The sequence below is a fragment of the Anabrus simplex genome, chromosome 2 (assembly GCF_040414725.1).
Source record: "Anabrus simplex isolate iqAnaSimp1 chromosome 2, ASM4041472v1, whole genome shotgun sequence".
Taxonomy (NCBI): Eukaryota; Metazoa; Arthropoda; class Insecta; order Orthoptera; family Tettigoniidae; genus Anabrus; species Anabrus simplex.
The window spans coordinates 265,057,515-265,129,603 of NC_090266.1; positions in this window are offsets into that span (position 1 = coordinate 265,057,515).

Below are 72,089 nucleotides of genomic sequence, written 5' to 3' on the forward strand. Positions count from 1 at the left end.
AGTCTTCCGATACGAGGCCGGGGTATTTGAGTACCTTCAAATTCCGCCGAACTTAATCGGGATGGAATCCACAAAGTAAGGCTTTATCGCCTCAGCCGCTCAATCCGGTCGCTTAATGTAGTCAGGGGGACGTAAAACTTATAACATTATTAATATATCAATGTTGGCAACACCTACCTTCTTCATGTCCGACACGATGGCCATGCACATACCGGCCTATACAGTATATCGTATTTAAGGTGATGTCCTAAAGGGGACGGATTAATTTCTTCTCAGCATTCTTTTTGTTTAGTTTTACAAGATACTTTACATCGCACCGACACTGATAGGTCTTATGCCGACGATGTGATGGGAAACGAATAAGCAGTCGTGGCGTTAATTAAGGTACAGCCCCAGCATTTGCCTGGTGTGAAAGTGGGAAACCACTGAAAAATCTTCTTCAGGGCTGTCGACAGTGGTGTTAGAACCCACTATCTCCCTAATACTGGATACTGGCCGCACTTAAGCGACTGCAGCTATCGAGCTCGGTTTCCTCAGCATTCAGACATGACACATCCCTCTTTACTACACTAGCACTCTGTTCACGTACTGGAGCAGATATACTTAATGAGCTTAAACTCGATTTATAATTGCGGGGATGAATGCAATCATCCGTAGCGTGTGAAACGTGACTAATCCTTTGGAGTTTCCTCCTTTCTTCCCAAGTCCACTTTGTACTAGGCGAGTCACTCAGCAAGGGTTGTTGTTGTTGGTCATCAGTCCGTAGACTGGTGTGATGTGGCCTTCGATGCCACCCTATCCTTTTCTTAAGTTTTCATATCTACGTAAATACTTGATCCTACATCTTCTCATATTCACATGCCTTGTTCTCGCCCTGCCATTTTTACCACCTACACTTCCCTCAAAACTAAATAAACAAGTCCTAGGTGTGGTCTATCATTCTATTTCTTCTTTTGGCTAAAATTAGCCAAATCATTATCCTCTCATCAATTCGATTCCGTGTCTATTCATTGGTGATTCGACCTATCCATCTTACCTTCAACATTTTTTGTAATACAGTATATCAAAAGCTTCTATTCTTTCTTTCTTTCTTTCTTAATCTGTTTACCCCCCAGGGTTGGTTTTTCCTCGGACTCAGCGAGGGATCCTACCTCTACCGCCTCAAGGGCAGTGTCCTGGAGCGTTAGACATTGGGTCTGGGATACAACTGGGGAGGATCACCAGTTCATCGCCCAGGCGGCCTCATCTGCTATGCCGAACAGGAGCCTTGCGCGGGATGGGAAGATTGGAAGGGATAGACAAGGAAGAGGGAAGGAAGCGGCCGTGGCCTTAAGTTAGGTACCATCCCGGCATTTGCCTGGAGGAGAAGTGGGAAACCACAGAAACCACTTCCAGAATGGCTGAAGTGGGAATCAAACACACATCTACTAAGTTGACCTCCCGAGGCTGAGTGGTCCCTGTTCCAGCACTCGTACCACTTTTCAAATTTCGTGGCAGAGCCGGGAATCGAACCCGGGCTTCCGGGGGTGGCAGCTAATCACACTAACCAGTACACCACAGATTCGGACTTGGTTTCTTTTCTTTGGATTGTAATTCCCGACAACTACTACTACTACTACTACTACTACTACTACTAAACGTTTTCATTCCTCCCCTGAAGGGGGGGGGGCGGGCCTCTTAGACGGTGACGCCGTCTCTCAGGCCGGGAGATTTGTTGCGGTGAAGGAGATGTGCGGAGAAGGTTAGGAGGAAGGCGGCCGTGGCCTATACTACGAACTGTCCCGGCATTCGCCTTAGTGCAGGAGAATGGAAAACCACGGAAAACCATTCTCAGGACAGCCGATGGGTGGGACCAGGCGTGAAGTCCGGCACTGTGCCCCAGGCCCGTCTTCCGAATGCAGAGGCGTACAGCCACGGTAGAGCCGTGGCCAACTTTCCTCTGCTTTCCTGACAATGGTAACAGTCTAAAGACGTAGACAGTACTGCTGCTGGTATGGAGGTGGGTATATATACCGAGTGGTACAGCTGCCCCTATTCACTCAGTTTTATGCAATCCGCAGAACATAGCCTAACCTAAAATCATTGACCTAGGCTACTCACAGCGATGTCTTGGTTTTACTTCGCTTTCTATAATTCGTTTATTCGTGTGAACGAAATCAGCATTTACGACAAACCCCAACTTATAGTAAAGAAGCGTGAAAATTCTGTATCACAGAAAGTTCATTTACCGAGCTCGATAGCTGCAGTCGCTTAAGTGCGGTCAGTATCCAGTATTCCGGAGATAGTAGGTGCGAGCCCCACTGTCGGCAGCCCTGAAGCTGGTTTTCCGTGGTTTTCCATTTTCACACCAGGCAAATGCTGGGGCTGTACCTTAATTAAGGCCACGGCGGCTTCCTTCCCAGTCCCATCGTCGCCATAGGACATATCTGTGTCGGTGCGACGTAAAGCCAATAGCCAAAAAAGAAGAAAGTTCATGTACAGAGAATATGATGGCTGAATGACTAGATGTAGTGTTGTTATACGCTGGCAAACAACAGCTCATGATAGCCGAGCGTGCTCGATGTTACAGGAGGAAAGCGGTTTCCGTTAGTCGGAGGCTCGAGTCGGATTTAGAACGAGTTTTCTTTTCTCGTTGTTGGATGTTCGTGTAAGTCGCGAGAGAATCTAAATTATGATCAGTTTTCCTGTTGCAGGTACACTGTTATGTTCATTTCTACGTAGCTCTTAAAATAACATGCAGTATAATGAGACATTACCGACAGGGGTGCAATGGGCTTGTGTCTGGCCATTCGCTGAGTGAAGGAAATATTCAAAATGACCACCTTTTTCGTTAATACATATCTGAGTACGGTAGAGGCGAGTCATTCTTGCTTGCTGCAGCGTATGTGGTGGAACCTGCCTGCACTTTGCTGTAAAGGTTACCATGTGCTGTTTCATGTCATCTACGTATGAAGTCTAGTCGTTCTTCGAGTCGAACGTGAGCAGTTGTTTGGTTTAATGGGTTTGTCATAATGCTGACAATAAGTGCAGCGCGCTTCATTCGTTGTGGCCGTTTGCCATATAAAAATTCAATATTTATTCCTTTCTGATGTATTCTTTCTTTCTAAAGGTGAAAAGTGACTTTGGAGACTTAAGGAGGTTGAACTAATGGAATAATCTGCGCTATCGCTTCGAAACTGATCTTGTATGTTACAAGTTCTGAAATCGAATTGGCACACAGGTGTACCTTGCTGCAAACACCACAGCATGCTAAATGTTCCGGGGTATCTGTGGAACGCAGAGAGGTGAAAGAAGTTTTGGGCTTGAATGGGTCTACTTACAATATCAAGAATTGAATTAAAAGTTTAAATAAAGGTGATATTTCTTTTAGAATTTCAAACTTAACAAATTTCTTCACTTAGTGAACGATAGCAAATTTGTGGATTGAAATAGAGAACCCCAGAATAGGGCATTTAACAACTGTGGGCTTCAAGCCCTCAGATTTATAAGTATTGAGCTTCAGCGGCCGTGGCCTTAATTAAGGTACAGCCCAAGCATTTGGCTGATGTGAAAATGGGAAACCACGGAAAACCATTTTCAGGGCTGCCGACAGTGGGGTTCGAACCTACTATCTCCCGAATACTGGATACTGGCCGCACTTAAGCGACTGCAGCTATCGAGCTCGGTGCAACACAATTTGACTGAATACAATTACACCGTGTGTTCTAACCTATCTGTCTTGCTATTCTACATAGACATTATGACTACCCTCTTCTATGTTCTCAAATGAAAAGTAAATCAACGTGATGTTGTTATCATGAATGAATCTATATGTATAATTTGAAAGTGTAACACAATGTTTTGAGAAAACTACAGTACTAACGCCTATGTGTTATACATCAAAAGAAAGGTCTCTATCTCAGGAGTACTAGAAAAATATTATTTATTTCATTAATTCGTTTATTTGCATAAAATAGTTATTTTTCGAATAATATGATTCTTATGTCATTGCAGTTAAGAGTTTAGGCCGGTAGATGGCTCTATGAAAGTTGTCTCCGCTGATCTTTCTATGTTAGTTCATTAGATGGCTCGGTGAAATCAAGTTTTATCACCAGAATGTGATAAGTTGCTCCATGTTGGTTCCAATAAGCGATGTATGACATTATTATAAAATTAGAAGTCGTTACAGATTCTTCAAAGAATGAAGTAATTTATCTACCTAGGAATGGTTTGCTGTCTGCTGACAGTCACCTGCCTTTCAAAGGGAGGCAGTTCCCGCTACTTCTTGCTAACGCAATGATCATTACCAAAGGCCAGGGTAAAAGCTTTGAGAAAATAGGTATTTACTTATATCGGTGCGTTTTGCGCTATGGTCAGTTATATGTGGCATGTAATAGAGTTAACGCTGCGAAAGATGGCAAAATTAAAATTATAACTACACCATATCACGGTCAGATTCCAGAAAATTAAGGGTACATCACAAAAAACATAGTTTACAATGAAATACTAAAATCAGTCAATGAATAGGACAATCAAATGCAATAATTTACAGTGAACTGTAGCCTACTTTATTGAAGTGACTCATGACTCTTACAAGCATGCACAATAAGATTATAATAGGACAATTGCCAAGCATAAACATGCCATATTTATAATCACAATTGAAGTGTAAATCTAAAGGCAAGCCTGTTTTAATTGGAACTATTCCCAGTAATAAATAAATAAATAAATAAATAAATAAATAAATAAATAAATAAATAAATAAATAAATAAATAAATAAATAAATAAATAAATAAATAAATAAAAGTATCCGGTCTTAAAGAACTGTTCAAAACACAATATACCAGGCAGCCTCTCAGAAATAACTGAAATAACCTGAATAAACAATTAGACTTTCAACTTATTAGCTCGTGTCGAGTAGGCTACATACATTACATGACGAAGACCAGAAAGGGTCACCCGAACACCAGTGAAAACCGAATTAAGAAGCTTAGCTCGACGCGACCAAATAAAACCTGAAGCCTATCTGAGACACAGTAACTCAACGGTTCAGTATCGGATACGAAATTCGAAAGTTGTGGGTTCGGTTCCCTCCGGTAACCGTTTGTTCAGTGTTTTTCTGTACTCAATGTGTTTTGGCTTGTACTGTATGTACTTAACATGAAAGTCTATCTGAAGTAGGCTACAGCGCGGTCCTGAAAGCTATATACCCAGTTCGAAGATTTACACCTAAAAAAAAAAAAAAAAAAAAATATGATCTCTATTCAAAAGCGCACTGTTTGTTGGTGTGTACAAGCGTGCGAACTCGGCGCTGAACACTAACAACAGCGTTCCAATATCCCAAAGTGATCTATGAATGCTTCCTTGATTTCACTTTTTAACACCTTATATTCTGCACTATAATGTAAGGTCACAGTGCCTCTCGAAGAACCCACAAGTGCAGACTTTTGTGACTTGGTGAAACCAGTTCTGTTCCCTCCTTATAGATTACTTGATTCAAGAACAGGAAAAAAAATCAAAGAAAACCAGCTCGATTTGTTGTGGGTGATTTCCGACAAAAGAGTAGCGTTACAAAAATGTTGCAAAGTTTGGGCTGGGAAAACTTGGGAGAAAGGAGACGAGCTGCTCGAGATGAGCTCTATAGAGAAACCGAAGTAATAGATTGTATTAGTGATCCCCACGCTGCTTTTGTCGGAGTTAAAATATATGTGATATAAGGAAGGTCTTAAATATAGGACTATTATGCAGTACCATATAGCTGATAAGCAGGCACGAGGGAGTTTTTAAAAAGTAATTATGATCAGTGGAAAACGGTAAATAAAAACATAAACAGACTCTGGGATGTATTTAAAGCAATTGAAGCCCCCCTCCCCCGGAAGAAGGGTCTAAACCACATTTTCCAGCGAGTTGCGTTTTTGCGGAATAAGGGTCTATATAATCTCACGTTATTGCATACGAACTATGATAGTCATATCTTCAACAGAAATAGGTCATTTGGTTGTTAAAAAACTTCTTTGCCTGGAAGAAGGGTCTATGCCACTCATTCAAGATGGCTCCCAGTGTGTTGAATGTTTCGTCCAATGAATTAAAAAACTTGAATACAACAAGAAAAAGGAAGATGAATTTGAATAACTGTAAGGATGATGAACGTAAAAGGAAACGAAATAGGGGTGAGGCTTATACAGCAACGAAAGGCGTTATAAAAGAAGCAAAAACGAGGCCACAACAGGCGAGTGGAATAAGAGTCTATAATAAATGGGTTATATTGTGCTAAGGAAATCCTTAGAATAAATTTGTTTTTTGATACATATTACATTACACAAACCATTAATTTAATTATCATTGCGCTAAAATGGTATAGGGTATAATATTATAATAATTTTCTGCTTCTTCGTTGTTCCAGAGATCTGTAACAGGAATGGGTGTATTCAGTTCACTGACTGTGAAAAGGAGGAATGGTGTACGGAATAGTATGCCATGGACCTTAATGAGTAGTCTTCGTTTCTTGTGAATAAGTGCCTCAACATCTCTGAACCGAAAAGGAGGTGTAATCAGAGAACAGTTGCCACATTACGTCGGAAATATTATTTTGAATAACACATTCCAACATTAGGTAGTGACAGTAGTTCACTGCAGCTATGTGAAAGAACTTTTTCAGACATGTTTAGTCTGTCTGCCCAGAGTTCTGACCTCCAAGACGCGGAATGTTGGTTAAAGACCCTAAATTCAACGTTACTCAAGCAATGTGACTGAAGTTTTCTGAAAATGATCCCACATCTGTGTTTATGAGAAGATCCCACAATTTGATTGCTCCTCGGTAGAGATATACCTTAGTTAAAGGTGTCAAGAACAGACGGAATCAGCCACTCCTCTTGCCTCAAGAATTGCCTGAACTCTACGGCTCAACACTGCTCATTAAGAAAGGAAAAAATAATGACCTACTGAAGATGTGTGACTATATGTCTCAAGAATTCAGAACATTCTATAGTGATTTGAAGTGATTCATCTGGCAATAATTAACACTGTATTATACTGTAAAAATGTGGTTTAGACCCTTGTGCCATGATTTCTAAATGAGAAAATGCTTCTTTACTACATTAATAAGGTTAATTTGTGATAATTCTGTTTTCAAGTGGCCTTTAAGCATTCTGATTTATTTCAAAATGGTATATTTTTCATTTTCTCATTCTTTTTGCTAGTTGCTTTACGTCGCACTGACAGAGATAGGTATTATGCCGACGATGGGACAGGAAAGGGCTAGGAGTGGGAAGGAAGCGGCCGTGGCCTTAATTAAGGTACAGCCCCAGCATTTGCCTGGTGTGAAAATGGGAAACCACGGAAAACCATCTTCAGGGCTGCCGATAGTGGGGTTCGAACCTACTATCTCCCGAATACTGGATACTGGCCGCACTTAAAAAGACTGCAGCTATCGAGCTCGGTTTTCTCATTATTTAGAAGTTTTCTGTTTCTTGAACAATTTAGATATATGGCATAGACCCTTATTACGTGTGGGGGGGGGGTGCGCTTCGATTGTTGAGGAATGTGAAAACAGGTTTGTATCATTAAAGTTGGTAAGGAATGGTAAAGAACCACCTTATTATAATAGAGAAATAAAGAGACTAAGAAGGAGGTAAGATTGGAAAGAAATATAGTAAGAAATGGATGTGGAAGTAAGGAGAAAATGAAGGAACTTACTAGGAAACTGAATCCAGCAAAGCAGTCAGGTAAGGATAACATGATGGCAGGCATTGTTGGCAGTCATACTGAACCTTTTAACTTACCATCCCATCGTTGGTCGGCCACAGCTGCTGCAGTAGAGAAATATCGAACTCTTAAATCTTGGGGTCGTAGCGGGAATATTTCGGTCACGATCTTGACCAAACGATGGGGTTCAGAAGAGAGCCTAACTACTTGAACTGAGGAGCAAATATGTGCTTACTAACTTTTCTTGAATTAATTGAATGCAAAAATTTATGTTCTATAAAATCATTCATAAAAAATATTCAATTATTGAATGTTTCAAACAGTCGCATTACATTGCGTGAGTTGTATTAGTTATATTTATCGAAGAACTTACTTCGGAAAAAAGTATAATTATCACAGATTAGCGGACAACGAAACTGGAAAAATGAAAGAAAACCTGAAAATCGGGCACCTATTGATCCAAACGATAACTGAGTATTAATCCACACGATCCGTGGAAAACCTGACCTTCAACAAGTAGAATTCCAGATTTACTTTTAATTAAGGTTGTGGCTACTCCAACCACTACTCTTATACCTTCATATCTTCCACATAATATAAATAACATTTGTTTGAGCGCCAGTTGCTTTTTTAAGAAAAACAACAAAATTCGGTAGAGCATACCTCTTATATCAATTATCTCAAGGCGTGAGGTGATAAACTCACATATTTGGCAATATACAGGGATATGGATCAGGAAAATATTAAGTTACTGTTGCATTTCCACAATTGAGGATTGTACATGGAACTGGAATCACTTATTATAATTAAAATAAAACTGAGTTTATGACTATAATTTACGTCACAATGAACAATCATTGACGTCTTTTAATTTAACTAAAGAAATATATCGTGAGATTTGCGGTACTAAGAAAAGGAAAATTTAATCTAAACAAAAAAAAACTATTGGCATGAACTTGAAGTGAGATGTGATATCGCCGCTGATTACACTCTTCTTCATGTTATGAATGCATAACATGTCTGATGCTTTAATTACCTGTTGTCTGCATACACCGCTGTTGAACTTGAAAATTCTTGGGAAAACCTGTGAGCTGAAGTCGGGAGCCGTCTGTTGTTATCTTCTTATATAACAAGGAGTTGGCCTACATACCATGTACGCGTGTAGGGAGCTCCAATGTAATTACGTCCACTCAAAATATTTTAAATAATTGGAAAATATTATTGAAACATCTTGTGAAGTCCATCCTCACAAGAAGATGATGTTTCTTTATCAGCATAGTACCCGTCTCTGCTCGGATACAACCACCACTTGTAGACCTCCTCGATTATTACTTCTTCAAACACAACTCTTAGCTTTGACCATCACACTAAGACCACTTCTTCCATTTGATACATCTGACTGTTACATATGATCTGCACGATATCAACTGCTTATGAACTGAGTAAGAACAGAATACCTCTCCCCACCGTCGCCTTGACTTTATATAACCTCGCGATGACGACTCATCTCCCCACTCCTGTTCATCCCTTCTACTTCCACATACAGTAGCTGGCGAATACTGACACTTGGTCGCAATCACGTGTCCACGCACTGATGTCATCAGTCATGTGTCGTCTAAGCGTACCCAAGCGGTCCGAGAATGACTATGCCGAATGCGTCACCGGGAAATCTCCTTGCACAGTTAAACATAGCCTCGATTGCAAAATACTATGCCAGCTCATCTAGCCAAAGTTACAAGCCACAGCATGACAATATGAAACCATCAAATCTCACTTACTACAATACAGAATAATTATAAACATATTCACTTAACCTATGATTAAATACAATAATATACGCGATACCTAATTATTACAGTCTAAATGATGAGAAACAGAATATATAAAATCTAATGAATCAGGTTAATAATAATAATAATAATAATGATAATAATAATAATAATAATAATACTGAATGGAATCTGTAACCTGGTTGTACGGTTACAGAACGCCTCCCTCATGAAATAATCGATTAAATGAATCGATTGATTCATGAAATATCTACACAATCACCTGAAATCGAGTACACCATAGATACATGTAAAAAAAAATGCCCTTTACAAATTTGGTACATAGTATCATCCATCTGGATGTTCGTTGTTACACATATAAAACATTGATCAATTATCAATTTCACTTTGATTATACAGCATTATTTACATACAGATTACATTTCTTTCTCACTTCTGTCGTTTCAAACGTTCATTGAGTGTTCAAAAGTAATACTCGAAGACATATCATTATATACACTGTCTCCAAGCACTGGAGTTTATTGCACTGCCATGCTTCACTTAATATCACAACACACGCTAATTTCACTGAAGTCCTGTTCGCAATGCCAGCTTCATAAAATATGGTGAATTAACATAATAATGAGAATTAATCAACAAACTCACATGATATATTTCTTAAGATTTCTTATATTGTATGTGCCTACGATATTTCCTTCCTTGTCTTCTAATGAATAAGCACATTTCCCAATCCGTTTCACTACGGTGAAGTATCCCTGATATAACAAGAAAAACTTAAAAAATTGACCAGCTTCTGCTGATGACGGGAGTGGCACTCTGAGTAAAACCTTGTCACCAAGCTCAAATTCATCCAATATAGTCTTACAAAAATTATCATGCACAATCTTACCGTGTTGTCCTTCTTAGGTATAATAACAAGTGGATTCAAATTAAGACTACATGATGGTTCAATTATATTATAATCTAGCATAATGTCAATCTGCTCTTCAACAGCGCTAGCGTATTTTAACGGAATGGGATATTTCGGTCCTACAAAAGTTGAGTTATCAAGAACATTAAATTTGTGTTCGTAAAGATGTGTTCTACCAGGCCGATCGCTAAAAACATCACTATGTGATATCAATAATTCACACAATTCGTACTTCTGACTTTCCGCTAAATTACATTTCTCCACTGTCTCATACAATTCATCTCTAGAATCTCTCTGTATGGACACATGGCAGACATCAATATTTTTCCTAATATTAGGAATTTCACAAGATCCTTCCGTACTAGAACACACTTTATTCGCACTAATTTCTGACAAAACATCATATGGTAAACTGACTTCCCTGCTACTCTTTCCCCAAATAAGATTGACATTACACAGATCAAAATTTAATTTAGCCTTGTGACACGTTAACCAGTCGGTACCTAAAATAACGGCGTAAACTAAATTAGGCACAACTAAGCATGGTTGGAAAATACATTCTCCACTTATGTTAATGGGGACAGCTATTTGTTTATTCACTCTTTGAGACTTGTTTCCAACAGCTGTTACGATGAACGTATTCCTCACTGGAATTTCCGCTACCTCATACTTCTCTCTCAAAACTTCCTCATACAGCTTGGAATTTACACATGACTTCTCACTACCAGAGTCCAACAAAATCTTAACTTTTCTGCCCCATATCAGCAGTTCAATCGTCGGGGTAACAGTAACACTACTTAAATTATCCTCATTACATAATATAAGATCACTTAACAAATCTTGCCTTATATCTAAATTTAAATTACACTTATAAAATTTATTGTCTACGATTAAGTCGTCACTTAAAACATTTGAATTATTGCTACTTAGGTCACAATCATGTTCACTTACAACTATAGGCTGATCGACATTAACATACTTATCTACCTTATACGTGAACTCACCATTTACGGACTGTCTCAGTGACCTGTTTATACAGTCCGTTGCGCGTTTAAAGTACTTGGTTCGGTTACGACTTGTTGGTTACACACCTCAGTCGGCCTCCCCTGTTGCCTATTTCCTCTAGCGTCATTATTATTATTATTATGGCCTGTATTCTCCCGCCTCCCAGCTTCTGGTTGATTACCATAATCACGCCTCCCAGTCCTGAAATTTTCCGAACTATTTTGATAATTTCTCTCCCTGTGGAAATTATTATTAGGTCTCTCCTGATATTCTCTTCTGTAGTTACGATTATTCATAGTCCTGTCCTGATTATTAGATTGGTTACCCCTTCCTTCTACATTCCTATTAGGTGTCCTACTATTATTCAAGCTACTACCTAAAGCATCAAAACTTTCCAACAAAATCTCCATTTCCTTAATAGTCTCCACTCTTTGCATACAAACAGCTTCTCTTATTCTATCGGGATAGTGCTTAGCCATAAATCTAACTAGATCAGCCTCAGGTCCAATACATTCTAAATTTCTCCACACCAAAACATGAGCCAAAAAGTATTCAGTCATTCTAACACCCTCGTTAGAATTATACCTGCCAAACATTACTCTCTCTCTCTCTCTACTCTGAACACCTTCACTCCAAAATTTCGCCATGAATTTCTCCTTAAATTCAGTTAGACTAGACATCGAGCTTTTATATACTTGAAACCAAGACTTAGTCTCTCCTACGAAAGCATTAGATAAGATCTCCAATACAGTTTCCCAGCTAATAATATTGTCTCTTAATTGAACAGCAAATTTCTTCTCTACTACTCTCATAAATTCCATCGGGTTGAATTCTTTCCCAGAAAACTTAGGTAAGTCATGATCTCTAGTGATTAAACCATTATTTACAATTATTTCGCGTACATTTCTACTATCACGCACTTCTTTCTGGAGTACTCTCTGGCAACTCAGAATTTTTCTTCCAATGTTTCCTCAGCCTTTTCTTCAATTTTTCTTAACTTCTCCTGTAATTTTTCTTCCGATTCTCTCACCTTCTGTGATAATGATTTTTGTTCACTCTCTAGATCACCTACTTCTCCAAGTTTTCTTTCCACATGTTCTACCCTACTAATACATTTCCTAGTTTCTTGCCCCACTGTATTGGTTATCTTTTCAAACCTTTCTTCTACTAACTCATTGATTTCTCCTTTATTCGACTCGATCTTGGCGCCTAATTCATCAATCTGTTTGATGCATGTCTCACTAACTTGCTCGATTTCAGTATGGAGATTGCTCCGACCCAATTCCATCTCAGCTCTGATGTCACTACACTCCCTATTTACCTTACTTTCTAAATTATTAATTTGCTTACTTATTTCTAACACCTTATGATCTATCTTATTACTAACATCATCGATCTTCTTATTAATACTAATACCCTGAGCTTCAATTTTCTCACTAATGACCGCTTCAATTTTCTCACTCATAATATTATTCTGAGATTCAATTTTCTCACTAATAACCGTTTCAATTTTCTCACTAATAATATTATTCTGAGATTCAATTTTCTCACTCATAATATTATTCAGAGATTCAATTTTCTCACTAATGATGTTATTCTGCTCAGTCATTTTGGACATCAGCAAATTAAATAAACCCATGTCAATCACCCCTTTACTTTGATCTTGCGTGACAGCGTTTTCCTCAGTTTCTACTATTTTCTGACTTTCAGTAGGTCCCACCTTAGTCACCAACTTCCTATTTATGTTACCACCTTGGATTTCCTTGGACACAATAACCTCAGCCTCATCACCTGACTGCATATTGCTATCCTTGTCCATCTTCGGTTTCCTACTAATTTTTCGCGATCTCAAAGCTATTTCCCCTTGCAATTCCTCTGACATTACCCCTTAAATACAAACTTCAACAAAATGACTTTCCTAACATTACTCGGTGAATTTAACATGTGCGTACTCATTAAAAAAACTGATCCATGTATATTGCCATTCAGAAACACTTTTTCTGAACCTTTCGAGTCCCACGTTGCTGGCGACACGTTGTGGCTACTCCAACCACTACTCTTATACCTTCATATCTTCCACATAATATAAATAACATTTGTTTGAGCGCCAGTTGCTTTTTTAAGAAAAACAACAACATTCGGTAGAGCATACCTCTTATATCAATTATCTCAAGGCGTGAGGTGATAAACTCACATATTTGGCAATATACAGGGATATGGATCAGGAAAATATTAAGTTACTGTTGCATTTCCACAATTGAGGATTGTACATGGAACTGGAATCACTTATTATAATTAAAATAAAACTGAGTTTATGACTATAATTTACGTCACAATGAACAATCATTGACGTCTTTTAATTTAACTAAAGAAATATATCGTGAGATTTGCGGTACTAAGAAAAGGAAAATTTAATCTAAACAAAAAAAAAAACTATTGGCATGAACTTGAAGTGAGATGTGATATCGCCGCTGATTACACTCTTCTTCATGTTATGAATGCATAACATGTCTGATGCTTTAATTACCTGTTGTCTGCATACACCGCTGTTGAACTTGAAAATTCTTGGGAAAACCTGTGAGCTGAAGTCGGGAGCCGTCTGTTGTTATCTTCTTATATAACAAGGAGTTGGCCTACATACCATGTACGCGTGTAGGGAGCTCCAATGTAATTACGTCCACTCAAAATATTTTAAATAATTGGAAAATATTATTGAAACATCTTGTGAAGTCCATCCTCACAAGAAGATGATGTTTCTTTATCAGCATAGTACCCGTCTCTGCTCGGATACAACCACCACTTGTAGACCTCCTCGATTATTACTTCTTCAAACACAACTCTTAGCTTTGACCATCACACTAAGACCACTTCTTCCATTTGATACATCTGACTGTTACATATGATCTGCACGATATCAACTGCTTATGAACTGAGTAAGAACAGAATACCTCTCCCCACCGTCGCCTTGACTTTATATAACCTCGCGATGACGACTCATCTCCCCACTCCTGTTCATCCCTTCTACTTCCACATACAGTAGCTGGCGAATACTGACACTTGGTCGCAATCACGTGTCCACGCACTGATGTCATCAGTCATGTGTCGTCTAAGCGTACCCAAGCGGTCCGAGAATGACTATGCCGAATGCGTCACCGGGAAATCTCCTTGCACAGTTAAACATAGCCTCGATTGCAAAATACTATGCCAGCTCATCTAGCCAAAGTTACAAGCCACAGCATGACAATATGAAACCATCAAATCTCACTTACTACAATACAGAATAATTATAAACATATTCACTTAACCTATGATTAAATACAATAATATACGCGATACCTAATTATTACAGTCTAAATGATGAGAAACAGAATATATAAAATCTAATGAATCAGGTTAATAATAATAATAATAATAATGATAATAATAATAATAATAATAATACTGAATGGAATCTGTAACCTAGTTGTACGGTTACAAGGTTATCCACCAGTCAAATACCCTGTCGGATATGGGAGCACCCGCCGAATGGACCCTCAATCGAATCAAATTGACTATCAATTGCTTTGGATAGGTTGCGAGATACTACTGGAAAGCATGGTGTTCACTACAAGTAAACAACAGCAGTCATAATTAAAAATAAAATTCCACCATGTATTGTCATCTCGTGACACCCTTAAGTTATAGAATAATCCCGATGCTGAAACTTGCATCACCCAAACAGCTTTTCAGAAGGAACCAACAACAACTCGATCCGAGAGGATCTTACGTTACGTCGTTCCGAAGGAACAAAACTGCGAAATGCAGGAAACACTTATTCATCATGCATTCAGAAGAAATGCTAAAACACTGGAGTTAAAGAAAAAGTGGTAAATCACTTGAAAAATATTCTTATAAAAACAACTTTCAGGTTATAAACGGTTACGTTAAACTTAATAACATTACAAGTCCACATGGTAAAATAAAATCAAAAATTTAGGGAATTCTTTCCTTTACAACTCCGACTACCATTACAGTTACATCTACTTATTGTTTGTCCCAACAAACTAACTACAATCTATTGATCGACCACAGTCAACAATCATCAAAATGAAAGAAGGAAAAATTGAAAATAAAATATATTCCCAGCTGACGAATCGAACACGCATTCGTAACTCAAGTCTCACATAAATAAGCCAAGTGTCAACAGGCACACTAACAAAGCAATCGGACGTCTGAACGACAAAACAATTAAGTCCGTAACTAAAATAAAAATACTAAAGCTCATTGAACTCAAACGCGCGTGGCAAACAGTAGCAAATAGTCAATCACCGTTAGCTCAGTATCCAATATTGGACAACCCTCACGTTCGTGCCACTGTTGGTTCCATAATCTTATGTAAACACCTTCCAGCTGGTAAGGGCTGTGCCAAAACATGGCCTCAATATTACTTCGCTAACACTCTTCGCATTGTATAGACTACTGCAGACCGAGCTCGATAGCTGCAGTCGCTTAAGTGCGCCATTATCCATTATTCGGGAGATAGTAGGTTCGAACCCCACTGTCGGCAGTCCTGAAAATGGTTTTCCGTGACTTCCCATTTTCACACCAGGCAAATGCTGGGGCTGTACATTAATTAAGGCCACGGCCGCATCCTTCCCACTCCTAGCCCTTTCCTGTCCCATCGTCGCTGTAAGACCTATCTGTGTCGCTGCGACGTAAAACAACTAGCCAAAAAAGACTACTGCAGACACTACAATCGTTCAAGTCACTTCGCAAAAACACCTAACCTAAGACTTGAATATATACAGACGACACCCTAAACCTATCGTCGGGCGTGCATAATGTCTTCACACCCTAACAATAACATCTATGTACACACACACCGTCCTAAATCTATCGTCGAGCTGGGACGTCTCATCATCAGTATATTCCTATGATAACATCTGACGTCCTAAATCTATCGTCGAGCGGAAAACGGGATGTGTATGCATCCTCTAGAATGTCAGGCGACAATCGTAACTTCAAACACATTCTTTGATATTCAGCTGGAAACCTTGTCGAAACTATTGCACACAATGAAACGAATCTTGCCACTGAATGAACGCAAGTTTGAAAATGAAACTAAGTCCCTATCTTGTCAATAACACGTGACATTGAAATGAATAACGCGTGGCAAACAATCCACAACTCAAACACAATCTTGACACACGCAATGAAGTTTGGAAAATTAATAACGAATTTCAGCACGCGTGAATATCGCCGAAACAGTAATCATCACCATCGCAAAAATCCACACTATAATAAAATTCTAGGGTGAGGCCCAATATCGTCTACCATCTCACTATTCCAAACATTCATACCCATAAACTATCCAGTGAAGCAAAATTCAATGAACCTACACAGCTAAACTATCGCTTTAATAACATCCAATATCTCATTCCACAATGTTTCCGATTTAATGATAAATTATCGTCTCGTAATTTATGAAATTTATTGAATGGAAAATTGTTATTGTTACCGTATTTTGGTGGTAGGTAGAGGTGAAAGAAGGTGCGGGGTAGTGAACAGGTCTCAAGCTACGAACGTAAAATTAATTTAAAATTTAACAAGGTTATATTTTCTTTTCGAAATTAAGAAATAACAATTACGGCAGGTACAGAGTAGCAAGGCAACAAAAGGTGCAATTACAGTATTTACAGTATTTGGGCTTCGAGCCCCGAATTCACACTTCTAGGGCAATTAGCCCAACATTACTCCAAAATAAGTTTTACCAGAGGGGCCGAAAACCCCATTCATGTTCCAGAGCACTTGCTCCAAATTACACAGAAAAGCCTCCTCGAGGCATACAACACTTAATTTTCAAGAAAGAGCCACACGCTCTCAAACTTTAAGCCTCTCAAAGGCCACACCAAACTCCACCTTCAAGTTGTCCTCTCAGGACATTGACACAGGGGTAACATACCCAACCTACTGAGGTCTATTAAATGAAAAGGGTAATTACATGACCTCTAAAATAACAATTTGAGAGGAGGCGATCTGCACTCCTAATGTATTTGTTTCAAAACCTAATTTGGCTCTAGGCCACTGATGCAAGGGCTAATCCCATACTACGGAGGTGACTTTAGAAAAGAAACAAATTTACATAATGTTAAGGAAGAATAGGTTGAGAAAATAAGTTCACCTCAAAACAATATGAGTGGGAGCTCGAGAGGGTTAAGCACTCTCTATCCCAATATGTAGTTTAAAAGATAGAATAGATACAAGTTCCTTTACATTTTAAGGAAGGTTACATAATGGAGAAACTTCGGACCCGCCCCGAGAGTTAAACTGCTGAGCAAGCAAGAAAAGAAGTAATTAATAGGCCATTACCTGGTTGTTGACTGCCGCCGAAGAAAGAGGCGCTTCCCGCCCCCTGCTATGTACTTTACACACAGAAAGATGGAACAGAAGTGGCCCCGAGACCCTAAAATCAGCAGTTTATATACTCTCGCGGAAAGTTCGAGGCGTTAGGGGAATGAGAACACCCTCCCACAAAGACTTTATTGGCTAACCAAGGAAACCCCTACACAATATGAAGAAGAAACACATAATTGGTGGAAAATTAATTCAAGAAATTCGGGATTGGCTAAATACAAAACAAGGGGAAAGAAAGGGTTAATATTGCCAACTTAAACAACGACTGAAAGAAATTTAGCAAAGAACAAACTTTTGAAATTAAATTTTCTCCAAAAAAACAGTTCTTTCACTCCGCACTAGGGTGCACTATTGTTGATCTTCAGTAGTGTCCTCTAGAAGAGAAAGTTCACACTTCTTACTACAAGCAAAACAACAATACGTCGAAAATGACACAGTTCAAAAACTCCAAATTTTCCACGTAGTGACATCTTCTGAGAAATTTGAAAATTAATACCGTCAATAAAGTTCAGACTTCCTCCAGCAGAGGAGTTTCAATTGGCGCACATTTTAAATTAGCGGCGTGGAGGTGTACCACCCGGTACAGTTATAACAGACAAATAACGCCAGCCGTGTACTCAGAATGTTCTTCTACCCTTGGGGTCGCATAGTACAATATTCATTATGCTGACTTTACATAAATCGTCACTTGGACTTAACTGCCAAGAGCTACAATCTTCTACAGAAATTGTTTTTCACTAGGAGATCTTAACTTGAAATCATATTGTGCATCACAGAGCACTCATTTCGAACCAACCTTCACCTGGTCAGCTGTTCCGGATTGTTAGCGGAATCGCACTACAGCCTGCCTCAGAAATATGGCATTTTTATATACAGCCTCTCATTCATATTCTTCGCCATCAACAAATATAGCCTGTCTCAAAAATTCACCATCATTGCTTATCACGGTGGCATCACACATGAAATACAGGTTTCCTATGCCTTCCACATCTACACAACTATTATCTCAACATATCATTCTGGCACAATCCATTCCTTCCTGTTTCAAACTTTTCAAACCTCAATACTACCGTGACGAACAAATTTATAATGATCTGTTCATACATTTTTACTACAACTTTCGGACCTCAAGAATACAATAACACACCGTGATTTCCTATATCACGGACATACACGATGTCACAAAAATTACCTTCCCACGAATAAACATAACTTTATCAGACTTCACTGGATTTCGAGATGAACGCAAATCTTACAGAACATACCTGTTAAATACACGTTTAACATTGAAAAATGTTATCCCGCTGTAATAATGATAATAATAATTATTATTATTATCATTATGATTATTATTATTATTATTATTATTATTATTATTATTATCTATATATATATAAAATAACTTGTCCTAACTGACTGATTCATCATCGCCGAGCCAAAACTACTGGACATAAAGAGATGAAATTTTGGGGATATATTCATATTAAGACGTAGGTGCTCGCTAAGAGAGGATTTTGGGATATTCCTTCGCTAAGGGGGTGAAAACGGGGGTGAAATTTTAAAATGAGTTGCTCTATATCTCAAAACTTTAAAAGTTTACAGATGTAAAAATTGGTATTTAGAATCGTCTTTAAAAATAAGGAAACACGTATTTTTTTGTTTTCAGAAAATCCCAATAGGAGGGGTGAAAAAGGGTGAAAATGGGGAAAATGGGTTGAATGCCTTTAATCAGGATACCGGTACCTATATCTCAGAAACTGAAGATATTACAGACCTGAAAATTGGTACGTTTGATCTCTTTTAAAAATAAAGAAACACGTATTTTTTTGTTTTTGGAAAATCCAATTAATGGGAGGGTGAAAAGGGGGTGAATTTTTAAAATGAGTGAATCTATATCTCCAAACTTTTAAAGTTTGCAGCTGTAAAAATTGGTATTTAGAACCTTCCTTAAAAATAAAGGAACACGTATTTTTTTGTTTTCAGAAAATCGCAATAGGAGGGATGAAAAAGGGTGAAAATGTGGGGAAATGGGTTGAATGCCTTTAATCAGGATACCGGTACTTATATCTCAGAAACTGAAGATGTTACAGACCTGAAACTTGGTACTTTTGATCTCTATTAAAAATAAAGAAACACGTATTTTTTTGTTTTTGGAAAATCCAATTAATGGGAGGGTGAAAAGGGGGCGAATTTTTAAAATGAGTGAATTTATATCTCCAAACTTTTAAAGTTTGCAGATGTAAAAATTGATATTTAGAATCTTCATTAAGAATAAAGAAACACGTATTTTTTGGTTTTTTGAAAATCGCAATAGGAATCGTAAAAATGGGTGAAAAAGGGGTTGAATGCCTTTAATGAGGCTACTTATATCTCAGAACCTGAAGATATTACAGACCTGAAAATTGATGTTTGGGATCTCTTTAAAAAATAAAGAATCACGTATTTTTTTGTTTTTCGAAAATCCAATTAATGGGGGGGTGAAAAGGGGGTGATTTTTTAAAATGAGTGTATCTATATCTCAAAACTTTTAAAGTGTATGGATGTAAAAATTGGTATTTAGAGTCTCCTTTAAAAATAAAGAAACGCGTAATCTTTTGTTCTCGGAAAATCCCAATAGGAAGGGTGTAAAAGGGTGAATAATGGGTTGAATGCCTTTAATGAGGCTTCTTATATTTCAGAACCTGAAGATATTACAGACCTGAAAATTGGTATGTGGTATCTACTTTAAAAGTAAAGAAACACGTATTTTTTCGTTTTTTGAAGATATAAATATTGGGGGTTGAAAGTGGGGGGTGAATTTTTAGAAATGAGTGTGTTTACATCTTAAAACTTAAAAATTTACAGATGTAAAAATTGGTAGTTAGAATCTCCTCTAAAAATAAAGGAACACGTATTTTTTTGTTTCCTGTAAATCCCAATAGGAGGGGTGTAAAAGGGTGAAAAATGGGTTGAATGCCTTTAATGAGGATACTTATATTTCAGAACCTGAAGATATTACAGAACCGAAAATTTGTATATGGGACCTCCTTTAAAAATAAAGAAACACGTATTTTTTAGTTTTTGGAAATCCAATTAATGGCGGTTAAACAGGAGTGACAAATTGGGTGAATTTTTTGAAAGACTATATCTACAGAATATCTTGGAAACGTAAAATGTTACAGACGTAAAAAGTGGGTGTTTGGAATCTCCTGTAAATGTAAAGAAACATAGGTGATTTGTTTTTGGAAATCCACCTAAGGGGAACTCAAAAGTGGTGAAATTTTAAAATGAGAATTTTTACAGTATATCTAAAAAAACTTAACATGTTACAGAAGTGAAAAATGGTATTTTTTATCTCTATTAAACATAACGAATCGTGTATTTTTATTTTTCGGAAATACCACTTGGGTGGTGGGGGGTGGGTAAGAGTGACTGAAAATGGTGTTGAATTCTTTTAATTAGGCTACTGATATCTCAAAAATGAAGATGTTACAGACGTGAAATTCGATATTTGCAATCTGCTTTAAAAGTAAAGAAACACGTATTCTCGGAAAATCCAATGAGGGGGGGGGGGGGTGAAAGTATTGAAAATTTAATTGACTTAATTGTATGAGAATGCAAACATCTAATAAAAACTAAAGTTGTTACAGACGTGAAAATTCGTATTTAGATCTCCTTTAAAAACAAAGAAAAACGCGTTTCGGTGGGGAAACCATCTTGGAGGGTGGGAGTGTAAAGGAGTTGAATTCCTTTCATGACGACACATAAATCAAAAGCTGAAGAAGTTAGAGTCGTGATAATTGGTATTTAGAAGATCTTTTACTATTAAAGAAGCAAGTATTTTTGCGGGAAAATTCACTTACGGGTGGGGGGGAGTAGTGTGAGATGAAGTGAAAAAAATAAATTATTTTTATGGGGATACTTATATCTCAAAACTGACGGCAATAGACGTGAACATTGGTGTTTGGAATCTCCTTTAAACATAAAGAAACAAGCCTTCTTTTAATTTTTTTTGGGGGGGGGGGGGTTTGCCGGTAAATAAACTTAACGGCGGTGGGGTGTAGAAGGAGGTGAACCCATTGATTTTACTGTTCTTAATGTACTTATAAGTATCCTCCTTTGCTAAGGCGGCAGCGCGCGGGCCTCTCTCACAGCTGGGTTCCGTGGTTCAAATCCCGGTCACTCCATGTGACATTCGTGCTGGAAAAAACGGAGGTGGGACAGGTTTTTCTCCGGATACTCCCGTTTTCCCTGTCATCAGCCTTTCCAGCAACACATAATAGTAATAGTAATAATAATAATAATAATAATAATAATAATAATAATAATAATAATAATAATAATAATAATAATGTTCCGGACCGTCGTCAAATGTGCGGATCGCGCTGGAAACGGCTCCTGGACGGGTAATGACTAAGAATGCAGTCCGGCCGCGGGTTCAGTGCCGCCAAAGCACCCAATATGACACCACGCCGGATCTCCTGAAGGATTTTATACATATTAAAATGATTATAGGAAAAGATGGCAAAGATTTACGGAGCCAACTGACCGGGAGGAATACCTGAGCCTAGCCCGGGAAGTACGAAATCGATTGCTGGAAAGGAAGATTGAAAAATGGGAGGAAACGTGCCGTAATCTAATAGAAAACGAGTCAGATCGGGAATTTTGGTGGATTCTCACAGAAAACGAGTCAGATCGCGAATTTCGGCGGATTATATATCTAAAACAATAAGCATTCAATTATAAATTTCAGTACAATACCGTAGCGAAGCACGGGTATCTTGCTAGTTATTATATATAATTCGCTGGGGCCATCAAGGACCACGTTAAGTCTTGTTGCATTAGACACTGAACTTGGCCTTCTTTAGAGCCCAAATTTCCCTCATTCTTTGAGAGTAGGCCTGCTTACGCTCCTCTGTCCAAGGAGCACCGTGTCTTCTCTTCGGTTGCTCGTCTCGGTTTAGCCCGTTCGTCAATATTTTCTTGCGGAAGAGATCTCTGTTAAGGGCGTCTTCAGCTGAGATATGTAGCATTTGCAGGTCTTCTTTGGTATTTCTAAACCAGGGAATTGTGGTTTTGGGGTTTGAATCAAAAAAGTGAAAGATTTCTTTAGTTAACTTTCTTCCGTCCATTCTTTTCAGATGACCGTAAAATCTTGCCCGTCTTTTTCTGATTGTGTCGGTAATTTTCTCTATTTTGCTGTAGACTTCCTTGTTGGATCTCTTTTGATGGATTCCATTTCTGTACTTTGATCCCAAGATTCCTCTCACAATTTTGCGTTCTCTTTTCTCCAGTTCTTCAAGGAGTCCTTTGTTGGCATTTAGAGACAGCGTTTCGGCTGCATATGGAACTACTGGCTTCAGAACTGTTTCATAGTGACGTATCTTGGTGTTTTGGGAAAGGCATTTTTTGTTGTAGATTGTGCGGGATGTTTGGTAGGCTATTTCCAGTTTGCGTACTCGCTCCCGAAGTGCTTCTTTGTCCAGTCCATTTTTCATGATTATCTCACCCAGGTATTTGAATTTGTCTACTCGGGTGATGTCTCCGTATTTTGTATGGAGTTTTGGTGGAGCCTCTTTTGATGTTAGTTATTACTTCTGTTTTCTCAAACGATATCTGCAAACCAGTTTTTTCGGCAATTTCCTTTAAAATTTCAACTTGAGCTCTAGCGGTTTCGATGTCGGTTGAGAGAACAGCAATATCATCGGCAAATGCTAAGCAGTCTGTTGCGATCACCTTGGATTTGGTTCATATTCTCAATGGACTGTAGTTGGTTTCCTGTAATCTCACCCGCCAGGTTCTGATGACCTTTTCAAGAACACAGTTGAAGAGTATCGGGGATAACCCATCAACTTGTCGGACTCCTGTTTTGATGTCAAAGGAATGCGAGAGACATCCGTGGAACTTCACCTTGGATTTTGTATCGGTCAGAGTGGCTCTAATTAATGCCAGCAGTTTCAAATCAACTCCAAATTCATTTAAGATGTTTAGCAGGACTTCCCGGTCAATGGAGTCGTACGCTTTCTTAAAATCCACAAAGACAGACACATACTGCTTGGACCTTAGTGTACAATATCTATGATCGTTTTGAGATTTTGGATCTGTTCAGCTGTTGAGCGACCTTTTCTGAACCCTCCTTGGTATTCACCTATTTAATGTTCGACTTGTGGTTCCAAACGCTCCATGATGGCAAGTGATAGAATTTGGTAAGTCACGGGTAGCAAAGATATTCCTCTGTAGTTGTTGATGTTCTTCATGCTGCCTTTTTTGTGTAATGGATGGATCAAAGCTATTTTCCAATCTTCGGGTAGGGTCTCCTTGTTCCAAATTTCTTCTATTTGCTTTTGCAAGATATCAAGTGATTCTTCTGGGGCATATTTCCATAGTTCTGCTACTACTGAGTCTTCCCCCGGCGCTTTGTTATTTTTGAGATGGGCACTGTGGCGCTTGATTTCATCTCTGTCGGGTGGTCTGGAATCTGGGTACCTGAGTAAGGGTTCCTTGGTCTCAATGGCGCTTTGCGGTTTAGAGCAATTAAGTAAATTATTGAAGTAATCTTCATTTGATGTCGCCAGTGTGTCGTCCTTTCGCTCACAGCATAGAGATTGTGGTTTATAGCCAGTGAGTTTGCGTTTGAAGGCTCTGTAGTACTCTCTGCTTTCATTCTTCCTAAAGTTTTGTTCTATATTTTCAATGAGAGATTTTTCGTATTTACGTTTCTCAGTTCTGAACACCCTAGCTGCTTGGGCACGTTGGGTTTTGTAGGTTTCCCAATCATTTTCTGATTTCGTAGAGTAGTACTGTTTCCACGCATTGAGTCTTTCTTGGAGGACTGATTCGCAGATACCATTCCACTAGGCATGCTTTTTGCTTCTCTTGATTTCTGCAACGTCTCAACAAGGAGACTTTTGGCGTTATTAAAGTCACAGCCATTTGGTCTAGCCTTCTCCTGGAACTCCTCGACCCTTTGCCGAAGTTTATCATTGTCGAAGCCTGTGATCTGTTTGGTTGTCTTCCTTGTGTTTGCGGGAATTGGTTTGAATTTGATAAGAGACATATAATGATCTGAGGCCACATTGATGCCTTTCTTTACCTTGACATTCATAATCTCAGGGCTGTTTCTCCTGGAGATTGCAACATGATCAATTTGGAACTCTCCGAGAGCTTGGACGGGAGAACGCCAAGTCATTTGCTTTCCGGGTCGACATGACCTGCATGTTGTGATTTTCACAAATGGACACCAGTCTTTTGCCGTTGGGATTGGTTCTTTTGTGAGCAGGGTAATTTCCTATAACTTTCTTGTACTTCTGTTCACGGCCTAGTTGGGCATTGAAGTCACCCAAAAGAAGATTGACATGCTGTTTGGGGATTTTGTTTAATTTTTCATCCAGTAGGTCACAGAAATTATCAACTTCGTCTGGATCAGACTTGTTCTTATCGTTTGTAGGAGCATGTGCGTTAACTAGGGCATAGGTTTTGTTCGCGCATTTAATTGTGAGTATAGACAATCTGTCATTCACAGGTTCGAAATTTGCAACCGATTTAAGGATCTTGGTTCTAACAGCAAACGCGGTTCCAAGCATCACAGCTCCATTGAGGATTCCTCTTTGCGCTTTGCTCTTGAAAAATCGATAGCCTTCGGATTCAAAAATCTCTTCATCTGGGTACCTTGTTTCCTGTAGGGCCATTATGGATATCTGATTTTCGTGAAGAGCCTTGGTGAGGGTTTTCAGCTTGCCAGTTTGTGTAAGTGAATTTATGTTGAAAGTTGCTAGAAAAGTTTTAGATTTTGGCCTGAGTTTTTGACTCTTCGGGGTACACCGAGACGCTCCGACTCGTCTCTTGCATGATGTCGAGTCTCCCCCAGAATCCGAACGAGACTCGTGCGCCGTGGCGTTCGCGACAAGGGATTTATCCGAAGATTTACCCCCTGGGGTATGTTTCTTGAAATGTTGTGCCATCATGCTTTCTGACTTGACTTTGCTTTGGACGGGTACCCATCCTTTTACAGTTAGGGTTGTTAGCCCTAGAGGTTGCCTCAATATGTTTTCTGGCTTCTGGTCATTTACCAGTCTTCTCCGTAACCCAGTCAAGGGACCAGTTTTTTTTCACGGTGGTATTTTATTTCCCTACTACCCTCTGACTCTGCTGGCGGCAGAGCCAGCGAGCTTCCCCAATTCCAATGGGACGCGCCCGATGGAGGTAACCGGTAAATCCCCACACGGGTATTATTATTATTGTTATTATTATTATTATTATTATTATTATTATTATTATTATTATTATTATAATTTTTTTCGGCAAAAAATTTCTGAACTCCTCCGATATTCGAAATTAAGGCATTCACCACGACTACATTTTCGTTGTCACCTTTCTAACTTTACTCAGTTTGAACACTATCTCAAAGAATGTTGACACATTATTTAAACTTCGCATTTTATAGTTTCTAGACGTGAATTTTACTGCTCTGAAGAGTTTCACACGACGACCAGAAATGTAGCATACTACAGCATTAATGCAAAATATAGACACAGACCTGTAATCGTAGTCATCCTGGAGATTCCAGCCGCTTTTAGCCAGCTGCCCTCTTATTTAGCTGATCATGGCTACAATAGACATCATCTTCTTATATATATAACTTAAACTACACAGATTTTTCACTTGGTATCGATTAACACCGTTAATGACGCACTTTCTTCGCGTTTTAAAATGCGACGAGCACCCTTCTCAAATGGCGATTGCCACTGTTTTCCTAGGACCCTGCTTTCGTTGAACCTACTGCTGGCCAGGTGTTTCAAATGGATAACAAAAATCAGACCTCACTGGCTAGCCTCCAGACTCCCTTTGACAATATCAAACACACACAATTGTAATACAGAGAGAAACTCAGATACGCATTTTAAACAGATATCTAAGCCTTCACAGTTTTCATCGGCGGAAGCTCAGGAAAATTTCTATCACCTTCCATTTAATATTCTACTTGAACCATTGACACGAATTTATAACAAGTGATTTTGAGAACAAAACCCCGCACTTTTTTTCAGACGTGCGACGTGGGTTTCACCGTCCAGACCTTCAGATAGAGTGGAAAAAAGTAGGTGGAGGGGATTTCTTATATACCCTCTGAGATGACGCCATCGTCACCATGAAGCTTGATGGTGCAATCTGCTAATTCCACATCCACTGGACAAATTTTCTTGAAATTTATTCAATAAACTCGGACAGACTTATAATTCATCATTGTGTTAATTTCATATTTTCCCATACTTGCAACGGGCGTAATGAATTTATTTCTCACATGTAGTTTCGCGGTCTTTCTTCAGCAATCGGCCTTGACACGTGTCGCAAATCCGCGAGTATGACGCCAGCTTTCCTCAAGGTTTAACTGAATTTATATTTACCCAGGGGATTCTATCTTCACGTAAGGTTTATTAATAATTTATGTTCTTTATTCCTGGATTTACCATGTCGGCAAAACCTCTCGTTATGAAGGATTTTCCAAAATTGATAAATTATTCGGTACTCGAGGTCAACCGAAGTATCCCGACATTTCACGAGCTCGCCGCTCGCTTGGCACGGTGAGTTCGTTCCCACGAGGGAGCGAGGCTCTTGAAATAAAAACATGGCTACTCTCAGAAAGTTATTTGTAGCTGAAAGAAATATCTGGAATTATTTTTCATCGTAGAATTATGGGTTCAATACAAATTTTTGTGAGAAATTGGAAGGGTATGTATAGGTACCTTAAGGCGGAAACAGGTTCCAAGAAGGACATTCCAGAAATCATTCGTGAACAAAGGGAGTGTGTATCTATGTGAGGATCTTTGAAGGGCAGAAATATTCAGTTTGCATTATGTAAAGATTGTTGGTTACGAGGATAATGACCAGATAGAGGAGGTGACTAATACTAAAAAGGTTTTAAAATTTACCTATAATGACAACAACGACATTTACAATAAGATACAAAAGTTGAAAACTATAAAAGCGGCTGGAATTGATAAGATTTCTGGGGACATACTAAAGACAATGGGTTGGGATATAATACCATATTTGAAGTACATATTTGATTATTGTTTGCATGAAAGAACTATACCAAATGAATGGAGAGTTGCTATAATAGCCCCTCTGTGTAAAGGAAAGGGTCATAGACATAAAGCTGAAATTACGTGCCAGTCAAATTGACATGCATTGCATGTAAGCTTTGGGAAAGCATTCTTTCTTATTATATTAGGCTTAGGCATGTTTGTGAAATTAATAACTGGTTCGATAGAAGTCATTTCGTGTTTAGGAAAGGTCATTCTACTGAAGCTCAACTTGTAGAATTCCAGCAAGATATATCCGTTATCCTGGATTCAGGAGGTCAAATGTACTGTATCGCGATTGACCTAAGTGTGGAATTTGATAGGGTAGATTATGGGAGACTACTGGCAAAAGTGAGTGCAATTGGACTAGAAGAAAGCGTGACCGAATGGGTGGCTATATTTCTACAAAATATAACTAAGAAAATTAGAGCAGGCGAAGCTTTATCTGGCCCTGTAATAATGAAGATTGGAGTCCCTCAAGGCAGTATTACTGGACCTTTATATCTTCTTATATATATCAATGATATGAGTAAAGAAGTGGAATCAGAGATAAGGCTTTTTGCGGATGATTTTGTTCTGTATGGAGTGATAAATAAGTTACAAGATTGTGAGCAACTGCAAAATGACCTGATAATGTTGTGACATGGACAGCAGGCAATGGTATGATGATAAACGGGGTTAAAATTGAGGTTGAGAGTTTCGGAAATAGGAAACGTCCTCTCAGTATTAATTACTGCGTTGATGAGGTGAAAGTTCCTTATAAGGATCACTGTAAGTACCTAGGTGTTAATATAATGAAAGATCTTCATTGGGGAAGCCTCCGTGGCTCATGTGGCAGAGCGCCGGCCTCTCACCGCTGGATACCACAGTTCGAATCCCGGTCACTCCATGTGAGATTTGTGCTGGACAAAGCGGAGACAGGACAGGTTTTTCTCCGTGTACTCCGATTTTCCCTGTCATGTTTCATTCCAGCAACACTGTCCAATACCATTTCATTCCCTTAATCATTCATTAGTCATTGCCCCAGAGGAGTGCGACAGGCTTCGGCAGCCGGCACATTTCCCATCATCGCCGCTGCATGGGGGCTTCATTCATTCCATTCCTGACCCGGTCGAAAGTCTGGAAACAGGCTGTGGATTTCCATCTTCATTGGGGTAATCACATAAATGAGATTGTAAATAAAGGGTACAGATCTCTGCACATGGTTATGAGGGTGTTTAAGGGTTGTAGTAAGGATGTAAAGGATAGGGCATATAACAGATGGACAGCAGGTAATTGTATGATGATAAACGAGGTTAAAAGTCACGTTTTGAGTTTCACAAATAGGAAAAGTCATCTCAGTTTTGATTACTGCGTTGATGGGGTGAAATTTCCTTTCCGGGATCATTGTAAGTATCTAGGTGTTAATATAAGGAAAGACCTTCATTTGGGTAATATCATAAATATGATTGTAAATAAAGGGTACAGATCTCTGCACGTGGTTATGAGGGTATTTAGGGGTTGTAGTAAGGATATAAAGGAGAGAGCATATAAATTTCTGGTAAGACACCAACTAGAGTACGGTTCCAGCGTATGGGACTCTCAACCAGAATTACTTGATTCAAGAACTGGAAATAAATCCAAAGGAAGAAAAGCAGCTTGATTTGTTCTGATTGATTTGCAACAAAAGAGTAGCGTTGAAAATGTTGCAAAATTTGGGCTGGGAGGACTTGGGAGAAAGCTGCTCGACTTAATGGTATGTTCCATGCTGTCAGTGGAGAGATGGCGTGGAATGAAATCAGTAGACAAATTAGTTTGAGTGGTGTCTTTAAAAGTAGAAGATCACAATATGAAGATAAAGCTGGAATTCAAGAGGAAAAATTATGGCAAATATTCAATTATAGGAACGGGAGTCAGGGATCGGAATAACTTACCAAGGGAGATGTTCAATAAATTTCCAATTTCTTTGCAATCATTTAAGAAAAGGCTAGGAATACAACAGACAGGGAATCTGCCACCTGGGAGACTGCCCTAAATGCAGATCAGTAGTGACTGATTGATTTGGTAAGACCGGAACGAGAGTATTTTTCCTGTGTATGAGACCCTCACAAGGATTATTTGATTCAAGAACTAGAAAAATCCAAAAAAAAGCAGGTCGATTTGTTCTGGGTGATTTCCGACAAAAGATTAGCGTAACAAAAATGTTGCAAAATTAGGGTTGGGAAGACTTGGGAGAAAGAAGACGAGCTGCTCGACTAACTGGTATGTTACAAGCTGTCAGTAGAGAGATGGCGTGGAATGAAATCAGTAGACAAATAATTTTGAGTGGTGTCTTTAAAAGTAGGAAAGATCACAATATGAAGATAAAGTTGGAATTCAAGAGGACAAATTGGGGCAAGTATTCATTTGTATGAAGGGAAGTTAGGGTTTGAAATAACTTACCAAGAGTGATGTTCAATAAATTTCCAATTTCTTTGCAATCATTTAAGAAAAGGCTACGAAATCAACAGATAGGGAATCAGTCACCTGGGCGACTGCCCTAAATGCAGATCAGTAGTGATTAAAAAAAACGTCCAACAAAATATTTCCTTTCATTTTTCTTCCCGTCTCTTCCTGTCCCATTATAATCAGAACGTAACCAACTATTGATTGTTGGCTCTTCATATTTCTCACGGTATGTGTTTAACTAATGACAATCATGAACTAAACACAAACAAACTACAATTACTGTTCTCATGTCGCCTCAAAGCTCACGAGTCCCAAAACTCATGAATTCCAGGAAGAGGATTAGTAAGGACAGGTTTCTCTAACTGGCCAGTCTCAAAACACACAGACAGGGCCAGTTCTTCTTTGAATGGATAAATGTCCACCCTATTAATGATGAGATAACGGAATACTTTTAATAATCGAATAACTTCCATCCGATTATTTAAATAATCGAATGAGTTTCAAATATCATTCAGTTATATCGCACAGAATAATCGGATGCGTCATGAGTATTTCTTTGTTACCGGGCGAGTTGGCCGTGCGGTTAGGTTCATGCAGCTGTGAGCTCGCATATGGGAGATAGTGTGTTCGAACCCCACTTACGAAACATAGAAATACGCCTTTTTTCAAATGAATCTCCAAGTGTTGAAACTAAATGAGTGAATTAACTATCTTCATTTTTAATATGTACGTCTCCATGGCTAAATGGACAGCATGCTGGGCTTTGCTCACAGGGGTCCCGTGTTCGATTCCCGGCAGGGTAGAGAATATTAACCATAAGTGGTTAATTTCGCTGGCACGGAGGCTGGGTGTATATGTCGTCTTCAACATCATTCCATCTTCATCACGACGCGCAGGTCGCCTAATCGCGTCAAATCAAACGACCTGCATCTGGAGAGCCGAACTTGTCGTCGGACACTCCCGGCATTAAAAGTCATACGCAATTTCATTTCATCTTTAATAACTCTAAATGGCATTCCTTATTGAAGTAAATGCCACCTTCTGGCCGCATAATGGAGCTGAGCCCCAGTACTACCAACTGGCAGTTTCTTTTTAACTAGCATCGGGCAATATACTTACTTTAATTTTCGGTCGTCCGGCTGCATGCATAAATTGTTAGCATGCTGGCCTTTGGTCCCAGGGGTCCAGGGGGTCCCAGGTTCGATTTCCGGTCGGGTCGGAGATTTTAACTTTCATTAGATAATTCCTATGGCTCGGGGACTGGCTGTTCGTGCCGTCTTCAGCTTTAGACTTCATCTTCGGTAGGGCCTCATCCTCACAGACGTGCAGGTCACCTATACGGCATCAACTCTAAAGACCTCCACCAGACTTCTCCGGGGGCCACACGTCATTATTATAAATTTATGTGAAAGGTAAAAAGTGCTGTTTATTAGCTTTAAGACAAGAACAAAATATTTTAATAATAATAATAATAATAATAATAATAATAATAATAATAATAATAATCATAATAATAATAATAATAATAATAATAATAATAATAATAATAATAATAATAATAATAGTAATTGTTACGGAGTTATCCGTGGAATGCAGAGGTGAAAGTAGGTGCGGGCTGGAATGGGTCTAACTACAAGTCCAAAAGATGAATTAAGATTTCAATAAAGGTTATATTTTCAACAGACAACAAGATTTAACAAATTTTCACTAGGTGAAATAACAATGAAAAATCAGGTACAAATATAACTTTACAAACGAAAGCACACGTTAAGGGATCTTTACAAATTCTGGGCTTCGAGCCCCAAGTTTTTAATTCCTGAGCCCTCAGCTCACAACCACAAATTGCCAAAGGGCAGAAAACCCCTCATTATATGGAGCACTTGCTCCCACCTAGTAATGTCAAGCGGTTCGACCCCCACTGTCGGCAGCCCTGAAAATGGTTTTCCGTGGTTTCCCATTTTCACACCAGGTAAATGCTGGGGCTGTACCTTACTTAATGCCACGGTCGCTTCCTTCCTGTCTCATCGTCGCCGTGAGACATATCTCTGGCGGTGCGACATAAAACAAGTAGAAAAAAAAAAAGTAATGTCAAGCCTCCTAGAGGCACCTTTCAAAACACCATAAAGAGCTGATCCGCTCTCAATCTTTCAAGCCTATTAAAGCCAATACAGTGTTTTACAATCACTTGCCATCGAGGCGCAACTTACAAGAATTAAACAGGGGTATCTTGTACCCAGTCTACAGGGCCTTAAAAGAAAAATAATAGGTTAATTAAATGGCCCAAAATAGCAATATGAATGGAAGCGTAGCTTGCGCTCCTACATGAAACCTTATAAAACCTAAGGGGCAGTAGGCAGCTGACACAGGGGCTATTCCCAAACTAGGGAGGTGACTCGTATAAGAAAATTTTAATACATTAAGAGTAGAAAATCGGTTTGAAAACGTAGTCACCTAAACTCAAAATGAAGGGGAACTCGAGAGGGTAAAGCACTCTCTATCCCCGATTTACAGTTGAAGTAATAAGAAACTTTTACATAAGCCGGCACTAAGTTACATTTTTAGAAAGGTAGGTTACATTGAAAAGGATTCGGACCTTCCCCGAGGACTAAACTGCTGAGCTAGCAAGAAATAAAGATGTTAAAAGGCCATTACCTTGTAGAAGAGCTGCTGGCGGATGAAAGAGGCGCTTCCCGCCTCCTGCTATACTTCCACACACTAAGCTAGATGTTGTTCGAGTGGCCGAGAGCCAGGAAAATCAGCAGTTTTTATACTCTCGGGGAAGATTCGAGACCTTTCATGAATGATTAAGACACACCCACAATCGTTTATTGGGTAGCTTAAAGTTACATATCAACATTGGGGAAGAAAGACGCCATTGGCTGAAAGTTAATGACAGAAATTTACGATTGGATAATTTCAAAACTGGTGGAAAGAAAGATTAATATTGCCAACCCACAAATGAAAGAACAACATTTAGTAAAGAACAAACTTATGAACACAAAATATCTTCAAGAAAAGTTCCTTCACTTCGCACCAGGGTGCATGATCATAGTTTTTGGTAGAGACATCTGTGAGAGAATGTCCACACTTTTTGATAATTAGTAAACAAAAACAATTCGAAATTAACACAGTGACATCTTCTGATAAACGGTTGAATTAATTCAGTTTTAAAGTTCAGAGTTTCAGCTGTAGAGGAGTACTTTAAGGCGGAAAATTCAAATGTGCGGCGTATCGGTGTACCAATCGGTAGAATAATAATAATAATAATAATACTAATAATAATAATAATAATAATACACCTAGGGTCTCTTTCATTCACCAGCCATTATTTTTCCCCTGTGGGTTGGGGTGGCAGAACAACATCCACAGTATGCTGTGCTTGTCGTAAGGGAAGCGTGAGTCACCACGCACCTCATCCCTCCTGCGGTCATCGCAAGCACCTGCTGTCCGGAGTCGTGAATTTTGAGTATCATTAGAATGTTTACTTTAGTTACCAATTTGTAGTCGTGAGTTTTGATACTATTGTATTTAATTTTAGACCGTAATTTCTGAAACTCGTAAGTTTTGAGACGTAACCACTTTTCTTAGGTGGTGCTGTGACTCAGTGATGCCCCTAAGTACTTATTTGTGTACCCGAGTGAGTTTTTATGTTGTGCGACGTTTCTTTTCTAATTTCGGAGATAATGGATTCGCTTCCTGTAACCCTTTTAAATTCAAAGCATTGAAGCGTGGTCTCTAGTTAATGTTGAATTAAGAAATTACAAAAAATAAAGGAATTAGCGTTATCAGGGAAAGTTTCTTTGTCTCGTCAACTTGTGACCAAGTTCTCTGGTAGTCAGTCCTAATTCTCAAGAGGTAAAGGAAGTTGGTGAACTTTGGCAACTTCTGAGATCGGAGCCCCAGATGACATACACTTATTAGTGAGAAAGGGACGAATTCAAATTCTCTAGGGCGTTGGAAATGCGTTTAAACTTTATCTTCTTCGATAGCGACACTTCTATCATGACAGAAGTGAGGTAATGTATGTGAGCAGATCCGTCCTTAAAGATCATCGATGACATTTAATTACTGCATGAGCTACTGAAATAATAATAATAATAATAATAATAATAATAATAATAATAATAATAATAATAATAATCTGGCCTGAGTGGCTCTGTCAGTGGGGCGTTGGCCTTTTGAGCCTGACTTCGTGAGGTGGTATTTGAAGATGTTCAAGTACACCAGCGTCGAATGGGTGGACTCGGAGAAGTCTGAATGCTTAGTAGTAATAATACTGTGATCCAGCGACACGACGCTGACGTATTTGAGCACCTTCAAATACCACCGGGGGCCGATGACCTTCGATGTTAGGCCCCTTTAAAAAACAAGCATCATTAAATACCACTGGAGTGAGCGAGAATCGAACCTGCCAAGTTGGGGTCAGAAGACCAGAGTCACTCAGCCCAGCTGAACGCTTAGTTTGCTTTGAATAAGTTGACCGTGTGTTTTTCTTAATCGGTATCTGTAAAAGGTTCTTGTTTACTATGAACCATTGACGACCTCACCCTATGTTGTTTAAACTAGGTAATCAAATACACTCATAACATAGTTTAATAATAATAATAATGTTATTTGCTTTACGTCCCACTAACTACTTTTACGGTCTTCGGAGACGCCGAGGTGCCGGAATTTAGTCCCGCAGGAGTTCTTTTACGTGCCAGTAAATCTACCGACACGAGGCTGTCGTATTTGAGCACCTTCAAATACCACCGGACTGAGCCAGGATCGAACCTGCCAAATTGGGGTTAGAAGGCCAGCGCCTTAACCGCCTGAGCCACTCAGCCCGATATAACATAGTTTTGTGACACCAAAGTATGTAATATCAGTGAGTGACAATATTATAGGTTCGTGTACAAACCGGACGGTCGAAGTCATTTGCGAACATAACTGTTATAATCCCTCCACATTTAATGTTGTATTAAGAAATTACAAGAGATAGAGGGATTAGCGTGTCCCGGGAAAGTTACTTTTTGTCGTCAATTTGTGACCAAGTCAAGCTCAAATGACAGTCAGCATTTTGGTGATGTACCGTAATAAATGCCACTGCCGGTTCTTTCCGACTCCTAGGCTTTTCCTATCCCATCATCATCACAAGGTCTATCTGTGTCGTTGTGTCGTGAAGCAACTTGCAAAAAAAAAAAAAAAAAAAAAAAAAAAAAAACAGAGTCAGCATTTCGGTTGAAGTTGTTGTACCATTATGAAGACATTAATCATGCTCTTAACAGTGTAGTTAATGTCCACGATGACAAGAATGGTGTGGTTGAAATTTGATACTGTCCTCATTGTGAATAAGACACGCTGCTTGACTGTTCAAATTCCTGTGGTACGTACCACGTAAAACTGGATGCCATGTGGCTACGATCGTGATATCAACAGTCAGGTAGAACTGTAAATGTACCGAGCAAGTTGTCTGCTAAGTTTGGGTCACGAAGCTGTGAGCTTTCATTCCGGGGATGATGGGTTCGAACCTCACTGTCGGTATCCTTCCAGATGGTTTTCTGTGGTTTCCAATGTTCGCACCAAGCATTTGCTGGGCTGTTCATTGATTCAGGCAAAGGTTGCTTCCTTCCCTGTCCTATCCCATCGTCGCCATAAGACCTGTCTGTGTCGGTGCGACGTAAACATGTAGAAAAAAGCAACTGTAAGCTTGCTTCGTTTTGTTCGGCGTGTGTGGTTTCCCCAAGGAAGCCATCGACGTTCTACAGCAGGAACCATTTACCCGTATATCCATTTCCTTTTTTTACAAATAGCTTTACGTCGAACCGACACAGATAGGTCTTATGGCGACGATGGGACAGTAAAGGGCTAGGAGTGAGAAGGAAGCGCCCGTGGCGTTAAACGAGGTACAACCCCAGCATTTCCCTTGTGTGAAAATGGGAAACCACAGAAAACAACCTTCAGAGCTGCCGACAGTGGAGCTCGAACCCACTATCTCCCGAATGCAAGCTCACAGCTGCGCGCTCCTCTCCAGCTATTAATCCGGGGGACACCCGACATCAATGTTACAGGACGTCGTGAACAAACTCATAAGAGCATTTTGAAAAAAAGAGACTGTGGGCGTTATTGGCCACCATGCCGTGGTCCATTTTACCTGTACAAAGACATAGTTCTTTATATTTTAGAACGAATTTAACAATGGAGATATTCAATTAATATCCAGATTCATTGCAATAATTTAAGGAAAGACTAGAAAAACAACTGATAGTGAATCTGCCACCTGGGCGATTGCCCTAAATGCAGATCAATGTTGATTGATTGAAGACAACATTCATTACAATTTGCCCTAAACGCATCTCGCCACGTTTCTAACCGCTTACACAAATTTATTGGCAGAGTGTGTATTGGACAAATATATATTAAATAGTAAAACAAGAAATGTATTACGGACGTCTGTAGCACTGGACTAGATATAACGAAGACTGACATACAAGCGGCCGCTCAGTCTGTGTGTCAAGAAGTATACCATTACATAGGAGCTACAATGAATAAGATAATAAGGCCGTTGTTCACTGCTTGGTTCCAAATTCCTGGCGGACCAGATCAGTTACACCGCTTTCCCCCACAGCAATTTAATCATACTGTCCCAGCAGCGGTTATTATGGACGGTGAAGGTGTTGGTGAAACATTAAGGTCGGTTGCATGATCCTATTTTTGCCTCTGCGGGTGTACCAATACGTGAAAGTGTCTTATAGGTGACCTCACGTACTGGAACGATCTATCACAAGAAGTGCAGTGTCGTGAAGGCTGGAGGTATACGCTTGCACGGGCCTGTCCTTCTAGCCGCAAGAGTGCAGCAGTGGAAGGAGAGAATGAATCGCACCAATCAACCACTCAATTGGTAACGTAAGTTTAATACATACAATCGAAGTAAATATGTTTTATTTTAAAGGAAAGGGTAAAATAAATTATTTCTAATTTCGGGACTTGAAGCATAATACTATAAAAATCAAACCAAACCCCATGGCACTACAGCCCTTGAAGGGCCTTGGCCTACCAAGCGACCGCTGCTCAGCCCGAAGGCCTGCAGATTACGAGCTGTTGTGTGGTCAGCACAACGAATCCTCTCGGCCGTTATTCTTGGCTTTCTAGACCGGATAATACTATAATCTTATTAAATTAGTATAGAATGTCCGACCCCCTGGATGAATGGTCAGCGTTGAGACCTTCGGTTCAGAGGGTCCCGGACTCGATTCCCAGCCGGATCGGGGATTTTAATCGCGTCAGATTAATTCTTCTGGCTTGGGGACTTGGTCTTTGTGTTTGTCCCAAGATAGTCCTATTCAAATTCAGACAACACACTACACTACCAATCACCACAGAAACACTCAATAGTGATTACACCCCTCCATGTATGTTTGACGTCAGGAAAAGCCTCCACTGGGCGAGTTGACCGTGCGGTTAGAGGCGCGCAGCTGTGAACTTGCATCCGGGAGATAGTGGGTTCGAATCCCACTGCGGGAAGCCCTGAAGATGGTTTTCCGTGGTTTCCCATTTTCACACCAGGAAAATGCTGGGGCTGTATCTTATTTAAGGCCACGGCCGCTTCCTTCCATTCCTAGGCCTTTCCTATCCCATCGTCGCCATAAGACCTATCCGTGCCGGTGCGACGTAAAAGCCACTAGCAGGAAAAGCATCCAGCATAAAACAGGTCCAAATCCAAATGTGCGACACATTATACACAAGTATGGGAAAACGGAAAGAAAACAAGAAGAATAAAAATATAGTATAGTACGAAATAGCTGTTATTATTCTAAAGTGTTTGTGGCAGCGCGGTTCCGGTCACGTTGCTGTAAGCTTTCATTCGGGAGATGGTGGGATGGAACCCCACTGTCGGTAGCCATAGTAGTCCTAATAAATGTACAGCCTCAGCATTTGCCTGGAGTGAAAATGTGAAACCACGGAAAACTATCTACAGGGCTGCCGACAGTGGGGTTCGAACCAACTATCTCCCAAATGCAAGCTCACAGCTGCGCGCCTCTAACCACACGGCCAACTCGCTCGGTGATGAAATTATTAATAATACATTTTGTGTCTGAATAATAATACAAAACAAAATTATTATGCTTGATATCTATATAAAAGAGAAAAGGCTTGTTTCTGTCAACAATAGAAAGCCAAATAATTGTATTAATATACAGACAACAATGACGGAACTTATCAAAATTAATAAACTGCCACGAGTCTTAATTCATATTTGTAATGGTTACCCAGTAACACAACCTAAAACTCCGTTTATAAATCCGCCATCTGTCTCCCCCCGTATGCACGAGTTGCTCCATCACTACCACTGGAAATGACTGCACCATCACATCCTGACCTATCACCGACCATTGAAGAAGGATTAGAAACAAATCCTTTATGTGCTTGATCCTGAATTCTAGTATACCGAGATGTCTCGATATGGCGTTAAAGAAATGCTTAGATAAGTACAGGGCCCGTGCGTAAAATAGTCTTGGGATAACGCAACCGAGTGAAATCGACACTGGCTTCCCATCAAGGCAGCCGCTGTTTCAATTCTGGCCACTGGATGAGAATAATTTTGGAAATAAATAGTTACGTGCCGGTGCTTCCGAGACCTGATTAATTTGAGGTCTTGTGGCTATGACTACTATATCAAAAACCACGTGAAACTGGTAGTTTGTTTCTTTCCTGTAAAATAACCAGATGCGGTGATAATCAAATGTGTACTTAGCTAAAAATTGAAAAGAAGTTAATTAAGCATGGATTCCAGGTAACTTGGTATCAGGGCCGGATTAGGGGGTGGGGACAAAGGGGCTGCAGCCCCGGGCCCCGCGTACCAGGGGCCCTAGCCCTTGGCCGAACCTAAAATTGAATTAAAAGGCCTGCTGCTCCACCTCCGTGCATGTATATGAATATTTACGCTCGCAAAATATCGAACACGCACTCTTCCTTCCTTCGTTCCTTCTTATCAGCTGTCCGCGTTCGTATTTCATCACTGCTAGAATCAATTGTCGTCCGGAGACACGAATCCTCGCTACTTACGCACTGTAATTATTGTAAGGTTATTGTTGACGAAAATTTAAATCTGGCAGCTTGCGAGTACGGGCAGAGGGGGAGGGGGATGAGGTCTAGGAAGTGAGCGGCAGGGGACAGGGGAAGCACGGTGGAATGCGCATGCTATACTATATCTTTGCATCAGGAAGAGAACTTCCAGTTCACCTCTGATTATTGAACCATTCTAAAGTTACAACTGTAATGTTCTTGTAAAATGGATAGAAAATATCCTAGTGGTGACAAAAAACGTAAGTTCTGTTTTGTATGTCGATTTGATAGTGATAACGGGACAAATGTAAAATATGTTTTGGCATTATGAAATATTAACATGAAAAATTGTAGTCTATTTCAACACTTCCCTATTCATCAATTTAAGTGGAAGTAGTTCTATAACGACTTCAGTATGCTAGTCTTACGTGATGTTACGGAGAAGGGGTCCCACATTTTTAAATAGCCCAGGGTCCCCAAACACCTTAATCCGGCACTGCTTGGTATCTATGCAACAGAAAATAGATTCTGGTTGTGTCAAAACTGCCTATATCCTATAAATACGAGTTTCAAATATCAGTTTTGGTTCAAAACTGTCGTTATCCTATCAATGTTTTGCTCTAATGATCTCATTTGCACTAAATTTAGCCTGATCCTTGTGTCGGCATTTGTAATTGAGAATTGTTAATTTCAAAAATACCCGTGTGCATATTGAGCGAATTCACTCGTAATGATTGTCTTCCCCATATAACTTTTTTTTACAATTTGCTTTACGTCGCCCCGACACAGGTCTTATGGCGACGATGGGATACGAAATGTCTAGGAGTGGGAAGGAAGTGGCCGTGGCCTCTATTAAGGTACAGACCCAAAATTTGCCTGGTGGAAAAATGGGGAAACCACGGAAAACCATCTTCAGGTCTGCCGACAGGGGGCTCGAACCCAATATCTCCTGGATAAGTCCACAGCTGTGCGCCCCTAACCGCACGGCCAACTCGCCCTGTCCTCTAAAACTTTTGAGGAGTATCTGTTGAAAAAGTGCTATTTCCACTTTGTGAAAGTTGTGGGAAAAGCGCAACAGACGTAAAAAAGAGAAAGAAGAAAAGAAAAATGAAAAAGGCACATGGAACGTACCCTTGATCGGATTTGGCACCACTCTTAAGGAATTACATCTTCCTGGTTTGGTTGCTCATGAAAATCGATAATATTTAACTGATGCAATAAATGTAGACGAAATACTGATTTATTTTTTGGAAATGGAAATATAACCTTTTGAACAGACAATCCTCTTTTAACACAGGGGAAATTTTTAATTATCGTGAATGTTTGTCGTGTTGATAGACGCGATATCTCCCTTTCACACGTGCCTTGTAAACGATTTTGGCATAAAAGATACAGCTTATGCAGAGGAATCTGGCGAATGGTATTATTGTTGTTTAAGGTGTAGAGGGTTTTGTCCATTTATTCTATTGTATTTTGAAAGGGAATTAAGCTTATGATGGACTCGAATTTATCGTTTGTGACTGTTAGGAAAAAATGGCAGCCTCAAAGTATGGAAACCAATCGTCGTACCATAATATATAATTCAACCTGTATGTCACTTTTGAATGGGTTGCTCTTCTTCGCCAAAAAACCAAAATAACGTAACCATATCGTCGCTGCCGGGACAAAACCTCCTATGTGAAATATTTCAGCTTAGAACTTCGACCGGTAAGGTTCTGTCTTCTAAGGTGCAATATTGTCTGGAAACGGGCAAGGCATTCTCGCTCTTCATAATGCATGTTCTTCGGGTCAGTATATCTCCAAAAATATTATCACATAGGAGGTTTTGTCCCGGCAACGACGATATACTCTTGGTTTCAGAACGGAAGGTAAAATGGATCAGCTGATATTTCTTCAGCCTTTCATGATAGCCTGTGTTTGTTTGAGTTCGAAAGTATGACACCTCTTAGACTGTGCTGCAATGGGTGTCGAAGCCAAAATTAAAATTCAAGTATGTTTGACATGTTTATAAAAATGTTAAAAACCCAGGCCTCACCAACGTTGACTCGAATTGAAGTAGTATTTCCGGTAGTTGGGCATTCCCTTCTGCCCCAACACAATGTGTCTGTCCGAATTGGAATGTAATTTTAAAGTTTTTCAGTCTGTGGAAAACACTAACTATAACACATGTAACTCTAACATACCTGTAAAACGTAGTCCAAGCGTAGTGGCTGAAGATAACGGACAGTAAACTTTCTCAATGCTACTAAGTTGGCAGTGGAGTATTATTTCATTGCCTCTGGCCATGACCGTCCTTGAACGTTGGCGACATTTCCAAGTGACATTGAAAGAATAGGCAAATGTGCATCGACAAGACATCTTGAAATACTTAAGTACGGCTGAGATAAATTATACGACAGAGAACCATCCACGCTCTAGATGTATCGACGAACTGATAACTTTCTTGCGTGCTGGCCTTTGATGATTCGATTCGTTTTCTGGCATGGTCGGGAATTTTAACCGTCATTGGTTAATTTCACTGGCACGGGGGCTGGATGTATGTGACGTCTTCGTCATTTCATCCTCATCACGACGCGCAGGTCGCCTACGGTAGTCAAATCAAAAGACCTGCACCTGGAGAGCCGAACATGTCCTCGGACACTCCCGGCACTAAAGGCCATACGCCATTTCATTTTTTCACTGATATAACTTAAATTTTACTCTGAAATTTGAATAGAATAGTAAATATATTCGAATACATTTGTTCAGGTTATCTTGACTATGAATGATTGCGAGCATACTTGATCTCTGGATTTGTCCTACCTTAGTGCTGCGGTTACTTAAAATTGTCACTGTATAATCCAAATGACTGATTTTCCTGTTAATTAAACTAGTCTCTGTGGTAAACGAACAACTGTCCTCAGCAAACACTGGTTTGAGATCATCCACACCTGCTACTTTATCGAATTTCTATTTAGTTTCCATCTGAGCCACGTTCTCCCTGTTTGTGTAGGGGAAGTTTAGCGCCAAAGTTTGTTCATTCATGTACTGTATTAGGACGAGGAATGAGAGGCCTGAACAATAAAGCTACAACTCGTTATACGCGAGGGATACTGACAAAAAGACTGTTTCTAGTTGTTGATTTCACCTGATACTCTCTTAATAATCACGTTATTGGTTTTACGTCCCACTGACTAGTTTTATGGAGACACCAATGTGCTGGATGTTTTTTTACCACTGGAGTACATTTATGTACATGAAAAATCTATGGGCACATCACTGGCGCATTTGAGCATCTTCAAGTATTACTGGGATCGAACCAGCTCACTTGAACTAAGAAAGACAGCGCTCCACCACCTGAGACATATAGCCAGGGAGTCTGTAAATAAATGAGCGATTCAATACACTTATTCTTACTACAACTGGTAAGATAAATTGCATTTTTTTCGTCGTCAAGTAATAAAAGGTGTGACTTACAGTTCCTGCAGAACTAACAGACGTTGTTCACATGTCAAGGATTAGTAAAAGATAAGAAAACATATCTTATGTGGCTAATGTTGTTCTTACATTGCATAATATCTTAAGAAAATGTTAGCACCAACGCTATGAACTTCCTGTGTGTTTCATTTCTTTGATGTCTGTGTCATTACAGTGTTTGAAGTAAGTGGAGGGCACTAATTACCATGAGTTAGAACAGAAACTGAAATCCTTGGTCCTAAAATGTGGTAACATATGTTGGACACTTCCATAAAATAACTGAAGTAATATTTTGGATGAACAACTCAGAAGAAAGCAGGGCGTTATCACCACTGGGTTCTCTTTGTTTTTTTTTTTTGCTATTTGCTTTACGTCGCACCGACACAGATAGGTCTTATGGCGACGATGGGAGAGGAAAGGGCTAGGAATTGGAAGGAAGCGGCCGTGGCCTTAATGAAGGTACAGCCCCAGCATTTTCCTGGTGGGAAAATGGGAAACCACGGAAAACCATCTTCAGGGCTGCCGACAGTGGGGTTCGAACCCACTATATCCCGGATGTGAGCTCACAGCTGCGCTCCCCTAACCACACGGCCAACTCGCCCGGTACTGGGTTCTCATTAAGGAAGCCGTTGTTCGAATATCCTTTAATGCATTTGGGACTTTTTAAAACATAAAATGCACTTACGTATGGCTTGGAATCCACCTATGAATGGAGATCGCTTGGGAATGATCACATATTCACGTTCATGCAAATCTACAACCTCGCTTGTTTTACTTGACACACTCAGATGATCATCGAAAATCACCGTGAAGCGAATTCGCTTTCCAGGTTCCTTCGTGACAAGTTAATCCTTCAAACTTAGAGGAAATATAAATCATGGTGCCATGAATGAATGTACCAGTTGCTCTGTAGACCAGAGGGCCTCTAAGCGTTAGCAGACTGGCCAACAGGCAAACGTGAGAAAGACTAGGGTTCGAATCTTACCATTTCTTATCACTAAACGTTTTTTAATGCCTTCTAACAGTCTGTTTTTGATACTTACCTGGACTAGTTCAGTTGGTCTTGGCGGGATGTGTAGAAGCCAATGCATGAATATGATGTAGTGATTGCAAGAAGTCCTCGAAAATGCTGTGAGAGGGACAGCAGACTATGGTAAATGGGATGAAAAAGTCAGGTTGTGAGTTTCACCAAGAGGTAAAGTCCTCCGAGTTTTAATTACTGTGTTGATGAAGTGAAAGTACCTCATGGGGATCACTTACTGTAAGTACCTAGGTGTTGATATAACCAAATAGCTTAAATGGGGTTATGACGTACACGGGATAGTAAATAAAGTTACAGATCTCTTCAAATATTAATGAGTGTATTTTCGGTTTACAGTAAGCATGTAAAGGAGAGGGCATACACTTTAATGGTAAGACAGCAATTAAAATAAGATTCCAGTGTATGGGCCCCCACGAGGATTGCTTATTCGCGAACTAAAATTTAAAATAACAAACAAAGAACTGGTGATTTCGGAAAGAGTAGTGTTACGAAAATGTTGCAAACTTTGGGCTGGGAAGACTTGGCAGTAAGGAGACAAGCTGCTCGACTAAGCGGTATGTTCCGAGCTGTCAGTGGAGAGATGGCGTGGAATTAAATTAGTAGACGTATACGGTTGGGTGGTGTTTTTAAAAGTAGTAAAAATCACAATATGGAGATAAAGTTGGAATTCAAGAGGAAAAATTGGGAAAATATTCCTTATAGGAGGAGGAGTAAGGGATTGGAATAATTTGCCAAAGGAGTTGCTTGATAAATGTCCAACTTCTTTGTATTTAAGAAACTACTTGGAAAACAACCGACAGGAAATCTTCCACCTGTCCTAAATGCAGATCAGTGGTGATTTGAAATTAACAGGTGGAAATTTTCTTTTACAACTTGCTCACCGATACAGATAGATCTTATGGCGACGAAAATTATTAGACCAGATGTAGAATGAAGAAGTTACTACAGGGTTGAGTGGTATGGAAGGCAACAACAACAACAACATAAATACAACGTATGTCTTCAGACCACGGTCTATTCCTTTACACAGCTAGCCACACACACACACACACACACACACACACACACACACAACATATCATAATTAATTATGAAATGCGACGGACTGTGCAGCGTTGTTGGCTATGCACTCGCCTTTTATACTCAAGGTTGAGAGATCGAATCCAAGCCAAGTCATTTGCCATTCAAAGGTGTCCAGTCCGTCCCAGAGCAGATAATTTGGAATGACGAGTTTAAGAAAACAAGGAAATTGTACATTTTATCCAGAATTTGAAAATTCCAAACTTTCCTGTTTCAGACTTGTTTTCACTGATGCCATAAGACACCAATAATTATTACTTGGCATGTGGGATTGAAGTCAATATGAAATGTTGCACAATTTTGTGGCACAGAACCGTAATTATAAAATAATGCTTTTAACTACTCTAGAATATTATTTATTATCAAACACACTATTTCTTAAAGAGAAATGAGTGACTAATTTTTATGATCGCTGGTGTCAAAAACGACACAAAAAATGAAGCTTCAGAAGTGAAGAAGAAGGAAATCCTCTGCTGATTCTTCACGGCTTTACCCAGTTACTTGGGACTGGCACTACTTATGGACTTGGTCCAATTTTTCGGCCAAATGCCCTTCCTGATGCCAAACCAATGCGGAGGATATGTATGTATGTACGTACGTACGTACGTACGTTGAGTACTCAGCATGAAGTTTGGTTAGCATCCTCAACAGCTCTACAATCAACTGTACTACATGGCGTCACTGAAGTGGCTTACAAGGTTAATGAGGTAGTTTCCCGTTGCTTTCCTCACAGAGCTGGACGTTGCTATTACATATCAGTCTGTTAAGCTCACTGAAATTCACGCACCTATCTATCTTATGAGCGATATTTTCATACCATTAATAGCAGGGACTAGATCCATTAGGAATGGCATTACTTTTTGCTAGTTGCTTTACGTCGCACCGACACAGATAGGTCTTATGGCGACGATGGGACAGGGAAGGGCTAGGAGTGGGAAGGAAGCGGCCGTGGCCTTAATTAAGGTACAGCCCCAGCATTTACCTGGTGTGAAAATTGAAACCACGGAAAACCATTTTCAGGGCTGCCGACAGTGGGGTCCGAACCTACTATCTCCCGAATACTGGATACTGGCCGCAATTAAGCGACTGCAGCTATCGAGCTCGGTGAATGGCATTACTAGCATCGCTCATACCTAAGTCCCGTTCATATTGTCAAAGACAAGGACGAGACTGAGACAGGTCAGTGAAATTAACAAATTTGTTCTAGCCTATACTAGAAGACGTAGTGCACAGTAAACATTAGGTCTCGCCAGCTACAGATGGGGAGGAATTGACTCCCTATTACGCGTTTCTGTAGTGGGATTAAGACAAGTACAAGCGCACCCATTCCCCGAGATGAGGGAATTAACTGTACACAGTTCAAATCCCTTGCGGGTCGGTAATAGAACACAAGGCTCTCTGAATCGAATGCCACTACGCTGACCTTTCAGCTAGAAAGCCGGTCCTTATGGAAATAATAATGTCTTTGGGAAATGACTGCGCCGTGATGAGCGCTTCAGAAGGTTAAGGCGCTGGCTTTCAGCCCAAGTTAGCACGTTCGATCCTGGCTCAGCCCGGTGTTATTTGAAGGTCCTTAAATAAGTCCGCCCCGTGTCGGTAGGTTTATCGGCACGTACAAAACCTCCCGTGGAACAAAATTCCGGCACATCGGCTTCTCCGAAGACCGTAAAGGTAGTTAGTGTGGCGTAAAACCAAAATAATAATAATAATAATAATAATAATAATAATAATAATAATATATATAATATAATATAATATAATATAATATATATATAATATATTATATATATAATGTATAATATATATATTATTATTATTATTATTATTATTATTTTACAAGTTACTTTACGTCGCACCGACACAGATAGGTATTATGGCTACTATAGGATAGTAAGAGACTAGGAGTGGGAAGGAATCGGCCCTGGCTTTAATTAAGGCACAGCATTTGGATGGTATAAAAATGGGAAACCACGAAAAACCATCTTCAGGGCTGCTGGCAGTAAAGTTCGAACCCACTATCTCACGAATACTGGATAGGCCTAATGACCGCACTTAAGCGACTGCACCTATCGAGCTCGGTATATTATTATTATTATTATTATTATTATTATTATTATTATTATTATTATTATTATTATTAAAAATGACTGCATAATATATGCAGTTCAGTACTTCCTATGCCAAAAGAACACGTTTTGCTGTTAATGAAACTAAAATTACAGGAGCGTGATAAGTGAGGTAGGTAAGGGTTATACTGCCCGAAGGCAGGTCCGAACCTCCGCAGAGGTGTTCCTGGGCCGGAGTTTACGTGCGGTAGGGTGGCCAGTTCCTTTCCGCTCCTCCATTCCCATACCCCCCACCAACAGCGCGTGGCAACCCATCCAACTCCTGACCACGCCCAATGTTGCTTAACTTCGGAGATCTCATGGGATCCGGTGTTTCAACACGGCTACGGCCGTTGGCTGATAAGTGAGGGCATGGGCATATTCCCACCAAGGTGGCTCTGACCTCAATCGTCGTCAAGTTTGTGGACATATTTAATTTAAATATCACATGCGTTTTGATCAGATTCAACGTGAAGCTGGAGCTACCCTGGCTCTGGTCGCAGTATGAGCCTCTTCTTATTCTAACGCCTTTTCCACACTGGTGGGGTCGTGGGTGCGAATTGTGTTGCTCATGTGGACCTGGCTCGGTTTTTACGGCCAGATGCTCTTTTTGATGCCAGATGATTGATTTCCTCACCATGGGATCGACAGTGAGTGCTGCCAGTTACTGTGACATACTGGAGCTCCTGTGGCTAGCAATTCGACCTACTGTAAACTTCTCTCAACGACAGACGTCGTGTTTCTGCACGGCAACGCCAGAATACGCGCAGCCAATAGGACGCGTGAATTGTTACGGCGCTTCCCGTGGGACATACTGAACCATCCTTCCTACAGCCCCAAGCTAGTACCCCTGTCTTTGAACCGTTGGTTGGAAAGCGATTCAATGACGATACGTGGGTTCAGGAATTGGACGCAGATTTCTTCCATGCCGGCATCGATGCTTTAGTGTGCCGCTAGAACAAGTGCTTGGACAAGAATTGTGACTACTGAGAGAGTTGACCGTGAGGTTAGGGTAGCACAGTTGTGATCTTGAATTCGGGAGATGGCTGGTTCGATTCCCATCGTCGGCAGCCCTGAAGATGGTTTTCCTTGGTTTCCCGTTTCCACACCAAGCAAATTATTGCCTTCATTAAGGCCATGGGCACTACCTCCCCAATTCCGGCATTTATCCATTCTTGCGTCGCGTTAAACCAGTAGCAAAAGTAAAAAAAATAAAAAATGTGGCCATGGTGAATAGTAATGCGTATCAGCACCCTACCGCTGTGTATCCTTATATCTGCATGTGAAATGAAGTTCCTCTGTGCGAGCTCTCGTTTCCTTTTTTTGAACATAAATACGTACATACATACAAACATTCATTGATACCTACCTATCTACCTACCAACATACATATTTCACTATAAATGGTAATGTCTTGCGTTCAGTCTGCTTGCCTCTGTGGATGAAGTAAGTGCTCACACACTGGTCTAAATCTCTTTGTGACCTCAGTTAGTTCTAAACCTCATAACTTTAAATCAGTAAAAAATGAGACTAACCATCGTCGCCTTGGTCTCTCTATGCTTCTCTTTCCGTCTGTTGTCGAATTCATTATTCTCCAAGGTAACTTATTAGTCCGGCCCCGCGGTGTAGGGGGCAACGTGTTCGCCTGGCACCCGGTGGCCCCGGGTTCGATTCCCGGCCGGCTAACAGGACCACCGAAGCTGGTTCATTCGCACAGACACGTCTTAACTTATTTCTATCTCCTCAGTGCCAATAACCTTCTGTCAATGTTCACGTCTGTTTATGCGACGAGCGAGTTGGCCGAGCGGTTAGTGGCGTGCAGCTGTGAGCTTTCATTCGGGAGATAGTGGCGTCGAACGCCACCATGGTTTCCCCATTTTCACACTAGGAAAATTGGCTTCACGTCGCACCGATGCAGATAGGTCTTACGGCGACGAGGGGATAGCCCAGTATTTGCCTGGTGTGAAAATGGTAAACCACGGAAATCCACCCTCAGGGCTGCCGACAGCGGGGTTTCGAACCCACTACCTCCTGAATGCAAGCTGACAGCTACGTGAACCGAAACACACAGCCACTCACTCGGTTATTATTATTATTATTATTATTATTATTATTATTATTATTATTATTATTAAATTCGTTATCTAACTGGTTTATGAATGATAAAAATTATATATTTGTACGTGTTAGATATTTTGTATTAGATCGTTCAATGTAGACTTATTTTATATATCCAGTATAACTTAATGCACTATGGTTGTATATACTTATGATAATTACATTTCAATTTTCATTTATTTTGCTACAAATTAAGTCCTCTTGAAGTTACACTGTGAGGAGGTTCACATGTTTCATTAGGCAAGCAGTCTTCTTTAAATCGAAAGTATCGAAGAGCAAATCTAACATTTGTTACGAAATGAGTCGTAAAATTTTAAACAAAAACATTTTATTTTAATGTCGCTGTACATTAAGGTATTCACCTTACAAGAGAAAGGAAATATACTTCATTCATATAGGCTACTTCTTTTTCTAATTAGCTTTCCAAAACCTCCTGGTCGTGCGCGTAGAGGCGCGCGGCTGTGAGCTTGCATCCGGGAGATCGTGGGTTCGCATCCCACTGTCGGCAGCCCTGAAGATGGTTTTCCGTGGTTTCCCATTTTCACACCAGGCAGATGCTGGGGCTGTACCTTAATTAAGGCCACGGCCGCTTCCTTCCAACTCCTAGGCCTTTTCTATCCCATCGTCGCCATAAGACCTATCTGTGTCGGTGCGACGTAAAGCCCGTAGCAAAAAACGAAAACCACCTCCTGGTGAAGTGTTTAGAGTAGTTTTGAACACAGGGGTTACGTTGTTTTATTCCAAGTTATTTACATCTTTTAGGACAACATCCTTGTTACCGATAAATAGCCTGGAAATTTCAGCTTGGGAGTTATCCCTAATGGGATTCTCCATCCGACTCTATGTTCAGATTTCTTTATATTTACCTACTTATCAATCTTATTTGAGTAATGTGTTACTTAATTTACTTTTTTTTGCTAGGGGATTTACGTCGCACCGACACAGATAGGTCTTATGGCGACGATAGGATAGGAAAGGCCTAGGAGTTGGAAGGAAGCGGCCGTGGCCTTAATTAAGGTACAGCCCCAGCATTTGCCTGGTGTGAAAATGGGAAACCACGGAAAACCATCTTCAGGGCTGCCGATAGTGGGATTCGAACCTACTATCTCCCGGATGCAAACTCACAGCCGCGCGCCTCTACGCGCACGGCCAACTCGCCCGGTAATGTTACTTTAAAATTACCTATATTTTGTCAATGACTTCGTTACTTGTTCACGGCTACCACTGTAGGTATCACAATGAACAATTTTCTGGATTGCAACACGGAAATTCTTTGTAAGTTAAGTGATATAATGTGAAGCAAAATATCATATTTTACACGTTTACCTTCCTTGTTTCTGCATATTTCTACAAAGAAATTACCTGGATAATTAAAACCTTCTCTGGTGTAAGATGGGAAGCAATCCTCCACCGTCGCATAACGCTCTCGGCTATACATCGAGAGATATGCGGTTAATTACGGGGAAACTGGATTGGGATGTGCACCTTTAATGTTTGCTGGGACATCGTTTGTCCGCTGTGATATTTCCTAAATCCCCCGGGTAGTATGTCGTATCGCTTGCTGGTGAAATGTTTTGCATTCAGGGAACCAGGAAATGAGCTTGCGTCCGTGTTATTACACCTACACGTATCTTTAGCAAAACCCCCTGGCATCATTAACAGCATCTATCTGCCTTCTCTCTCTCTCTCCCACACCTCGACATCTACACGCTTTTTACTTAAGGTCGTAATGAAGTTCAGATGAACAAATGGCGCTGATAGGTCGACCAAAAAAGGTGGCACATCTTTCGTAAAATAGATTCTAAGATACAGTACTAAGATGTGCTTTGGGTGAGCATAACACGAAAGGGAGGAACTTTTTGCGACAAACTCGCCAGTGGGAAAAAGTTTCCCAGCTTCGGAAATTGTAGAACATTACTAACAAGCAAGGAAATATCTCCTTGTTGGTAAAGCCACGGTTAATATGTTGATATTAAAATAACATTTTTTAAATATTGTTAAGAAGAAAGCCATATTTTCCAGTACCGACTCATTTAATGTAACTTTAAAGCGAATTTTTCCCCTTCCACTTTGCTTTATGTTGCATCGACAATGATATGCCATATGACGACAGTAGGATAGGAAGGAGCTAGGCGTGGTCAGAAAGCGGCCGTGACCTAAATTAATGTACCATTTGCCTGGAGGGAAAATGAGAAACCACGGAAAACCATCTTCAGGGCTGCCGACACTGGGGTTCGAACCAAAAATCTCCCGAATGCAGGCTTCAAAGCGTTTTAGTCTTTCGAAAACACTACATTGCGACATGTCTGTAAGGAAAGCCCCACACACTTTAAAGTTACATTCACTTTCTTTTATGGCAACATAACATCAAAGTCTACGGGGAAATCGTCATGATAACAGAATTTAAATATGAGTATCAAGAAAAGTCATTGAAATAACGGGATAATTTTGTCCAGTGACATTTTACTTCGTGCAGCCTACTTACCACTGGTGTTAAGGTGAGCGTGCCACGATTTTATTACACTGTCGGTACCTGTACCAGTTTTTTTTTGCTAGGGGCTTTACGTCGCACCGACACAGATAGGTCTTATGGCGACGATGGGATAGGAAAGGCTTAGGAATTGGAAGGAAGCGGCCGTGGCCTTAGTTAAGGTACAGCCCCAGCATTTGCCTGGTGTGAAAATGGGAAACCACGGAAAACCATTTTCAGGGCTGCCGATAGTGGGATTCGAACCTACTATCTCCCGGATGCAAGCTCACAGCCGCGCGCCTCTACGCGCACGGCCAACTCGCCCGGTGCCTGTACCAGTAGAAACGTTCCTATGAATATTTATTTATTTATTTATTTATTTATTTATTTATTTATTTATTTATTTATTTATTTATTTATTTATTTATTTATTTATTTGGGAAAGCAAAACAGCGAGAAGCCGAATTACAGAGTTCCCAGTGAAAAACATATTTACAATAGAGTAGCACAAGGCAAACATAAAAAATAAGTGGAAGAGCAATGACGAAAAAACATCTAACGATAAAAATACAGGAAAAAATTAAAAAGCAACAAAATAACTGTAGACAGCATGGATAGATAGTAACGGGGTCCAGGATATTGAAAGGTATGAATATAGGTATGTTGTAATAGAGGCATAAACGTGAATATCTTGGAACAGTAGTGTGGAAAGATGGGAAGAGTGATGCAGTAAGGGAAGTTTGTGAACGTAAAAGGACGGCGTATCAAAGGTGCCTCCAAGGAAATAATTGATGTTGATATGGAACACTAGAAGCCTCCGTGGCTCAGGCGGCAGCGCTCCGGCTTCCCACCGCTGGGTTCCGTGGTTTAAATCCCGGTCACTCAATGTGAGATTTGTGGTGGACAAAGCCGAGGTAGGACAGGTTTTTCTCCAGGTATTCCAGTTTTCCCTGTCATCTTTCATTCCAGCAACACTCTCTATTATAATATCATTTCGTCCGCCATTCATTAATCATTGCCCCACAGGAGTGCGACAGGCTTCGGCAGCCGCCACAATTCCTATCCTCGCCGCTAGGTGGGGCTTCATTCATTCCATTCCTGACCCGGTCATTGACTGGAAACAGGCTGTGGATTTTCATTTTCATGGAACACGACACAGAGGAGGGAAATAAGGCCAAACAAGTATAGAAGATTTAAAAGGAATGAAATAGTCGATTTTAGGCTGACCCTAAAGCCGTATTGTGAATACTTGTTGCTTGTTCTTGTACAACGCGAAGCAGCACCCGTTTAAGCGGGCTATGAAATGTAGTGGGACGGCCGGTATATATGAAGGGTGAGACAGGAACTTCCCATCGGAAACACTATAAATGGTTGAATGTGGCTCTTACTGAAAGTGGCCTGGTATTATCATGCAGAAGAACATCATTGGGACCGGGAACTATGTACTTACGTCTCTGCTTTGAGTGTTTCCTTCAGTCTCTATAATGACTCCGTACATACTCAATGTACGGATGGGCGCAGTGGACTCGACATGTGCATAATAAGGCCACCCATTAACTTACTGTCGTTACCTGTTCAACAGCATTCATCCAATGATTTTCCAGACAACACTCGTAGATGTCATCGGGCTTAACTAGCACATTTCTTAGTTGGCAGCATTAATAATGAAAATCCTCAGCCTGTTCCCAGTCATTCGGCCGGGTCAGAAATGGAAAAAAAATGAAGCCCCTTCTAGCAGCAAGGATAGGAACTGTGCCGGCTGTCGAAGCCTGTCGCATTCCTCTGGGGCGACATTGGAGAGTGTCGCTGGAATGAAGGATGACAGGGAAAGCCGGAGTATCCGGAGGAAAACCTGTCCCACCTCCGCTTTGACCAGCACAAATCTCACGAAATAAATTTCATTTTAGGTCCGTACTGACAATTATGCTATATAAGTTTAAAAACTAGTATTGTAGTTCCACCTAATCAATATTTATAAGTTTATTTACAATTCATAGTTGTAAAAACATTATATTAAAACAACAGGACATATTTCGGCCGCATTAAGCCATCTTCAGCTGTGTAGAATTAACTTAAATTAATGTAGTGTACTAAAAGTTACAAAACAAGAATAAAATTCACACTCATATGATATACGATAATTATAAATTGAAACAAGTGCATATTGAATCATCATCGGATGAAGTCCGGCTCCATGGCTAAATGGTTAGCGTGCTGGCCTTTGGTGACAGAGTCTCGGGTTCGATTTCCGGCAGGGTCAGGAATTTCAACCTTAATTGGTTAATTCGCCTGGCACGGGGACTGGGTGTATGTGTCGTCTCCATTATCATTTCATCCTCAACACGACGTGCAGGTCGCCTACGGGAGTCAAATCAAAAGACCTGCACCTGGCGAGCCGAAGTTCTCGGACACATCCCGGCACTAAAAGCCATACGCCATTTCATTTCATTTCATCATCAAATGAAGACGTCGCTAGATGTCTTGTGATGAAGTCAGAACAGTTCTACGTAAAATGAAGATAATGTAATTAAACGTTTCTTCTGCCCTTACCTTAAAAAGGAATTTTAAGAATTTATAATCGCCAGATTGCGTGCCAAAATCCTGGATTCAATTCCAGATATCTTCGCAACGTTCACATGGAGTGAGGCTATATTACACTGTTGACGGTGATTCGTCCGTCGGATTGGGACGTCAAGTTTTGAGCAGACCCCTTGGTCTTATTCGACTGGAGTAGGCCTCGCGCAACACCAGGTTTCACCCTATCCCTACCTCATCATCATCATCATCATCATCATCATCATCATCATCATCCCACATCCAGATGCGAAGGTCGCCCATGCATCAGGCGAGTCTAACATGTCCTCGGACACTTCAGGCAATAACACTCATACGATAAATACTAATGCGGTTTGCCGTCTGTTTTCGTGGAATCATTAAACATGGAGTCCAGAAATTGTCTCCTATACCTTTCTTAGTTGGGACGTGGCAATATCACTCGATTCTCACAAATGTGGTCGCGGTTCCAATCCCGCCCAATAAATTTGGCATTTTTGAAAAAAAATGCATGTTCCATTGATTTGGCTTCCACGTGAAATTAGAAGCTTACTTCTTTTCAATCGGATTTCAGGATGTGGATAATTCTAACTAAAGGATGATCAGCCATTTCTTGCTATTTAAAATAAATAAATAATGATTATTGGCGGACTAAGCGTTAAGGGACGTTTAGCTGTGAACTTTCATTCAGGTGATGATGAGTTAGAACTCTGTGATTTCGCATTTTTGAACTAGGCACATGCCGAATCCATAGGCCTACTTTTATTACGGCCCTGTCCACTATGTAAGCATTTGGTAGTCCAGCATCATCGAAATCCTACCTGTTTCTTTTTAGCCAGACAGTAGCGAATTGTTCTTGAGAGAATCAATGAGAGATTACAGATTGTGTTAAAAAATTACGCGGAGAGGGATAGAGAATAATTCAACGGAAAACTATTTGATAATTTCAAAGGTATCGGAAGATCCTTCGTTAATTTCTCCCTCATCACGGTAGCTAAACTACACATGCAGAATTTCCCAAAGATAGCAGCTTATGTAATGGAATACAATCAGAAGTTTCTGGACAGTGTAAAGACTATTATTTATCTAGAAAACTGGACGGAAGGAACAAGATTGAAAAAAAGTAAATCCATAGAACTTTGATATCTCAGAACTAGGTGCCGTAAATGAACAGTTTCACCAGTATGATATACTCGTAAAGATTAACTCCACAGGTGATCACTAAATCTTTCCGCCTACTGGTCTAGCTCAGTGATTAACGTGGTCGAATGAAGGGGCTGTATACTGCGGTAGGATCTTGCAGGGGCTTTTTATCTTTCCAACGCGTTACTCTCATCAAGGACATTGTCGAGAATACATACCTTGCCACACGACTGCGAACACTGATTAATCAAATCGTTTTAAACCATACCGACATGAAATTACTGACATTGAAATAATGCTGTATCTCAGTTTGTGCAGTAAATGTTCGAAGTATAGTGAACGTCAGCATTTAATATCTGTAGTTAAACATCGTAAAGAACTCATTAACAGAGGCAAGATCGTTATGCCCGATCTATCTCGTCAGATATTTTTCAAAATGCCGTAGCTTGATTGATTCAGCATACTCAGGTGAATGCATGCAAAAGAAAAAGTATCGGAAAATTTCATGAACTAATACCTTTTTTCGTAGAAGGTGACCCGAACTTCCTTTAACATTTGACGAGGCAATACTTCACGGAATATTGGAGGTAGAGAGGTATTAATTGACACACACGATTGGCATGACATGGGGTTTATTGACACCAAAATAAAGTACACAAAATGCCCAACAGATCGCGCTTCATACGATACAAAGCAATAATTAGCATAACAATCGAGGTTTAGCAAAGACGATATTCTTTATTACAGATGCTCAAAATGTCGGCCGTCATTCATCAACAATACCTTGTAGTCGAGGGACAATGATGTGAACAGTACTGTACAGCATATCTGTAGGTATGGTGAGAAATTGCCGTCGGATGTTGTATTTTAGCATCCCTAATGAAGTCGGACGATCGCGGTAGACTTGCGACTTCAGGTAACCCGACAACCATTAATCACACGGATTGAGGTCGGGGGACCGGAGAGGCCAAGCATGACATTCTGCGATTGCAGGCGCATCTGACGCTCTCTCTCACGACAGCTCCTTTCCTAAGATACACGGGTCTCATGCGGCATCACTGACGTGTTGTTGTCCAGCGCCATCTGTTTGCATGTTTGTGCACTCGTTGTTGGCGTCAGTAAATCCCCATATTATATCAAGCATGTGTGACCATTTGTAACTGACGTGTTGTTGTCCAGTGCCATCTGTTGGTCATTTTGTGTACTCTATGTTCGTGTCAATAAAACGCCATGCCATGTCAATCACGTTTGTCATTTATTATCACGTAACCTCCAATATTCCGTGAAGTATTGCCTCATCAAATGTTGACGGATTTTCGGTCACCCTGTACATACACCTGAAAATGCTGATTCAATCAAGCTACGGCATTTTGAAAAAATAAATGTATCGGGAAATTTCATGAACTACCGGGCGAGTTGGCCGTGTCCTTAAAGGCGCACAGCTGTGAGTTTGCATCCGGGAAATGGTGGGTTCGAACCCCACTGTCGGCAGCCCTGAACAAGGTCATCCGTGGTTTTCCATTTTGCCACCAGGCAAATGCTGGGGCTGTACCTTAATTAAGGCCACGGCCGATACCTTCCCACTCCTAGGCTTTCCTATCCCATCGTCGCCATACGACCAGTCTGTGTCGATGCGACGTTATGCAAATTGTAATTTCATGAACACGAGAAGTTAAGAAAGCTGTGTATTCTTGAAGAGATTTAAACAATATATTAATGCAGTAAAATTCGGAAATATAGTTTATTGATGATATTGGGCGTAGTATTTCTTTTTTTTTTTTTTGTTATGGGCTTTACGTCGCACCGACACAGATAGGTCTTATGGCGACGATGGGATAGGAAAGGCCTAGGAGTTGGAAGGAAGCGGCCGTGGCCTTAATCAAGGTACAGCCCCAGCATTTGCCTGGTGTGAAAATGGGAAACCACGGAAAACCATTTTCAGGGCTGCCGATAGTGGGATTCGAACCTACTATCTCCCGGATGCAAGCGTAGTATTTCAGCGCACAAAGTTGCAATGAACGCAGATTCATGTGACCCACTGTTCTGAGTCGTTACAGGGATTGTTGCCGCTTCATGCAACGGACCTATGACATCTTGTTTAACAGTCCGTGTAAACAGGATATGTACAAGCTGTCTTATGGCCTGTATGTCTGTGGGATTCTTGCTGGTGTATTTACAAGTTGCTTTACGTCGCACTGACACAGATTGGTCTTATGGTGACGATAAGATAGCAAAGGGCTAGGAGTGGGAAGGAAACGGCCGTGGTGTTATATTTGTAATTAATTATGTCTAAAATTACGAATGAATTTACCAGCACAAAACGCAGTTATTCGCCAGCAGTTGTAATGGGGAATCACGAAGTACGCCTTTTAGGTTAGGGTTTCAATCCACTAGATTTCTCGAATTTATGGAGTGCGTTGGCTGCGTGGTACGAGCCGCGAAGCTGTAAGAAACCTGCAGCCCTGAAAATGGTTTTCCGTAGCTTCCCCTTTTTCACACCAGGCGAGTGCTGGAAGTGTTCCTTAATTACGGCTACGTCTGCTTCCATCACAGTCTTAGCCCTTTCCTATTCCACTGTCGCCGAAACCTGTCTGAGTTAGTTCAACGTTAATAAATAAATAAATAAATAAATAAATAAATAAATAAATAAATAAATAAATAAATAAATAAATAAATAAATAAATAAATAAATAAATAAATAAATAAATACATCATTAAGGTCTAGGAGTGGGAAAGAAGCGTTCATGACGTTGATTAAGGTACAGCCCCAGCATTTGCCTGATATGGAAATGGGAAACCACGGAAAACACCAGTCTCGTGTCGGTAGATTTACTGGCACGAAAGATGACTCCTGCGGGAAAAAATTCAGGCACCTCGTTGTCTTCGACAATCGTCAACATTAGTTAGTGGGACGTAAAAACAATAACATTATTATTTACATTATACCTCGCAGTCGTCATTTATAGACAAAATAGTTTAACTACGACCTCACTCCAAGCCAATGGAAAGTTCTTGACTCCGAACGTACTCTCACTGAAGCAGGGAATGGAAGTGGAAATCCTTATTAAATGATCAGATATCCGTATATTACTAAGAGTTAAGTTCTTTGTCCGCGATTGTACAAACATCGGATTTAATGCAACCCCGCTGAAATGAGCCCACGTGCTGATATTCTACCCGAGTACGATGACGTAGATCTGTTAAGATGAATCTTGAGTCCAAGATTAGGTAAGCGAGGGGTCCAGGTTTGAGTCCCGAGGGCAGTCTCATTTCCAGCTTGGGTGTCTTATACCGAGTGCGCTGACTGTCACGTGTGCGTCGTGTAGCTGGCGGCTTGAGTTTGGTCGATGCTAGGTTTGAACTCCGCCGTCAACAATCCCGAAAATGGCAGTTCCACTTTACCCTTCTTACACCAGGCATATTTTAGTGTTGTATTTTAAGACCTCGGGTGCCTCCTTCCGAGTCCTCACAGCAACGTCGTCGAAAATCTGTCTGTGTAAATGCGACGCTCAACAACCAGCAAAAAAGAAAGTAGTAACAACCACTTTAAAGAAAGCTATCAACCGAGGCCAAACAAAAATTATATTCATTGTTAAATGTTTATCCAGTGTTCACTGTTTGGGCCACTTCAGTTTGGTTCTTTGTGCGTAGCTTCACGAAACTTAACACCTCTGTTATCTGAACACCGAAGTAAAGTTATCTCATTTATTCATAAGTAGCGTAGTAATATTTAATCTAGCTTTTCACATTTTAATAACAGTTTAACTTTACCTTAAGCGATAAGGAATCAAATTCCTTTCAGAGTTCCCGAAGTTTGCGGAGCCCGTCGCATTTAACGACTCACGGTCTATTAGCCAACGTCACTCATCCGTGCAGTTCTCTCCTCAACAATCTTCTTTAAAATTATTTCTTCAGGAGAATTACAACATAATCTGGGTGTCCTCATTCAGGAGGTAGAAATAAGGGAGAAAGAGAGAATACATTTAGAGGTTGAAACTCGAATATTGAGCAGAATGCCTACGCGGAGAAATTCAAAATTGATCTTATAACAACAATTCTCAGTGGAATCCAGGAATATTCAAATAACTTGCTAAGCAGACTGTGAATGATCATTGCCAACCGTACGATCTGGATCGTACATGTACGATCATTCGATGCTGTGTACTACCGTACGATCCAACCCGCGGATCGTACGCCTGTTATACGATCCTATGACGTATCGTAAATTTTGTATTGTTTTCCCTTCAAAATGCGTAGATTGTTGTTCCTTTTTTCATTCGTGCAAGTTATGTTCTATCATAGATGACAAGTTCGAAAGAGATAGAGACTTTTCGAATAATGAAATTCACGAAGGGAATTTAGCAACAATGGTCTCTTTCCTTTCTGAGTTACTTCACGGTCTTGCGCCTGTACTGTAATCAGTGGACCATAGCATTCGCCTTCGGCAGATTGACGATGGCTGGAGGAAATTACCTTTTGCCAACGTGCGTAAAGAGACTTAAAATAGCGAATAGATTAATGGTTATTTTACGTCGTACGATCCTCTCTTGAAAAAATGCCATATTGTTGGAATTATTGTACAATCCTGAGCACCTCAGAGGTCGGCAACGCTGCTGTGAATATAGCTGTTAGAATATTTTATTTTTCTTTTATTTCAAGGAACGAAAGAATTTAATTTATACTATACGAAATCCGGGCAACCAAGAATTGGGGAACGTAACTCTTCAAATATTGGAGGTCTATTTTGATCGGCTCTTCCACGTGGCTTTTCATAGAGATATGCCACTGTTATTACGAGCAAATAGATCTGTCCTAGTACGAAAATCAGCGTATAGTTCCAAACGTTATTAGCAAGGAAGCAACAACAAATACCGAATATTTCAAGTAGTGGAGTACTCATGACATTTCCTGGTACAGAAGAAACGCTATCGTGGGATAACACGACGAAATGGATCTTTTAGTTATATTGCAGCTGTGGATTCAAGTTACAAGTTTGTGAAAGTTTTCATCATTTGCTACTTGCACTTTTTCACTTTTAACAAACAAGGATGATTTCCCAATGACAAAACCATTGTACTTGTAAATAGTTTACCCTGCTCGGTTTTCCACCTTTGAAAATTCCGTTACTTACGCCGCCGGCCTATGAAGCACTGTGACTCTATAGCCCCTTTCAATCTGGAATCCAAAGAGATGAAAGTTTTCCGAATATAGTTCGGAATTCTACTAAGACGACTCCTACAGTATTAGACCCCTTCTTCTGAAATATGTATTTGTCACTCCTGTTGCTAATTACCATGCGAAATGCTGCCAAAATACCACCACTTATTAGACGAATAATTTACCGTAAATTTGAGATATATACAAGGAAATAAATTGCTGGGAAGTAAAGTTAATTGGGAAGGTAACTTTGCAAAAGCACATGGTATTACGATTTCTGGTCTCTATTTGAATTTCATAACATTTTGCTGCTTTTCTAGCGTGTAAAACTTGTAGCTAATTAAAGAATACTCATCTTACATAGGAAAAACCTAGGAAACGAACCACCATGCATCGCATACTTTTGGCATGTACTACCTCCAGTCTACACCTTCGTTGATCAGTCTTCAGGGACGTGTGTGTTAATTTACTTTCGACCAAAGTGCTCGCATCTGCACCGCTCAGAGATTATCATTATGTACCGCTGTGCTTATAGTGACTTTCATACGAGGTCTTTCCATGGTTCTCACTTCAGCATCAGGCAGAAGCTGGGATGCTAGGTGCCTTACTTGAAGAGGCCGATCACATTGGGGTCCCATGAATTTGGCCTCAAGCACCCATATCATACATTAATTCTCCTTCATTGAACACATGAATTAGGAATACCATCGCATTTGAATTGTAACGCATAAATTCGCCCCTAGCCTTCTAGGTAAAAACGTTTTCCCTCCCACTTCAAACAGACATAGGACTGCTAGCACTAATATTGCCAATATGGTTAAAAGTGATAGCGCCATGATGCACTGAGTGCTCTAATGATTGTCAAGAGGTATAAAACGGAATTAGTAAAAGGTTCTTCGTCCAGTGAGATAATTCAAAATGTGTATTTAAAATACTGCGCATACAGGGGAGTTAATGATATATGACATTATAAAGAGTATCTAAAATAGGAATACTTTAAGGAATATTAACCGAAACAATATCTGAAATATCTGCTGTTCATATTCACTTAGCGACAATTTAAAAAAGTTAACTTCTAGTGAAATTATATCTTGTCATTGTACGTTATTCATATCCCAGAAATGTATTTAAGGCTAATATTTTTACTTTGGGACCTGATAAGAATGTATGTATTACATCGTATATCCTTCAAAATTTCAATTACCGAGCGAGCTGGTCGTGAGCTTAGGACCACGTATCTGTGAACTTGCATTCGGGAGATAGTGGTTTCGAGCCCCACTGTCGGCAGCCCTGAGGATAATTTTACGTGGTTTCCCATTTTCGCATCTTAATTAAGACCATGGCCGCTTCCTTCCCACTCCTAGGCCATTCCTATCCCATCGTCGCCATAAGACATATCTATGTCAGTGCGACGTAAAACACGTTGTAAATAAATAAATAAATAAATAAATAAATAAATAAATAAATAAATAAATAAATAAATAATTTAGTTAAAATGTGGCTGGGTGCTGAAATAGAACAATTCGTTCAGCTTATAATGAAATGTTTCGCAATTATTTGCAATCCGTACGGAGTTTTCTGTTTAGTCTGGCCACATTTCAGGAGGTAAAGTGTACTTCTTATCTACATAATCATCGTTGCGCATAAAAAATCCGCTATGTGATATATTTCAGCTTTGAATTCTGACCAGAAGTGTTCTGTCATCTAAGGTTCAGTATTGCGTGAACTGTATCAACGAATTTTCGTTCTAAGTGATACATGTGCTGCGGGCTAGTATTTTTCCGGCAACATTGTCATATAACGGTTTTTCGGGACCTCAACGACGTAATATTGCAGTACAGAGTCACAGAAAGCTTGAACGCGCTTGCCATTTGACATCCTGGAACTAAAATCCTGAGCAAAATGGTCCCCTATTTGATATGCTGTCAGCAGTAGTAAACCAAAGAAGCTGGTCAGGAAAATGATAATTTCAGAGCCATTGTATTTGCAAAACTTCATTACATTCAATTTCTGAATTGTTCTGCCCCAGCTTTGAACTAGATTGAAATGGCACCTCTTAATAAGGGCTTGGCGTCAAACACTGGACACAGCTACATGACCTGCTTGATCAAAATCACAAAACACGAATGTTGGTGAAGAGCACTGTATGTTTCAATGACTGCGTATTGTACCCTTGGAAACGTCTGCCAGGGCGCTCTGTTATAAAATATGCTTACCGCTCGAAGACTCTCATCTGCTCGGGGCGCAATCAGTTCGGGATTCTTCTTCGAAAGTTGGTACATAAGGAAATTAAATACTAGGGGTACTATCGCTACTAAACGAGAATGGACCAGATTAAATTTTTACTAATTAATTTTTTCTAATCGTAAAATTAATTAAGTTCCCAAAGTTTAAGTGGACAATAAAATCATTAAATTTACTCGAATTGTATTACAACATTTCTCCATAAATGATTAACTAATCTGAAAATGATTGCTGACACCACAAGTGTACATTATTGATTAAATGACTGACGTAGCCTTAGTTATCTTTCATCTAAAATGTCAAATACAGTAATTGTTACATAAGGTTAGATTGCTGACACCACAAGTGTACATTATTGATTAAATGACTGACGTAGCCTTAGTTATCTTTCATCTAAAATGTCAAATACAGTAATTGTTACATAAGGTTACTCTGAGCAGTGTTAGACTTATCTTTAATTAATTTACAGTTACCAAAATTAAAACTATTAAAAATAACATTGAAGTATATAAATTAACTGCTTCAATAAATAATTAGGAGTTTCTTGAGAACACGCCTCAGTTTGGGAATTTACTGCTACCTGTTATATTATCGTTATCTAAATTAACATAAAATGAGATATGGCATTAACTGGCCTTTCATGACCTAGTACCGGATGGGTACTCAAGCAAACTTTATCACTGAGCATCTTATGATCACTGTGTTGCCAACGTGGATTCTCTGAGTTAAAAATTGTATGAATGAATCAGCTGAACAGACCTGCCTAATTTTTCCATATTAGCATTTTACACATTCAAATGTTTAACCCGATCGGCTCTGCATGATTTGCGTATATTTTACCTAGTTATTAAAGAAATGTCGTGAAGTCTACAGCTTTACACTAACAGTTCTATTTATTTACGTTTTCACAGAGGCCCGTTCAGCGATTTTATTATTCATTTGCAATTTTCTTGGATACTGTAAGGGAAAAGTTGTTTTAAAAGACGTAACCAAGCTGCCTTCCTTCCATAAGGTTACCTCATATTTACATTACAGTGTGGGCGAATCCTCCCACGTTGACCATAAAACAAATTACCTGACAAGACAAAGAATAAGCTAAGCCTCATTTATCCCAATTTTACCATCTATATACACTCCTGAAAGAAAAGACCCCCTATTATATCAAACCAATACTATTTACACAGAGCAATACAATCACGTGCCAATCTGTTATTTACTTCTAAGATGCTGACCGCACCTGTCATTCAAATGACTGAATGTTACTGAAGTTCTGCTGATTTCACTCGTCATGGTGGCTAAGGTAATGTCTTACTGTGAACGGTTTGTGTGTGTGACCAAGTCCAATGGTCAATATAATAATATAAACAAGTCTGAAATGTCGCTTAACTTTAACATCAAAGAATCAGATAAAAAATAAATAGGCACGAAAATACAACCGGCTGTAATATCCTCGTAATCTATCCATTAATTATCCTTCCATGATAAATTTACGAATGAACAGTCAAACATATCAAGGACATAAATATTATAATTTAACCTCAGTAGCAAAATGTTACCGCGTCAGGTATTTATCATTTGATTATTATTGTTAGTATAATACTAATAATAATATTATTATTCATAGGTGTAATTTCGAAGTATAATATAATTGGGCATCAATTTAACTCTGCTTCATATCAGAGGACACAATCTGAAATCAACTCAATATCATCTAAATATTCCCACTGCGTCTGGATGTTATAATTATGGCGCTCTTTATATCCTGTGTTCGAGCATTTATAAGCAGACACCTGGCTTTCTCTATTACAAAGCGGCTAGTCCCTCTTTATTTCATTCCTTATTTTCAACGTAGATCCTTATTTATATTCCTCTTTTATTATTTCCTCGTCGGAGCTTTATTTTATTCTGTCCATCCTTACTCGTCGCCATTGACTCTCATAATCGCGCGTAGCTCGTCACTTGTTAATCCAGGATTATTCTCACTGGTGACTTAACGTAATATTCGCCTTCCCTTAATGGGATTTCTTTCTTCTTCATTTTGCTTCTTGCTCGGTATTTTCATTTATATCAGACCTTAACTCACTTCTACACATCTGGTCAGCACTGTAACAATTAACTCACTGTTACGTAAACAACACAAATCATTAATTTCTTATAAGTTCCCAATTACTTTCTTACTGCATGGCTATCAATGACAGATCCTTCCATGGACATCAATAACCACCTATTCTTACGTTATGTTGTAAACATCGTAAAATCCATAACTTTTAACTCATGAAAATGGCAACATTATTATTATTATTATTATTATTATTATTATTATTATTATTATTAACTTCACTAAATTTCATAAATAGTTATTGCTAATTACGTCATCAAAAATATCATGCCAGTTATATTATCGTTGCGACCCATCACTACGAAATATTTATTTGCGACAAAATATATTATGATTTTACTTCTTATTGTTATTCCCATATGACTTAGAAATTAGGGACACGGTAGGTATACTTTTGAGTTATTAAGTGACACAGTAGATATCCCAAAATCTAGAACGTAATGAAATCATACACGTTAAGCAGATATCGGCTTTATGTTGGGCCCTCAACATTAATTCATGACATGCCTGCAATTTATGGTACGTGACATACCATTTACATTTAAGGCGATTTTAGCTGTCGTTCCAAAACATAAGATAAAGAAAGGTTTGCATAATTATATCTATCGCAGCGCGGTCACGGATTTAGTTAATTACTTACATGTTAATGAAAAGACCATTTCAATGAACTGGTACTCACATCATCCAAGCTGCGTCGTCGGACTACACCATGCCAGTGCCCTAGGACCTTCCTTTGATTTAGGCCATGTTAAATAATAGCGCTGTCATGGTGAAAATTGGTGCATATCCAAATTGATACATTGTTTACCCACTGATAACACTCGCCTTATTTTATGCCCACACGTAATACGCTTCTTCAATTTAGTTCTGTACTCTGATACTAATTGTTATCCTAACACTCTCCCGGGGATAATCTCACTCTATCATGGTGAAATAAAATGTCGTATGGTTTTTAGTGCCGGGATATCCCAGGACGGGTTCGGCTCGCCAGGTGCAGGTCTTTCTATTTGACTCCCGTAGGCGACCTGCGCGTCGTGATGAGGATGAAATGATGATGAAGGCAACACATACACCCAGCCCCCGTGCCAATGGAATTAACCAATTAAGGTTAAAATACCCGACCCGGCCAGGAATCGAACCCGGGACCCTCTGAACCGAAGACCAATACGCTGACCGTTCAGCCAACGAGTCGGACACTCTATCATGGTAGTGTGACGCAATCTTAGGGTTACATAATTTTCTATCAGCTGGTCTGGCCCGTGGAAAAAATGGCCCTTTTAAAATCTCGGTCAATGGGATACCTGTTCAAGACGGGTGGCTAACAATTGATTACAAACTTCCTCTTTTCCTTCATTGTCGTCTGCCTGTCATGTCAACGGAATGTTCTTAATGAGTTCAAGGACAGGCTAGCGAACTTGGAGACTGGTGAATACACAAGAGAGGTTGGTATTTACCAAAATGTCCCCACTGTTACTTGCTAAGCCTATCCACTCAACTGTTTTAAAACAAACTGGCTTCTATTATCTCAACTTTGTATTTGCACATTGTCTTACGAGACCGTACATTGTCCTGGACAATGGCGCATTATTAAACTAAGAATATCATCTACTTAGAGCCTATTCTCTTCACGGAAGTGAATCAATATAGTTTATCAATATAGAATATTCACTTACATTTCCGAATTATACAGATATAAGCCCTGAACAGTCGGTCACTTGGCATTCACTCGAAGTTGGTTGGACACGAACACGGCTGATCGTACGGAGACTGAAGTAGACTGACTGACTGACTGACTGACTGACTGACTGACTGACTGTCTGCTTATTCGCTGACTGCTCACTCTCCGACTGACTGCTCACTGACTGACTGATGGTTCGGTTCATGTCTCTGTTATAAAACTTCGGTCCGACTACGTGATTCTAACGCAACTTCTTGTTATATCACGGAGGGTCACAAATTAATACGGTGGCTTCGACTAGTCATTAACCAGTGTCCGTTGTTTCGTATATTTCTTGTATCACGGTACGGAGCTGAAAGTAGGTGTACGATCGTACTGTTTTGTATAATTCACTTGGCGTGGGTTCGATTAAACTAACGTCGGCCATTTGTTTGATGGCGTCACTTTTTCCCTTCCGCTCGTCTTCACGCCATCAACACGTGATCAGTCGCACACAACGATTGCATTTCACCTATCTTGTAATTAAATTAATTGAGTCCACCAAAATTATATTCACTCCGATACAGTCAATAGAGGCCCAGTTGAGTTGCAATCATACAAAAAGTCCCGAGATTTCGGAGCATAAAAATGGAGGAATTCGATTGGCTGAGCCATTTTCCCACGGGGCCTAGTCGTCTAATTCCAAGGATTTCAGCTATCCTCCGTCCTTTTCGCATATCTCAGGTTTCTCTGTCTAACACAGATTTAGAAACTTTCGATTCCCAGGGCACGGCGAGCGGATGTTCAGAGGTAATAGCCTGGGTTTATTTTCCTGCCAAGCGCATTTATGATGTAATTGCTTATCAATCTCCAACAGAACGTGCTCTACCACTGCTAAGGTGGCACATGTCTTTTACGTCGGTGGGCTGTGACATTCCTGCAGTCCTTGATGGAATTGCCGAATGCTACTTCGGTTTTACTCAGATATTAATGAATTAAATATTCCACCATATCGCCTAAGGCAATTTGGGTGCAGTATGCGTTTGAGAGTATTTATTGGGAAGGAGGAAGAAAGCCAAGGCCGCATAATATTCATCCGTTCATACCTGGTCTGTGAACATTTAGTGAAATAATTTTGGACCAGATGTTAATGTACCGACGACGAATATCTTACCCATATGATACAAATATTCTAAATTTATTTTATTTGTAAAACTCACGACGTAATTTTCTCTATAGTTCGCTAACATACATATTTTACCAATATACGTAATAGTAATAATAATAATAATAATAATAATAATAATAATAATAATAATAATAATAATAATAATAATAATAATAATAATAATAATAATAATAATAATAATTTTGCTAGGGGCTTTACGTCGCACCGACACAGATAGGTCTTATGGCGACGATGGGATAGGAGAGGCCTAGGAGTTGGAAGGAAGCGGCCGTGGCCTTAATTAAGGTACAGCCCCAGCATTTGCCTGGTGTAAAATGGGAAACCACGGAAAACCATCTTCAGGGCTGCCGATATTGGGATTCGAACCTACTATCTCCCGGATGCAAGCTAACTTCCGCGCGCCTCAACGCGCACGGCCAACTCGCCCGGTAATAATAATAATAATAATAATAATAATAATAATAATTTCGTGTGGCTATTTCTAGCCGAGTGCAGCCCTTGTAAGGCAGACCCTCCGATGAGGGTGGGCGGCATCTGCCATGTGTAGGTAACTGCGTGTTATTCTGGTGGAGGATAGTGTTATGTGGTTATGTGTGATGTGTGAGCTGCAGGGATGTTGGGGACATCACAAACACCCAGCCGCCGGGTTATTGGAATTAACCAATTACGTTTAAAATCCCCGACCCGGCCGGGAATCGAACCCGGGACCCTCTGAACCGAAGGCCAGTACGCTGACCATTCAGCCAACGAGTTGGACAATATACGTAATTATTTCGAATGAATGAAGCGCATCATATAAGTTTTAAATGGCTTAGTATATAGCTTGCCTTTTGTGTGATAAATGTTGTTTCTGATCATTGTGGCATCGTATGATGTCAATGTAAGCACGTCTACTTTTTATAGAACCCACTATCTCCCGACTGAAAGCTCACAGCTACGTGACTCACACTGCGCAGCTAACCCGTTCGGTGGTCTCTATATGCCTGGACCTTCAGATTATTATTATTATTATTATTATTATTATTATTATTATTATTATTATTATTATTATTATTATTATTATTATTATTATTATTATTATTATTATTTTAAAAGTATGAAATATGTATGGGCGCTCGTCAGTGTGATGTCATCTCCTCTATTCTATTTAACTTAATTCTAGACGAAGTTATTAGAGAATGGGAATGGGACGTCAAATGTGTGAGCATCGGAAACTTGGGAAAAAAGTCAAGGTGAAATTTTTAGCCTTTGCTTATGACCTAGCAATCATTACTAAGACCAGAGATGAAACCAGATACGCCGTATTTGATAAAGCATAAAAGGCAGGCCTCCAGATATCGTACGAAAAATCCCAATTCATGGAAAATGTACATAAACAGCTCAAAAAACTCAGCTGAGGTGGAAAACGGCACAAATTCACAGGTATCCTCCTTCAAATACCTTGGAGAAATCATACTACCATCGGGACTAGACAGTAGGGCCAATATAGAAAGGGCTACTAAACTCCATAAGGCGTACAGACTCACGTGGTATTTCTCCAACAAGAGAGTTGTTTGGCAGGAAGCTTTATACGCCTCATAAACCATATACCCTAAGGTCACCCTAAAATTATAGAAATTGAAAAGCAAGAAGGGAAAAATTTGCGGAAAATTTATAGTCCCTCGAAAGAAAATGGAATATGGATTAAGAGGATAACAGCAGACCTCTACTCAATAAATTACAGGTTCACTGATGCCGTACTCAAGAGACGCCTGAAATTCTATGGCCATATCTATAGAATGCACAGAGGCAGACTCACCAAAAAATAATTTAAAATAATCGACTCAAAGAAGGTGAAAATAAACTGGCCAGAAGAAACGAAGGCCGACCTCCAAGAAATGAATATCACGGACGACATCATAGAAGATCGTGGAGCTTTTAGCACAATTGTAGTCAAGCATACATTGGTAGAGAAATTTAAAAAGTAAACTGGTGGGGAGTGGCCCACAGAACGCAAGATGCAACACAGAGCGCTCATGAAGAGGTATTGGGAGGATAAGAAGGCGAAAACCATCAGGCCAACGAACAAGTTCAAACGCGCTCTTAGAATGGGAATAACCAAGAAATAATAATAATAATAATAATAATAATAATAATGATAATAATAATAATAATACCTACTAATAATCATAATGAACATAATTATAACATTAATGATAATATGAACACATTAAAATAATTCATCCAGGTAGACTTACAAAAAATATTTGAATTTCATGAAAACATGTGTGAAGCCAAATCAGACACAATGAAAGGATTGGCGAAATGAAAACCGATTTGAAAGAGGCAGGAATAACACCGGTAGATTTCCAAAACAGGGTAATCTTCAGACGCAAAATTCACAAATGGCAAGTAGACCAAGAGGAAAAACCAAAGAAGAAGACTGCAACAACCTGGTCTGAAGACAGGCCCACGGTAAAAGAATGAAGGAGACATGGGCACAAGGGAGGGTAAATGCACACGTCTAGGCACTTTGCGTAGTCCTAATGGACTTACTCGCATATAATAATAATAATAATAATAATAATAATAATAATAATAATAATAATAATAATAATAATAATAATAATAATAATTATTATTATTATTATTATTATTATTATTATTATTATTATTATTATCATAATACCCTAATCATGGAAATAAATTCATACACACAACTTTATCAAACGTATTCATTTCTGTATTACTCGTACCTGTTATCCTTCAATTACGGATACCTTTTTGCCATTTTTCCAATACTTACAGGTACTCCTGTGTCAGTTACCTTCAGAGTATGTATGAGATATTCTTAATCCACATAGCTTTCACTATTGTGCAGAAACAACGAGAAAACAAAGAAACGTGTGCATAATTTGGTCTGTTTGCTAGTTTCCTTGTTACGAAAAAACGCCTACTGCAACTGTGAACTCAGCCTTAGTTTTGCAACACCATGACTCCCATCCTGGAAGGGTGAAAATAACTCGATGAATTGTAAAATCAGCAGAGCAGAGAGCAAATTAGATGGACAGTGTAGGATACGTTACCTGAAGGGAAGAGACGACTAGTTATATCATGCAGGCCGATATTTCGCAAATGTTCAGCATTATTACAAGTCACTGTACAATGAGTAGTCGGGTAATGGTATTGTTGACTTTCTAACATTCCAGGCAATACTGATACTGGCAATTTCTTTTAAAAGAAGATGTAACTCTGCTACCAAATGCGCCCGTGCCTAGATCTCAGGGAAAGGAAAAAGTCTAATAATCAGGAGATTTTCTTTCAAGAAAACGATTTAAAAGTCGTAGGGGATACCGTGTGTGGTATTCTGCTGTAGAATACAGGTCGCTATTCGTGTTCCAAAATATTAAAAATACTACATACAACATACCCCCCTACAAAGTATCCTATGGGCACCTTTGTCTGCTACTTTATATTCTTTACTTATTACTCTACAGGAACCATAATTTAAAACTTGTAAGTAAGGTAATTAATTCAATTCTTTCAGAATGAAGTCAATTCCTAATATTGTTTGTTGTCTGAAACAAATACGATGAACAAGACAGCCAAGAGTACATCCAAAGTAAGACAAATCGTAAGCAGCACATCCCATCTGAATACGTCGTCTCTTTCCAATCATATTCAATCTAATTTCCTCCTTTATCATTTTACCTCATTAATTTTCTATTAACGTGAGTTTGAACAATTTATGTATTCAGAATGGTAACAAGTATATTTACGCATCTATCATGAATTAAAAATCTCAGGGTGAAGGTATTCGCGGATGGAGTTCTTTTCCAGGGATATAAAAGAAAATCCTGGAGTGAATTGTAGAAATCGCTAGAGGGCCGGCAATTATTTTGTGTTGATTTATAGCCGGCGGCGTAATCTTCGAGGGATCTACGAACTCGGAGATGGCCACTATAATTCCTACGAATGTCAAGTTTAACTGGACGGAGCTTAAATTTATACCAATGATATTTACAGCAGTTCAGTAAATTATCTTTTAAAATATGGAGTAGATTATGACCAAACCCGAACACCATTCCTTCTTCCTATGTCGTGTTAGATATTTATACATAATTCCAACTTACGTTTTATGCATTTCAGGATGTGTTCTTATACCGCCCGAGGGATAGCTCTTACGCTGAATCACGTACAGCCTATAATGGGTATTATCTTTTTTTCCTCATGACATTTTAGGATAATGGAGATGGATCCAATTGCTCATATAGACATTTGGACACAAATTGAATGATTACATATTTAGACAATATATTTTAATCTATGAAGTGACTGTTAAAGAGAACAATCCTTCTATAAATTTCGTCACGAAAATACAATTAGCCCCTTTAAAGTTATACATATTCGTATTCAACGATAAAAATTTTACAGTGGTTAAATATAGATAAGGTATATATTGGAC